Raw genomic sequence first — 72,089 nt, 5'->3', positions numbered from 1 at the left:
TCGGAGCACCCTGGTGATGACCTTACAAAGGTCAGACAACACCAAGGTGATAAAATGCAGCTCACCTGCCGCCGAGTCGGTTTCAAAAACATTAAATGTGACGTGTAAGTATTACTTATCTCGTTATTTTGGATATACAGTAACGTGCCAAAAGTTTTTCACGTTTCGTTTTTTTTCCCTTTTGATACTATGTCAATTAAGCTATTTCAAAAAAGAGTTTTCCTAACTTTGATTTTTAAAATCCTTTCTTTTTTGTGGATCGCATTGGAAATTGTTTTTGAGGCATAACTATAGCTTTGATAAATCATTTATGAAAAGGAAAACTTACCTTCCGGGACTTTGGTGAGAAATAAAACAAAATACATTCGAAACACCTCGCCCCGATTACAGTTCCTTTCATCGTTAGATGAACGAATCGGCCGAGGTGTTCCGAATGTGTAATCGGGGCGAGTGGTTCCGAATGGGTCAACGGAAGCGTTGTGGTCTAACTGTACTACGTTACACTTAAACGGAAGTTAAAGGGAGTTTACTGTATATAGGAAAAAAACCACAGTGAAGCGGAACAGAAATCCTTTAAAAATCATTTTCCTATACATAGGGACTCAGGAGTTGGGCTCTCCAGCCTACACTTGTATGAAACGTTGGTCAAGTCTACAATTTAGACTGCCTTACAGAAATTTCACAAACACAATATCAAAATAAGTGTCCAATTCATGGGCCACATAGTATATGAAGAACTTGGCAGGGGAAGTCACGTGCACTCTAAGTTAAAAAAAACCCACTCATTTTAATTTCGGTTGCATCAACTTCTATAAAGAAGGGAGAATACTCCAAATAAAAAAACCGGAGAATATAACTCTTCTTCGCGATCTCTACTTTAGTGATGTCCTTTACCTTAGCATAACAATGGGAAACTAACTTTACGTGAAAGACGTATATGGCGTGTTGCTGTATTATTCAGTAACTTTAGATTTGGATCTATCAAATGTCATTTGGACTAAGACAATCTTTTTTCTTTTATAAGTTTTTTTACGATTGCCGATATTAACAGGTGTCGGTGAAGTTAGGTTTAATTGCTAATTTGCAGATAAGCCTGTGGTCACAATAACACCAACACCGAACCCCTTACTTGTGACAGAGAATAAAAACGTGACGTTAACCTGTGGTATCGACAGTAACCCAACGCCGATGTCAACCCAGTGGAGATTTGGGACAGCTGTTATTTCAACCAAACCCATCTTGCAGCTTACAGCCAGCAGACTTGGTTCTGGTGTTTATCAGTGTAGCGTCGCAAACGCTGTTGGAACTGCACAGGCTGTAATCGAGCTCCAAGTGGAATGTAAGTGTCATCTTTTCTAAATGACGTCATGCATTCAGAAATTCTGTCCCCAGGATCATCAAACGATGATTGTTTCATGATCCCGGAGCCTTGACTGATCCACCAGAAAGCAAATCATCATCATCATCATCATCATCATCATCATCATCATCATCATCATCATCATCATCATCATCATCATCATCATCATCATCATCATCATCATCATCATTATCTTCATCATCATCATCTTCATCATCATCATCCTTGCATCAAAATGTATCTTCATCATTAACGTGTTTATGACAATCTACACGTTAAGGACAAAGTTATGGTTGAGGACAATGTGCGGGTTGAGGACAATGTGCGGGTTGAGGACAATGTACGTGTTTATGACAATGTACGTGTTTATGACAATGTACGTATTTATGACAATGTACGTGTTTATGCAAATGTATATGTTTATGACAATGTACGTGTTTACGGCAATGTACATGTTAGGACAATGTACAGGTTTACGAAAATGTTCGACTTTTGGACAATCTACGTGTTTAATGTACGTGTTTAGAACAATATCCCAGTTCAAGAAAATGCACGGGGTATAGGATAATGTACATTTTTAGGACAATGTTCTTGTTTAGGACAATATACGGATCAGGAACAATGTACGTGGTTAGGAAAATGTATGTGGTTAGGACAATGTACGTGTTCGTGTACGTGTTCTATTTAGGACAATGTACGGGTTTTGGACAATGGAAGGGTTTATTACAATGTAAAGGTTTAGGACAATGGACGGCTTCTACAGCAATGTACGTGTTGCAAAAAATGAACTTATTCAACTCAATATATCTTTTTATGATAAATGAGTTGAAGGATAAACTAATTTTTAATAAAGAACATTTTAGGACACTGCACAATTCTAGGAAGTGTACATTTGAGGAAATGTATGCTTTAGAAATTGTACGTTTGAAGAAGTTAACATTTTAGGTAGCTAGTACATGTAATTTTGGGAATGTACATTTTAGAATATGTTTGATTCAAGAATCGCGTAATTTCTTTAGGAAGTGAATGTTTTAGGAAGCGTATCATTTAGGAAGTGTACATTTTCCCAAGTGTATGCAAAAAGAAGTGTGCATTTGAGGAAGTTTATTCTTTAAGAAAGAAATTCCCATATACATTTTAGAACCTTGCCATTTTCGCAATAAGACACAATATTTAAACATTCTGTTTCTTTACACAGATGGACCGAGATCCGTGTCTTTGTCGCCCAGCACTTCCGTCTACGAGCGGACGGAGGGTATAGACGAGATGCCCGTGATCAGTTGTAGTGCCGACTGCAACCCTCCGTGTAAATATAAATGGGGGAGAACTACTTCCCCAGTTCTCGACTTGGGTATAACTGGACGCCAAGAGGCAGGCACACACACATGTCAAGCCTATAACAAGATAGGGACCGCTTCCGCGTCCATCAACGTCAAAGTCAGATGTAAGTACAGAACGGAATCACGTGATCAACACGTCTACAATAAACATGTATAATAACGTATATCATTGTGTTTGCAAAATACCTAAACGTCACCTTTGGCCCGTATCCATGAAACTGTTATCATGCTCAAACTCGAGTTCTGTGCTCAAGCCCAATATCTTGTTCCAGTGATTAATTATCTAAAAATTACATTTTGTCAATAGTTTTGAAAGAATTTGGGAGAAACTTTAAGCTACAGTATATGTTAAAGCTTCCCACTTGGATATCTGACTGTTTCACATGATTGTAGCAATTTAGAAGAAAGCTGGTTTGAGCACAAAATCCATTCTTGAGCATGAAAACTGCCCAAGGTTCGCATTTATGAGTTGATCCACTGCTCTTTTGGATTCTGTACTCGAACCCAATATCTTGTTCCAATAAAGAACAAAATTTGTTTTGTGAAGAATCTGGAAAAAATAGACTTTGAAATGGCTAAACTGGACTTATTGACAGGTTTACAAGATTTAAATGCATCGTAGTAAAGTTACCTTGAGCAAAGAATCACTGTCTGAGCGCGAGAACGCCTTCATGAATACGGGCGCGGGTTTCCGGGCACAGCGAACCAGAGCAGGTACAAATAACGCAGACTCAAATGATCAAGGGTGGAAAGGGGGAGTGGAATTTATTTTTTAATCTGATTTAGACAATTATCGCTGGGGGAGGGGTCTTTATTGTGGGAGGAAATCGGAGTACCCGGAGAAAACCCATGTGTCATTCACTATATGTCTATAGTTTCTAATTCTAACCGCAGGTAGATATGTTAAATGTTAAATTTTATTCAATGTATAATATTGTAGACAAGCTGTCCCAGTTTCGAAGATTTCCCACCCACTCAACGCAAAAAGAAATGAAATAAATTTTATATTAAACAAAAAATGCAACTTTGAAAATTGAGGTTAATCTGGCGCATGTACTGTTCTTATTCTAGTTCTTGAACGTTCAAACGAGCTAATCTCATGGTGTTCATCGTGTCCATCTTGTTCATCGTTCATCGTGTTCAAAATTGCTCTTCGGCAACAATTGTCGATTGTTGAAATTGCTACATGTACGCATCAGGCGAAGATGCTCTATATATGGTGATGGTGCTTTTAGCAATAATGCTATTGACACTTACAGCATCTATCGAGTTCTCTTTTGTTGCATTTTGTGTTAAATTTGTTATTTAGGTAAATTTTGTTGACACATGAAAATAAAAACAGCAGTTACCTATAAGTAAGGAAGTGTATACTGTCAAAATTGAAATTTTCGCGGCGTGACATTGTTAGCGTTTTTCGCGTTGATCAAATTGGCGCGAAAATATTCACTCGCGAATATTTATGTATGTATTATATAGCCTATATATGTATATAATATATAGACTTCAGAACCGTTGTCAACGTGAAAATTTTACATCGAGTTTCTGTTTAAAAAGCTACAAAGTGAACACTTCAACAGGCAAGGAATCCCAGTTTGACAGAACGGTACACCCGAAAGTTCATACAGTAAAACCCCGCTAACTCGAACTCGTTTGGACCAGATGAATAGTTCGAGGAATACATGGTATTCGACTAATCCGAGGTTCGTCCGACATGGTCATTTTTTTTTTTATCAGAGTAAACGACAGACTGTACGAGAAATGCAAATATCGTAAATAGTAGGTGGAAGAAGTAAAAACGAAGTGTGATATAGATGACAACATTTGATTCAAGTCATGATTCATTACATTTTGAAACGGGTTTAGAAGAACTATCAGAGTGGAGAAAAAGGCGAAAGTTCAATATTTTATATAAAATGAACAAAACATTTAACCCCCAGCAATTTATCGGCACTTTTGCCAAACGCATTTGGTAACAACAATCGGTAGAATATACGGAACCAATATGATTATAATATTCCTTCTTTCAGCCTCTCCTTAAGCTAGTCCTCTTTTCTGCCATCGAGTTTACGCCTTTTGAATTCGTTAGACAATACAATAAGAACAGTAGGTCGTCTTTAAATACTTTAAAATCTTCTATATCTAGTGGTGCAAATTCGTCTCAATTATATTATTATAATTTTAGCGAACGCAATTAATATATATATTACATACGAAACTCAGGCATCAGTGCAGCTCTTTGAAAAATGATTTGTTCCGTGTTAAGATTGTTGATAATCCATCATACGCTTGTGGACATTCCTATCAGGATGTTGGCCATTTTTACTTAGAATGTAAGCTTTTTGATACAGCACGAAATACGCTATTTCAAATCATAAGTTCGTTGAATATAATTATATACAGTTAATTTATTTATGTTTTTATTTGGGTATGAAAATCTGTCTGTAGATACCAATACAGAAGTATTCAGACACGTGCAATTTTTCATAGAACCAGCAACAGGTTTTAAGTAAAATATTATAATTGTAAAATATAGTATATTTGCCTTGTTAGAGGCTATTATGTAAATATCAATATGCACTGTATTAGAGGAAAAGGCGTTGGTAAGTTGATATAACTTGTGCCTAATCCTCTGCTCGAATTTGGGGCAATACATATGTTTAAATCAAATCAACATTTAATAAGATATGAAATAGCTTAACAATTAAAACATAAAGCCATCGGTCTTTAGAAAGGAAGTAAAGTAAAAAGCTGTATGTGTAATGTACTTGTCATTTTAACATAGACCGCCATATTGGTGTTTGATAACGAAGTTCACATAAGTTGGAATTTATTAAGACGGTTGGGATTTCGCGATGTGAAATAGGATTGTCGGGATTGAGAAGTTGTAATGTTGTATTGTCTTAAACATTTCTCCAAAAGACAATAATTTTCGGCAAAATACCGGAGCGCATTATTTCGAATAACGTCATTATTAGACCCATTTAAGGTAAGCATATGTAATCTAAATACTGATATATGATATCGCTGTATTCTTATAAGACAAAAATGCTATGATAATCATGCCGAACTCTCACGAATCTTGTGTGCATACAGATCCCCCTGACATAGTGGAGAACGGGGGAAAAGGGGCAGAGGAAGGGGAGGAATACTGGTCAAGATGCATTGCTAGAGGGATTCCGGCCAACTACACATATCATGAATGGTACCAAGTGTATGAAGATGGTGGACCGAGAGTCCAGACCGGAAACTTGACCAGTACAGGATGGATGCACGTGTCTGACCTTTCCTATATGCATAACGGAATGTATTACTGCTCCGTATCGAATGGCGTCGCGACCCCTGAAGGTCAGGCTATCACCACGGGGCCCATGGGGGCACTTAGGGTCAATGGTAGGTGTATTATAGAAAACTGTGGCTATAGCTTGGGCTGCGATATTCTTTGTTTTCCGATTTTTTTTCTCTGATTGAGAACATAACTTATGTTAAAACTTTAAGTTTTATATCAGTGTTGAAGAATTTACACATATGTTAGGGTTTTTGCCAGGTGCTTGTAGGGTCCGGTACAGGGACCCGTTCCCAATTGAAAAATGAACCTGTATTTTCCAAAATTCAGTCTTTTTTTTACCCAATTAGACTAATACGCATTTTTATACACAAGTTTCCAGTCATTATATGTGCAACATTCAAAGTATTAGAAATACTTACTATTGATGTGTTTATGTATTGCTATACATTTTACTGTAAGAAACAGCTAGAGGAAATCTATATGCAAATCACACTGAAGTTTTTTTGTTATGATGATATTTTCCCAATTCCTGCCCAGAGATTAGCTGGCAAAAACGCTGTATATACTGACCTTGTTGATAATTTACTGTAGTCTAAAAATAAAAGTTGTTCATACTATTTTACCATTATAGAGACTAAAAACGCATTCGAGCTGTGTGCGATCGGCGAAACAATTTCAAATTTGAAGCATAAACAGGTTGTAGAAACTATGTTTTCTACAGATAATTGAGATTAATAATTGACCATAATTATAATTTAGTATGTATTATGAATTATATCGTTACCATGGTTACAGGTCCCCCTCATGATCTCCAGTCTCTCTACACAAAGACGGGAATCTTAGGTTCAACTGTTATGTTCCTCGCAGACTTCTTCCAGTTTTCTCAAGGTCAGATCACAGTCATGTGGTACAACGTGACCTCAGGAGAGGTCGTAACCCCAAGGCGAGGCAACATCACGTTGGAAACCATCTCTTCTTACAAAACAAAGTTCTATTCAACTGACGTCACCACATCCGGTTATCGTATCGTGGCAACCATCAGTGAGATCACTGCCTGGGATTTCGGCTACTACGTTGTACATTTGGAGAGCGTGGGACAGAAAAGGGTGGTACACCTGCGAGTCGATAGAGGTAGGTCACCTGACTTAGTACTACTTCCGGTTTATAGATACAATGGTTTTTCATGTCTGACGTCATCAGAAGGTAATTTTCCGTCTGTAAAAAATAATTAAAATAATTTTAAGTTTAAAATAATCTTTTTTTGTATTTGTTTAGTGTTTTTATTGATTGTTTTCCTTTAAACATTTCATGGAGTTTGCGCAGTAGAATCTTCTTATCATTGATTCAAGATATTTTTTGTCTAATAGAGGGAGAAACGGCAAGTGTGACATTGAATGGATGGCTCGTTTCCACTATAATATTGCTGCTAGTGTTGGCGGGGTGTGTACTGATCGTTGTGTGGGTCTACAGGCGAGGTACGTCCATCTTTACACACATTAAATCTGTTAATTATTGAGCATTTTTATTTTAAATGTTTGATTATAATTATACATCGTTCTATTTTTTTTTTTTTTTTTTTTTTAATATATAGGTGTCTTGCCGAGATGTGGAAAGGAAAAAGAAAAAGATACATCAAGGTAACGTGTTTGAGATAAACGGTATCATTGCATCAGTTTTAATTGATTTTTTTTTTTTACTTGGGTTATCATCCCTTCTTTACAGAAGATGTAGCAACCAAATGAAATTTCTTTCTGTCTAAGAGTAACTTCCCTTGTCAAGTTTTGTCTTTTTTTTCAATGTTCATCATCTTCGCTAGCCAAGTGTTCGCTTCGTATACACTCCACTTACCCTTGGCGGATATAGCCGTGTTTTCATAATTCCCTCCACTGCCACCTAGCGGTTATATACTGAGTTATGGCTCTTCTCCCAAAAACATTTTAACCAATCAGAATAACCGTTACATACACAGCTCCCATCGGCGTGTTGACAAAAGCACGTGAATGTCGAGGCGGAGTATAAATGACAGAGCAATATGTAAACTATCCAAAGGCATCTTCGCTAGCCAAGTGTTCGCTTCGTATACACTCCAAGGGTAATTTATATAAGTGGAGTGTATACGAAGCGAACACTTGGCTAGCGAAGATGATGTTCATTGGCTTTTCATAAAGTTTGCGGCCAAATAATTGCATATTAATTTTGAAGCTGTTAATGTATTATTCCTGAATGACAACCTTAGTATATTATGCGTTCGACTGTTGAAGACTAACTGTTTGTTTTCTTTTCCTTTTTATTTTGAAACTTTCAAATTATTGAACAAGTATGGTTCTGAAACGAAATGCATTATGTAGATTTTATATACAAAAAAATGAAAGGAATTACACAAATATCTCACAAAAGTGACCATTGTGATAATATAGTTTAAATGGTTGGTACACTTATTAAATCTTACCATTATTAATAATAATAATAATTCGAGGTTCTTATACACCGCTATATCACAACCTAGTTCAAAGGTCGTCACAAAACGGTTATCAATTTTTTAATTGTAATTTTGTGTTCTTGCTCGTTTACGTGTCTGGGTAATTTGCATGTTGGTATTTTCGGGATTGTAAAAAAGGGCTGATAAGATAACTCAAATCAATGTCGATATCAAAACCGTACTTTGTTCTCCGATATATAAGTCTGTTATTTTAGATCTTTTGTCTCTGTTGCAGTGGAGTCGGGGATACCGATGTCCAAAATTACAGCGGTGAGTAGATGTATTCACATTCCTGTGACGTTTACACAAGTCTTCATGTTGTGACGTTAACACAAGTCTTCATGTTGTGACGTTTTACATAAGTAAATGTGGCCAATTTAAATATTATAGTTGCTTTCCAAAAATAACTGAACTATACGTTTGTATAGATGTCTCCTTATATATATATGTGTGTGTATTTTAATATTATTAAAACACTAATGTAATTCATTGACGCAATAAATCTAAACCAAGTTACGTGGCATTGTTCATTTCCAATTTCAACGTCATTCACTGATGTTGTCGTGAATTTTAGGAGAGTTAGCTTCCTTGGACCGCTGACCGACCCGATTGCTGTTACCTCTGCTTTCTTTCTAGTTTAGAAACTTGGAGCTGAGACCATGACCGGTTTTCATGAAACCGTTATCATACTCAAGCAAGGATTCTATGCTCAAACAAACTTTCTTGACAAAATAGGATTTTAAAATTAGTTTATAACGTGAACAAGAAATTCGGCTTCAGCCCAATATCTATGCTTGAGTATGATAACGGTTTAACGAATACGGGCCCTGGGCCTGCATTCATGAAATCGTTCTCGTGCTTTAGTATGGATTTCTTGCTCAAGCCTATTTTTTTGTTCCGGTTATAAATTACTAAACATGTTATTTTGACAATGATTTGGAAAAAAAATATTAGAAGAAAATAAAGCCAAATACTGATTCTTTGCCATGCGAGTTACAAGAAAGCTGATTTGAGCACAGAACCCATACTTGAGCATGATAATGGTTTCATGAATACGGGCCCTGGTCTCAAACTACACACCAATATTCCCTATGATATTATGGTGTGTGACTTAGTCCTGTTTTGTTTATATTGTAGATTCTCCAACGATCGATGCGGTGACGTATGATCCAAGGTAGGTAACTCTTCGTGTACGCCAACATCATTAGTGTAACAATGTCATATCACGTGATCACTGACATATGACCCAATATAGGAAAGTCTCTTCGTGCATTAGTCTCGTTCAACCAGACGCTTGATCACGTGTAATTCTCTGTTCGGCGTAGCTTGCGCGGACAACAAGAGTCTGGTTGAACGAGACTACAGTATCTTTGATACAATATGTCGACATATCACTTTATCCTTGATCTAAGATCAAGGGTAGGTATCTCTCCACGTATGCCAACAACATTTGTGAAACATGTTATTGTAGCACGTGCTCATTGACGTATGAGCAGGTTACGCTCCTCGTTCACTGACTGACCTTCAAGGTCACGAATGTCGAGTGCGTAAAACATAGGAACGACCATCTTTTAAGGACCCATGGTGTCTAGATAGTTGATCTTCGGTCAGTAGCTTTTTATAAGGAAGAGTTATGTCTTTTTTTCTAACGTTAGTATTAATGCCGGACACTTTGCCATAGTAAATAAGCAAGCAACTCCGATATCTGTCGAACAAATTGGAGCTCTCCTTCGTTGAAGATACAACAGAGAGCGCATGGGCTCTCAACCTTAAACAAACAATTTGGATCATGGAATAATTATCTTTGAATATTTTGTATGCGTAAAACAACGAATTTCGTGTTGCAGTTGTGGAAGTTCACAAATAAATTACATGCATGATGCAATAAGCTTGTTCAATATCGATATTTACATCCTTGGTTATTAACATCGATGTCAGTTTTGATGACGTCATTTATATAAATCTTCGTTAGATTTCGTGTTTAGACTCCACTCAGTGCAGCGATCATATGTTGTTTGAAATGCTGTGACATTTTTTGTAGTGTCTACACATCTCTCCAAATACGGCAAGGGGTGGTACCAGAAAATCCCTATGGTAACGTACAAAGCGAGCCCGAACATACCTACGAGTGTTTAAAAGCCAAAGGAAATATTGGTCACAGATCACCTGAAGCTGCACCCGCAGAAGAACAGGAATTACCTTCCGCCACAGACACTAGCCTATATCAGAATGTGAATGTTACAATGGAAAATCAAAAAAAAATACGTAAACCGCCCAAGCCCCATTCCAAACCGAAACTGCAGCTACCAAAGAAATCTAAGAACAAACAAAATACTGAAGGTGAGTGTACGTTATGTACATTTACTGCGAGACTGGCTCCGCTTCTACCTTTATTTCATATGGGTGGAACTATCTTTGTGTTTGATAACGTTTTATCATAATTTTGTTGTTAAGTTTTCGCATTGAACATGATTTCCGTATGGGATGACGTCGTGTTTGTCATGACACCACTACAAGAACATTTCTAGAGATCGTAAATGTATTCTCTCACACTGTTAAGAATCTTTTGTTTTGTCTAAGAAAACCTGTTTGATCTCAACTTTACGTGAAACTTGCCGCCTTAGCGAGAAAATGAGAGGAAGGTACGAAATAAAGGAAATCTAACCAACAAGAGGAGCGGTCGGAAAACTTGAAATACTGAAATAGCAGTATGAAAAAACACTGAAAAAAACACTGAACACTGAAAACACTGAAAAATTAACAAATTTTATAGAAATATAGGGTTTTCTACAGGAAATCGGCTTTCAAATGATTTTTGTCTTCCAAAGTCTCCTTTGGACTAAATTGACATATAACGATCTAAGGTCATTCTGATTATTGCCCTTTGCAGTTCAATCATGCAAAGACAGAATTTTCCTACAGTTCTCTTGATAGAAAACCAAACCTTAATGATAACATTAAATATCTGCGATTCATTTTACACTAGCCTGTTTTCACGGCTCTTCGGTAGCTCGGAATTTATTATCCTTGAACTCTCTCTTTCTCGATATTAACATCCCTACTTCCGGACTTACGGTGTTTAAATATCGCAGTTGATTCGGTATTTAAGTGCTTGTTCCGAATATAATGATTTTCGATGATATATATCGACTGCTGACGGTTCACCTGATCTGATTCCCTTGTACTTGTTCAAGGGTCTTTATGTTAATCTTTCATTTATTCATCATTGGTGCCGCTTGTTCTCGATTTTTAGTTCGAATTCAATTTTGTTGACAGTTACATTTTTTTTTCTATTTGCCTTTTTTCATAAAAAAACATTGATAACATTAGATATGTCAAATTCAAACATTCTACCATACTTCAGATATTAAGAATTTTGATGACATTAGAATAACATATAATAAATACCGAAGTGTCAGCATAACCAAAATTGATAAATCTAGGGCAAAATATGAAAAAAGAAAATATTTATACAGAAACCCTTGAGAACAAGAAGACCATGTTTTCCGGAAGGTCAATCGTCTTCTGCTTCTTCGATGACACCAGCAATGTAAATTTAAGTCGAATCCAAGTTATGCCAAGCCTTCACATCGAGAATGAGAGGTTTTTAGGAAGGGTCCATTTGTATAGATTATCACCCGCTTTCAATTTAAGGATAACATATGATGGATTCTGTGACAGACTTGGCTAGATTATGGGCAAAAGGAGGACACACGAAGCATGGAATAGTTACTTTAAGAGTGAGTGAAATCCATCATTCAAAACAATAATTAGTTAAACAATACAAATTTTCATACTGAAAGTGTCTTATCATAGCGTCGAGCAGCTATAAGTAGTAGACTATTAAAATTTACAGACGATAATTTAGCATTTTAGTACAAAATAAGAAAATATAATAATTACTGACCTATTTCATTTTATTTCCAGGTCATTCAAACGGAGCCTTTAAAGAAACTGAAAATATGTGACATATTCAGAAGAGATGGGACAGGAACAGTAAGGATTTTAGCTGAATTTCATCGAACCGACATGACTGCCATTCTTTCTTATACCCGAAGACATGTCACTTCATGCTTTCAGTTTTCTATATCGTCCAAGAAAAATAGCATCATACAATGCTGACAGCTAAACAAGTGACGCAACATGATCGGGTCATTATTGGCTAACCGTCATTATTTTCAACAATTATGCTTAAAACAATACGCGTTAAACTAAAACAGTTCATGTCATTATGGGCATATATTTTAAATGAATGTGAAGAAGTATCTCGCAGGTAGCAGACCACATAAGCCACAGTAGCAGACCAAAGAAACTAAATTGCAGGTAGGAGAAAAAACAGTAGCAGGCCAAAGAAACCACAGTAGCAGGCCAAAGAAAACCACAGTAGCAGACCAAAGAAACCATAGTAGCAGGCCAAAGAAACCATAGTAGCAGACCAAAGAAAACCACAGTAGCAGACCAAAGAAAACCACAGTAGCAGACCAAAGAAACCATAGTAGCAGGCCAAAGACAACACAGAAGCAGACCGGAGAAACCACAGTAGCAGGCCAAATAAAACCACAGTAGCAGGCCAAAGAAACCATAGTAGCAGACCAAAGAAACCACAGTAGCAGGCCAAAGAAACCACAGTAGTAGGCCAAAGAAACCACAGTAGCAGGCCAAAGAAACCATAGTAGTAGGCCAAAGAAACCAAAGTAGCAGGCCAAAGAAACCACAGTAGGAGGCCAAAGAAACCACAGTAGTAGGCCAAAGAAATCACAGTAGTAGGCCAAAGAACCCACAATAGCAGGCCAAAGAAACCACAGTAGCAGGCCAAAGAAACCACAATAGTAGGCCAAAGAAACCACAGTAGTAGGCCAGAGAAACCACAGTAGAAGGCCAAAGAAACCACAGTAGCAGGCCAAAGAAACAACAGTAGCAGGCCAAAGAAACCATAGTAGTAGGCCAAAGAAACCAAAGTAGCAGGCCAAAGAAACCACAGTAGTAGGCAAAAGAAACCACAGTAGCAGGCCAAAGACACCACTGTAGCAGGCAAAAGAAACTACAGTAGCAGGCCAAAGACACCACAGTAGCAGGCAAAAGAAACCACAGTAGCAGGCCAAAGACACCACAGTAGCAGGCAAAAGAAACCACAGTAGCAGGCCAAAGACAACACAGTAGCAGACAAAAGAAACTACAGTAGCAGGCCAAAGAAGCCACAGTAGTAGGTCAAAGAAACCACAGTAGCAGGCCAAAGAAAGCACAGTAGCAGGCCAAAGAAACCACAGTAGCAGGCCAAAGACAACACTGTAGCAGGCAAAAGAAACTACAGTAGCAGGCCAAAGAAACCACAGTAGCAGACCAAAGAAACCACAGTAGTAGGCCAAAGAAACCACAGTAGCAGGCCAAAGAAACCACAGTAGAAGGCCAAAGGAACCACAGTAGCAGGCCAAAGAACCCACAGTAGTAGGCCAAAGAAACCACAGTAGCAGACCAAAGAAACCACAGTAGCAGACCAAAGAAACCATAATAGCAGACCAAAGAAACCACAGTAGCAGACCAAAGAAACCACAGTAGCAGGCCAAAGAAACCACAGTAGCAGGCCAAAGAAACCATAGTAGCAGGCCAAAGAAACCACAGTAGAATTCCAAAGAAACCACAGTAGTAGGCCAAAGAAACCACAGTACCAGGCCAAAAAAAACACAGTAGCAGGCCAAAGAAACCACAGTAGCATTCCAAAGAAACAACAGTAGCAGACCAAAGAAACCACAGTAACAGGCCAAAGAAACCACAGTAACAGGCCAAAGAAACCACAGTAGCTTTCCAAAGAAACCATAGTAGCAGGCCAAAGAAACCACAGTAGAATGCCAAAGAAACCACAGTAACAGGCCAAAGAAACCACAGTAACAGATCAAAGAAACCACAGAAGCAGGCCAAAGAAACCACAGTAGCAGTCCAAAGAAACAACAGTAGCAGTCCAAAGAAACCACAGTAGCAGGTCAAAGAAACCACAGCAGCATTCCAAAGAAACCATAGTAGCAGGCCAAAGAAACCACAGTAACAGGTCAAAGAAACCACAGAAGCAGGCCAAAGAAACCACAGTAGCAGGCCAAAGAAACCACATTAGCATTCCAAAGAAACCATAGTAGCAGGCCAAAGAAACCACAGTAACAGGTCAAAGAAACCACAGAAGCAGGCCAAAGAAACCACAGTAGCAGGCCAAAGAAACAACAGTAACAGACCATAGAAACGAAATTGCTGACAGGAGAAACCACAGTAGCATACAAAAAAAAAACACCACAGTTTCAGGCCAAAGAAACCACAGTAACATGCTAGAGTACCGATGTTATATGATTGAGACACTTTTAAAGCCAACTTTTAGTTTATACCGTGAATTACTTGGTATTACTGTGCCCCAATGGTGACCGACTGGTATAATTGTAAAATGACGTATGTTTGACAATACGTCATACTGATTTTTTTTGTACCGTTTAACCAGGGTTTACACAATTGTTTACAGATGGGTTTCCGCTGAGGTTTATTGTTTTTGTAGCGGGTTTTTTCTTGCCATTCTGAAGGGTAATTTTAAGAATTATTTATATCATATGTTAAAAACTATTATCGTATAATTTTGAGCAGTACTTTCGTACACATTTTATGTCGTTTTAAGTATTGTTATTGTACATTTCTTTATGTATTTTTAGCATTGTTTGTCTGTCTTGAGGTACTTCAGCATTATTACCATATCATACTCGAAGTTTTTAACGCATCATTACTTAATTTTTCTCTAGATATTTAAGCATTGTTATCATATCTTTATGTTTTTGTATTTCAATCCTAAAAACCTTGCATTTCCTGTTTTCTGCATTAAATCGACTGAAAAACATTCCATATAACCATTTCCATTATCTACCCCGTATCAACCCCAACATTCCATATCATCCCGAGGGGCCAGAGGCCTGAGGGCTTATACGTGTCGAGGGTTAATACGCGGTATAATATGGAAAATCTTCATATCATTGATATGTGTTAAAATGGAAGTAAAACGGTACTGGCGTATGTTGAGCAGATACGGTCATTATGGAATAAGTATTTGCATAGCTAGCTGTAAAGCATATGTAAACTTACCCAAAGGACAAAAAATGATATGATACTTAATTAACATTATGAGAAATGAAGTAATCTATTTTAATTTTTAGACTCATTTTGGAATCCCATGTTGGCGGATGGATGCTGGCAGGTATCACATGGTTAATTGTAGCTAAGGACGGTTCTAATTTCAAATGAAGGAAAGGAAAATGTTTAAAAAACACTTTGTTTGTTTTCCGATCTCTTTGAAGTTGTATGTATGTTATACCTTTGTTGTACTGATTATCCGGATGGGACATTCGGTCTGGTATATCCTGCAATGAAGAGTAAGCAATTTAAAATCATCAAGCAAATCAATATATGTACATTTTGTTACATATGATACATGTAATACGATTTTTGTATTATTTGGTTATCACGTTAAAGAAATAATGGTTACCCGATCGAAAGTGTTTACGGGTGACCCTTTAATGGCCGGATTCCCCCTGTATACATTTATTTAATTAATGTAATTTAAGTAAATATTATGTATTATAATCATATACAAATGTATCAAATGTCGTCGTTTAACGTAATTTTTGGGCCAGTATTGGTTGGTCGCTGGTCGCTTTAGACAGATGGTCGCTTAATACAGTTAAATTACAGTAAAACGATCGGGAGGAATGAAAAATGGTGGCATAAAACAGATGGTTGTTTAATACAGATGGTCGCTTGAACAGATTCGACTGTGTAATAATCCAAGGAAGGAAATCCATATCGAAATTTGAATCCGTTTAGGTTTACATTTAAGATTCTGTGAACATGTCTTTTTCAAAGACATCATATGGTTATGACTCACCGAAGACATCATATGCAAACGACTCACCGAAGACATTATATGGTAACTACTCACCGAAGACATCATATGGTAACGACTCACCGAAGACATCATATGGAAACGACTCACCGATGACATCATATGGTAACGACTCACCAAAGACATCATATGGTAACGACTCACCGAAGACATCATATGGAAACGACTCACCGATGACATCATATGGTAACGACTCACCAAAGACATCATATGGTAACGACTCACCGAAGACATCAGATGGTAACAACTCACCGAAGACATCATATGGTAACGCCTCACCGAAGACATCACATGGTAACACCTCACCGAAGACATCATATGGTAACGACTCACCGAAGACATCATATAGTAACGACTCGTTTTTCTCATGATATCTATTGTAATATCGATCATGTCTGTCTTATAGACATCATATGCAAACGACTCACCGAAGACATTATATGGTAACTACTCACCGAAGACATCATATTGTAACGACTCACCGAAGACATCATATGGTAACACCTCACCGAAGACACCATATGGTAACGACTCACCGAAGACATCACATGGTAACAACTCACCGAAGACATCTTATGGTAACAACTCACCGAAGACATCATATGGTAACGACTCACCGAAGACATTATATTGTAACAACTCACCAAAGACATTATATAGTAACGACTCATCGAAGACATCATATGGTAACAACTCACCGAAGTCATCATATGTTAACGACTCATCGAAGTCATCATATGGTAACGTCTCACCGAAGACATCATATGGTAACGACTCACCGAAGACATCATATAGTAACGACTCATCGAAGACATCATATGGTAACGACTCACCGATGACATCATATGGTAACGACTCACCAAAGACATCATATGGTAACGACTCACCGAAGACATCATATGGTAACGACTCACCGAAGACATCATATAGTAACAACTCACCGAAGACATCATATTGTAACAACTCACCGAAGACATCATATGGTATCGACTCACCGAAGACATCATATTGTAACAACTCATCGAAGACATCATATTGTAACAACTCACCGAAGACATCATATGGTAACGACTCACCGAAGACATCATATAGTAGCGACTCACCGAAGACATCATATAGTAACAACTCACCGAAGACATAATATTGTAACAACTCATCGAAGACATCATATTGTAACAACTCATCGAAGACATCATATTGTAACAACTCACCGAAGACATCATATGGTATCGACTCACCGAAGACATCATATAGTAACAACTCACCGAAGACATAATATTGTAACAACTCATCGAAGACATCATATTGTAACAATTCATCGAAGACATCATATTGTAACAACTCACCGAAGACATCATATTGTAACGACTCACCGAAGACATCATATGGTAACGACTCACCAAAGACATCATATGGTAACGACTCACCGAAGACATCATATTGTAACGACTCACCGAAGACATCATATAGTAACGACCCACCGAAGGCATCATATACTAACGACTCATCGAAGACATCATATGGTAACGACTCACCGAAGACATCATATAGTAACGACCCACCGAAGACATCATATACTAACGACTCATCGAAGACATCATATGGTAACGACTCACCGAAGACATCATATAGTAACGACTCACCGAAGACATCATATAGTAACGACTCATCGAAGACATCATATAGTAACGACTCACCGAAGACATCATATAGTAACGACTCATCGAAGACATCATATAGTAACGACTCACTGAAGACATCATATAGTTACAACTCATCGAAGACATCATATGGTAACGACTCATCGAAGACATCATATGGTAACGACTCACCGAAGACATCATATAGTAACGACTCGTTTTTCTCATGATATCTATTGTAATATCGATCATGTCTGTCTTATGTGTACTCTATCCGTGCCTGTCCGGTGTTTTTGTGTGTGTTACTCGTTTTTCCGATTTTCGTTTTCTGTTGCACTTATCCCCTTCTTACAAACAATGCAATGTGCCAATGATGGATGTCCTATTATGAAAATATTTGAACGAATGCGTGTGTGAATTTAGAACATGTAAATACTAAGAACATAAGTATAAAATATTTCTACAGTGTACAATGTCTTTTGTTTAGTAGAAATATATTTTACAAACATGTAATGGTCTTAAAAAAATGTGCATGATGCTGAAGAATGAATATAATTTTGCATTTGTAGCGAGCTATAATTAAGTTCGCATAATAAATGCTCTGTCTATTATAAATTGTTGTTTCCCTTATTTTTAGTTAATATGCTTACACACAAAAGTCAGCTATTCCGTCTTTGCGTATTGCAGAGTTATCTTCTCTTGGGAGCAGGTATTGATTGTTACGTCACTTGTTTGTGAGAGTAACGTCATCAATTTTTGAGAAAACGACGCAATTTTCTCACACAAACCAATGACGTAACAATCAATACCTGCTCCCAAGAGAAGATAACTCTGCAATACGCAAAGACGGAATTACACACTCTAGTGATTAAAGCTTTCGCTCGTGACGTGAAGTTAATTAAGAACGAATAGACTTTAAGCTAACAGTTATAAACTGGCAAATGGAATGAATTACTTCACTCTTTCGGGCAAATGGATTTTAAAATCTGGAATTAAACAGAAGTATATGATGTCAGCAATTATTGAGTGATAGCATTTAATGCTACTTTTACAAACGTGCATTATTTTGGTGAAATAAATCCTATTAACATCACACCTGAAAGTGCGGCGATCAGAATGAAATTCAGAGAGAACTCAATATCTTAAATACTTATTAAATATTAATAACTTAACAATTGAAACAACAAGAGAAAAACAAACATTCAGAAACGTCTTAATTTGAACCAGGACATAATATAAACAATGGAAATATGTATATGGACACTCTTGAACAGTAGGAGGAAATTAAGGCCAGGTGTTTCGGAAGGGTAAGCATCTACTGTTTCTGTGACGAAAGCGCCATGTAAATCTACGTCAAATCCCCGTAATGGCACGTTCTCAACTGCAACTAATGAACTTGATCTAACGTTGGTGACCATAATGCTTGCACATCGTTTAGTTCAGGTACATTTGTATATTGTATCATTCTAGCTCAAAAGTGATTCGAAGGCAAACGGACAAAACGTTACGAACGTTCTTGCTACAAATCGCACCTCTGATTAAGCGATTGAGTATATTTTGAAGTGATTTCAACTTATTTGTATGAAACTCGATATATTCCTCGTCTCATTAACAAGTTTTTTCTTGGCGTCAACATTTCATTCATGGTCGCCGCCATATTTTCTTTCGAAACTCTCCTGTTCGATACCTCTCAAGGTTTATCTATCTATTCATATGCGCTCGTAAAGATTAACGATGGCTTGCCACCAGCATACATACACACATGCACGCATACCCCACGTACATGGAGGCACGTCCCTAAATTATCTTGGCTGTTAATATGACGTTAAACAATATAAAACTTAACCAAACCACAAGATTACAAAGGTTATTGGTGAAGTCGGAGTTAATCAAACCAGGGTACAAAGGTTTTAGATGTGGTCCGTCTATGTTCTCGTCCAGAAACGCTCTGAGATTCTCTCCGCTTTGAGAAAGCTGTTTTCAGTTTATTTCAACTTTTTGTGTGGTCAAATGTAAATCGTAATAGAAAATATATACTCTAACTATTCTGTAGCCCTCAGATAACCTGTGTAATACACGTACCTAGCCTGAACAACCTGTAGTAGGTTTTCACTTTTACATTCTGTCGTAACTTCCTATCTGTTGGTCATTTCGTTATGTCTTCCATTCCTGGAATCGTGTGCTGGTAATGATCTCGTGACAGCTGATCCCGCTTTACCGATAATTAACTTTCCATTGCTCTCCATTTGCCCGGTAAAGCCGATTTGTTTACCCGGATCACGGTACTTTCAGATGATCAGGTATACTACTTGGTAAACGAAACCATGCAACAGATGATTATTCAACTATGGGGTATGCTTAACCTTCTCATTGGCAGATTCGTTTTCGTCAAAACATTATCAGGGGGAAAATTGATATTTTCAAAATGGTAGCCAGTCCAAACAAATTGTCGTGGTTTCTGAGCTTGTTCTGGTTGTTGGAATGAGAGAAAAATACTCCTTCATGCTCATGGGTGAAGGATAGGGAAATTCCACCCTCGGGTTTTACCAAATTTGAAAAACCCTCGGGAGGAATTTCCCTATCCACGCCTTGACATGAAGGAGTCCTATGATGGTGGTTTTTTTTTGTAAATGCGAGAAGCTGGTTAAAGTGGTGATGTTTTAGTGGAAAATGAACAAATATGTAGATTAGATATTAGACAGTAGACTTAAGAGGAACATTGATCCATCAAGAAACACACGGGGAAGGAGTTTGGTTGCATGCGTATTTTAAATGACCATTGTTGTAACTGTATTACTTCGACAGAGAAACACAATCGTAATACGTTATAAAACAATCTTTATGAAATTTGATGAGTGGGGAGTAAATGTTTTGTCTTATACAGTCCCATGTGTGAGCTAGGGACGTTACCAAATCATTAAATCAACTTCTCAAATAAGAAACGGTTAGGAAGCAATAGTATTAACTAACTGAGTAAAGATTCCATTTTCTCATTCGTATACAGGCAACAAAAGTAGAATAACGCAACACTACAGAAAATACCTTTTATTTAATATAAAAAGGAGACAAAAATAAACGTTTATTGAAACGTGAAAAAATAGTTGGATATGTAAATATATTTGTAAACAAATGATTTCTCTGTAAACTACTTTACAATACACATTGGGAATGTTTTATGTTTCTAAACGAGCCTCACTTTGACATGTCAAAGTCACACTCCCTACTCTCAGTTCTCTTTCCCACTCGGTCTCCCCTTCCTCTCCCCTCCTCCTCCAGCTCTAAGATCACTTAAATGAAATTGACAAATTGTACATATTATGCAATATTATGAAGTATGAAGTAAAAACACTACTTTTATATTTTATATTTTATATTATTATATTTAAAAAAATATATACTTGAAGGATCCCTTTCCCGCTGCAGGCAAAACACGAGATAATGTTCATACGTATAGTAACCTCCCTTGAATTTCGTTTTACATTTAGTTATAGCTTGACGGGTTCAGGATGATATCGGTAGGTTTAAGTGACAGTATAATATAATAAACGGAGGTCCAGTGTTCCGACTCCCTTTCATTTTCGCACTCAGAATACATGGACTACCGGCAGTAATATCTATTGAGTGTTGTATTTTCTTCACAAATGCCCTAATCATTAACTCCAATGTAATCTTTTAATCATCAGCAATAAGTATTTATCAAACGGTTGATTAATATCTTCCGTCAGTTTGATTGGTTAAAATTTTGAACTTTGACCTTAAATCCTCAATATGAGGACGTGCATCCGCCATTTTGTAGTATAAAGAATGTCAAAACGTATAACCTTTCAGATTTACATCATAACTGATAAAAGAAGACCAATGGCACAAAAAGAATTACAGGATAAACTATGACTTTTGCATACTAGTATCGCTTAGCGTAATGTAATAGTTTTATAAGTAACTCTGCTTTTTTGCCATCATAAATATATATTTTGCATAGATAAGTAATATCAAGATCGTTCCGTTTCTATTTGAAGTTTAGAAAACTACCTAAATCCCTTTTCAGGAGAAAAAAACATAAGTATAAAGCAAATAGTATATTAGTAGTGGAACTTCATTTATACTGTAATTAAGGAAGACGTCTTCTGTTAAACAGCATATGAAGTCATTGTCATTCGTTACCTCTTTATGTATTCTATAATGCCATTTGGAACCTCTTTGAAGTTAACGTTTCACAATTTTACCAGTGGTATCTTTTTATTGACGTTTACTGTAACACACTTTATTGCTTCCTTTTGATATTTTCCATTTCACAGTATTGCCATTCGTAAACTCTTGGACGTTGTCCCTTACACAATCACTCAATATTGCTATTCGTAACCTCCTTCTGATGTTTTCCTTTACACAGTGTTGTTAATCGTAATCATTTTTTCGTGTCACACAGTTTGTGTTATTCGTAACCTACGTTTCATGTTTTCCGTTTCCCACATTTTCATTTTTCGAAGCCTCTCTTTGTTTTTTTCCCGTTTTGAAATATTGCCAATAGTTATCTCCCTTTGATGTTTTCCGTTTAATCTAGTATTTGCCATTTGCTACTTCCTTTTGTTGCTTTTCGTTTCACCCAGAATTGCCATTCATAAAATCTCTATGATGTTTTCCTTTACAGTTTTCCTTTACACAGCGATGTCAAAAGTATTTTGATGTTATCCGTTTCATAGTGTTTACTATTTGTAACCTCTCTTTTATGTTTCCCAATACACACAGTACTGCCAATCGTAACCCCTTTTTTGACGTTTTTTCTTTTACACAGTGTTGTCATTCGTAGCCTCTTTCTGAACTTATGTATTTCAAAGTATTGTCATTCGTAATCTCCTTTTGGTGTTTTCCGTTTCACAGTGTTGTCCTTCCGTCTTCATTATCACTGTAAGACAGTCACCATTTATCTTCCGACTTGAATGATTAAAACAAGTCCTATTTGTGAAACACAAATAATGTTCAATTCAAAAGGAAACATATATAAATGCTCAATATATTATGTTATTAACGGTTAAGTATAATTGTCATCGGACAATTTTTGTAACATGTTAGGTTTACAATTGTATTAATATAACACAGTTTTGTTAAAAAAAACCTCACTAATACACCACCGGATATTGGGGTTGCTGAACATTTTAAGACCCAGTGATGGTAACGAAATCAATGGATAATGTTGTTGGCCAGTAACCAATATGTCACTGTCTATTTCATGAGTAGGATTTTTAATGTTTATACAATAAGTGCACATTTGCTTCATATCACATTTGATTAGATCCAAAGCGGAATATGTATCTGATGAACTTCAATCCTCAACTATTCTTGGTCCAGATCAAGGCGCGTTTATCTGATTAATATAGTTATTTATACACTTTAGGTATGAACGCTGTTGTGAACGCCAAATAATTCCATCTCCATGGTAACCACTTGTTTTCTTCCAATGAAAACGCTCTATTTGAGTTATTGTTATTTAAAACCTTTTCAGTAACGTCACGTGTCCGATATTGCACGATGTTGTGATCTGTATTGACCATTGCTGTAATTGGTTAACTTATGTTCCCATGGTGACCATGTAACCGTTCCGCGAAGTTCCCCTACTGTCGTTACATTTTCTCCCCTCGGTAAGCCATGTTGTCTGCGCCGAGCTTGAGGTTGCCCTTGCCGTTATCATAGGCGACTGTAGGAAAGTCTCCATTGATTGACGAGAAATTTCCACTGAGAGGAGAATACGCCCCAGTGCGGTCCTCGTCTAAAGCAGGGCCCCATTGGGGCTCGATCTTCAGTGCATTACGGATCTGAAACAACAAAACAATACATATTTGACATTCTTTGGAAAACTGAATTTAACTCTTAAAGATCTGCCACAGTACATTTAAATATCAAAGCTACTGATTCAAATATCAAATACTTATCATTATAAAAATATCATTATTTAAATTTTCAATCTTTTTTTTCTCCCTATAATCACCCCGTATTAATACTTTCATACACATTAAAGATGCATTTTCATCGTTATCTTTATATTAAAAATTAAAAGCAGTAACTTTTATTCCATCTTCCTCGACGCATGTCGGAACATATTTACTTCAACCAGATCCACTGGGTTACATTCCATTCCTTTCCTGGTGGGGTTGACCGGTGTTTTACAAGAACTTTGCTATCCCTTTTTAAAGGGATCAACCGATGCTTCAAGAAAATATACCCTGCCTTCCTAATAAGCTAAGGTTCAACCGACCTTATTGGTATGTTTCTCTTTCTTTCCTAGCTGACTGACTTTCCAGAATTTTGATTGACGGGTGTCACTGGAAACTAACCCTCCCCTACGGATCAACTTGATTGGCAGGTGTTACTGGAAACGTACCCCTCCCTTATAGATAAACTTGATTGACCAGTGTTACAGGAAACGTACCCCTCCCTTACTGATAAACTTGATTGACGAGTGTTTCTGGAAACGTATCCGTCCCTTACTGATAAACGTGATTGACGAGTGATACTGAAAAATTACCCGCCCCCTCCTGATAAACTTGATTGACCAGTAACTGAAAACTGAGCCCTCTTTTCCTATTAAACTTCATTGACCGGTGCCACTGAAAACTACCCCTCCTTTCCTGATAAACGTGATTGACCGGTGTTAATGGAAACTTACCCCTCCTTTCCTTATAGACTGTACAACAAAACCTATGAGGATAAGCAGCACAGGAGACAGCGCCATGAGCCAGCCAAGCGCCTCGGCGAATGTTGGGAATGTGTAATCACCCATGTAAGCGGGAGAATAGTTAATGGCCATCATGAGAACGATAAACTGAAACAAACAATTGTATAAAATATTGAATACCTACTTAATTTTTACTTTAAAATATATGTTGCGACGATCTTATTTTCGCGATTTTCACAGAATAAGTCGTTTTCGTGATATATTGTGTGATGGCCACTAAACATGGAATCTGCGAAAAACACATCATGCGAAATCGACCATTTTAGCAAACCCGCAAAAATTACGGACCGCGAACAAAATTATTTTACCATAAACTAGTATTCCACTTATTCATTAATACAAGTTACGCATATAGGAGGCTAGTACCCTAATAGCAATAGGCGTTATACAACACCACGCGATATATATAAGTGATCGCGATGGGCATGAATTCAACACCAGGTGACAAACATGTATACGTATAGGAGTAAGCGATGGTTGTGGCACATAATCACGTGATATGCGTTAGAGGTACTTACACCAATAGCGAGTGGCGTTATAAAACACCACGTTGCATAGAAATATGCCCAAAGGATAGGACTTGTCTTCCCGAGCATCATCTCCATGTCTCTGCGGAATCGGTTGACACCTGGAAAGAAACTGTCGGTAATAAGTTCACGTGTTGCTGAACTGGACGCGTAATTCAAAAATGTTTGGGTCGTTACAATTAACAGATTTACATAAATGCGGAACTGACTGCAAAAAAACATTATGGAATTATACCTTATCATCACCTCCTATTGTTGGTTATTTACACGATTTAAATTCAAGCATAAAGAAAACAATACAATATATAGCTGTCTAGAGCCAGTATACTTAGCTTACTATAAATTCTTGAACTGTTAAAACAAATCTAATGATCGTATTTATGATCTAAAACTTCGATATCGGGATTTTCTGCATATTTTTGTTTTTGTTTTTATAATTTTTTGTTGATTTATTGGCATTTCTTACGTAAAATTTAACCATTAAATGAAGTTTGTGTTAGTGGCAACACTACAGCAGATACGAAATTTGTATTTCTTTTCCGTAACACAATTTGACGTGACAAATCAATTTAAGGTTACTGTATCAAGTACTTGAGAACGCTATTTTTGCAATGTAAACTGTTTTAATTTAACTGTAAATACTGTTAGTAAACATAAAACTGAAAACATTGAATGAAGAACTATATAATTCGAAACAGTAGTTAGTGATATAATTAATAATTTGATATAGAAAATATTACCGTAAACATAGCATATGCATATAACTTCACATAAACTGACGATCATGAGGTTGTAACTTCCGGAGTACCAGTCGACCAGGGTGAGTAAGTATATACCGCCCTGAAAATATACAAAAATATCTCTAAACATTTTCTTCAGGTTGGTAAGTATTGTGAAAAGATTCATGTAGCACAGTCAATAAGTGTTTGTATGTGACGTTTCGATGACTAGTAAGGTATGTACTCTGTCACTTTTTTCAGACAAATGACCAGTGAAGCGTACGAAGTTGTTATAGATGTACCGAAATGACTCGATTCAGCAACGCTTTGTTTTATTATAATGTTTTATAATTGTTGTAAAATAAATAAACTTTATATTTATACTTAATAAGTCGAATCAGATTTACAGTACATAAAGTGGAGCAGAGAATACAAGGAACTTAATGCCGTCCGTTTGCTGATGCTATGGCTATATGTACCTTGGTCGTCTGTGGAATTCCCAGTAAAAACCCAATCATACATCCGACAAACGTGAAGAGCACCTTCCTGGAACGGAGTTGTTTGGGGAAGACGTCAGATATACCGCTGAGTACGGTCTCCATCATTACAAACTGTCAACATAGGTCAAACACCGTATCAATCAGCAGCGGAAAAGACCAGATAACGGGCATACTTAGCAATCAAAGGGTATAAACGTGTTCTCATTCCTCTTACACAGGAATCACAACACACTAAAGAGCCACATACTATCATATCTTAGGGTTTTTTTCGTTCGTGTTTATTTCATCTCGATTAATCCGGAACAGTTCAAAAAGTTTTCAATATCTACAATAATCTACAACAAATGTTTTCCATTATTGCAATGGCAGTTCATGTCTTATATAACTAAATCAAAAGTCATCAGTCATCTTTTTTCTTTAAAAAATGAGGAAATGCTTTTGAGTTGTCAACATAAACCCCCATATTTCTTTCTCTCTTTGTTTTACATTCCATAATATCATTTGATTTGGGGAAATTATATCATCAACGATTTTGTTAAAACTTATATTTTCTAAGTAACCGATGATTAAAAGGCATACAGGTACATGTCTTGTAATAAAATCCTGATTGTCAAACGGTTGATACCTGACAATCACGTGGTACTTGTCTGACTCTCACCTGCTACATACATGAATGTCATGTGATACATACCTGTGAGTCACATCCGAGGGTGAACAACATGAAGAAGAAGAGGAACGCCCATATCGGAGGGCTTGGTAGCTTGGCAATCCCCTCAGGGTACGCTACGAACGCCAACCCGGGACCTGTAAAGGTTAAACAACATCCTTCAACAACAATGTAAGGTAGAAGAGACCGTACACAGGTATAAACAAAACTGTAACTCGGAGTTGGTCTATCTGAAATCAAAATCAACTTATTGTGTGCAACAATATCGACAGTCTCTTCGTCCTTTTCCATGGATTACTGACCCTAAACTGAAACACAGAATGCATTTGATGTTGAAACAGAAGGGGAAGTGCAGGAGCCCGGTAAATTATATAAATAAAACCAAATGTTAAATGTACTTTAAAGCTGATCAACGTTGGTATACAAACACAATATTACCGGCGGGTTGATTTGGTTTGGGTTGTTTGTGTGTTACGTCATATTAATAACTATGGTCATTTAAGGACGTGCCAGGTTTTGGTGGTGGAAGAAAGCCGGAGTTCCCGGGGAAAAAAACACTGACCAACGGCAAGTACCTGGCGACTGCCCCACGTAGGCCTCGAATCCCGACCCAGTGCTGGAAGGCTAGTGGTAACAGAATTTCAGACGCCTAAACCACTTGGCCACCGTGCCGGGTTGAGAACGTCCCTTAGAGAGTGCATTGCCTTGCGATTATTTTCGATTTTCCTTTTGATTTTTGTCGAAGAGTTGTCTTTCGTTTCCCCATCTTTCAAATCATTCGATAACCTGATGGTCTAATATTACTTCGTTTGAATCTAGACGAGATTCTGTGTTGAATAGGCGGGTTTTTGTTTCAAGGTTTTGGAGTGGGGCGAAAAGCAGTTTCCTGAAGTTTGGATTTCTTTGTTTATTAAAAAAAATATACAAATTATTATCCGTGGTTATAGGGCCTGTGCAACAAGCCAATACCTTTCCCAACTCCCTGGGGAGCATACAGCCGGAGCTGTCATTTCTGCGCTAACAGCTAGCATTCAACAATTCTAGCACTGCCCAACCACGTACTCATTTACAGCTGAGTATACTGGCACAAGCTGAGTAAAGAATTTTGCTCAAAGATACAACACATTGCCGTGTCGTGGCGCGATCCCGCAACCCTTCGGTCACAAGCCCGGTGTCCTACCACTGGACTACCGTGCCTCAGTAACTGTGTATTGATATACTCACCGCTATCAGCCACCTGGTCTACGGGAACGTTGGTCACATGGGACATATATCCCAACAAGGAGAAAATGGCGAACCCGGCAAACACGCTGGTCCCACAGTTGATGAAAGCCACGATGAAGGCGTCCCTGTTAACACGTGTAAAACATGTGAGTGACCATCAAGATCGAACCTTGACCAATATCCTGTCAATCACTAAATTATCGTGAATACTTGCCAAAAATTTCGCGGTTTTGCTCCAAAAAGGTAAAATAAGCTTGTAAAGTTATTGATAGTTCTTGCATTTTCGCTGAATTTATTATCATGAAGTTTTTGAGTTAACGATAAACCCTTGTCGAAACTTAACTTCAAAACATTATATCTCGCACAATACAAATAATATTGATTTGAAAGACTATAGAATGTTGCCGATTTAGGAGAGGCTCAATAATATGTTGACATAGGAATTGAATCAAATACGACCAGACAAATATTTCCAATGAACAACACTTAACTTGCTTAGGAAATACTATTTGCGAAACAGGTTCGTGTATAAAGCATTCTTATTGTTGTTGTAGAAAATGTTGATATTTTGAGACAACTAATCCAACTTTAATGTTACCTCATACAATTGTTGTTAAATTTGTTGTAGCTGGCCATGGTGAGAAGACCACCCCAGGCTGGACCTAGCGAATAGAAAATCTGTGTTGCAGCGTCTCCCCAAACCTGAAAAAACAGCATAGTCATGTAGAGTCGTTTAAGTAAATTCAAGATATTTAATTGTTGCAAAACAAAGGAAATCTGACAAAAGCTATATAAGGCTCTTTAAAGTCAGATTCTTCTTAGAAATTGTTAATTAGTAGCCACCCTTTTCCCCAACTATAGTCAGAGATGCAATAGTCTTTTCAGAAGCTGACGCCACTCTATAACAGTAGTCAAACCTATTGATCTGCCTATCACTGCAGTTAACCGAATGACAGGTTCCATCTGTCAATAATTAACACCTGTCTATTTAACCTGCTATATAAATACCACCTTTCTACAACTAGCACCAAACGCCGACGGAACACCGACCTCCGTCAGTGAGACGAAACTCACATGGGTGGAGTCATGTAGGCGATAAACCCATCAACCAACCAACTAGCACCTTTCTATAACTGCAGCTAACCAGTTTTATAGCTACCATTAGTCTACAACTAAAAACTAACGATCACAAACATATTTCTATAACTGCAGCAACTTGCTTTAGAGCTACCATTAGTCTACAATTGACACCTGTCTTTAACTGCGGTTAACCTGCTATAAAGCTAGCATTTGTCAACAACTAACACCTGTCTATAACCAAAGTTGATCTGCTTTTTAACTAGAATGTGTCTACAACTAAAACGGTGCCTTTGGCATGGTATGTCAGTGAGATAGCACTATAAAGTTGGCATCAGATCCGCGCTATCACAAGGAGGCAACTACACCAACATATCCTGTCTCCGGCACACATACACACATCGAGGTACGTCCTTAAATTACCTAAGCTGTTTATAGAACGTTAAACAAAATAAATCTAAACCAAAAGTAACGAGTGTTGCTGTATCCGCTTGTGTAGCTTTTAGTGATACGATACACTTCCGGTTGAACATGTCGATATTTTGATCACAGTGTTGATCCGAACATTTTTGTTGTTGTCTAAAATTAAAATGACGCTTTCTGGGAGGTGCTGTCTACTGTACCTTTGGGTTCTTTAGAAGCTCCCATTTCGGAATGATGTAGAACTCAATCCCCTTTTCGTATCCGGGCAGCGTTACACCTCGGATCAGCAGGATGACGAGGATGACGTAGGGGAATGTAGCCGTGAAGTACACAACCTACAGAAAAGGAAATGGCGCTCAGCTTTATCACGTGATACACACAATACGTTCACACGTGGAACATTTACTCATCTCATTTTTACCGCATTCACTTTTGACACGGGGACAAACATTATTGGACGTGACACGTAATATACAGAGACAATACATTTGCATCATTCGCACGAGTTATACACTTTTAACTAATACAGATGTACTTCATTTACTTTTGATACGTACTTCACATATTTTTCATTTGTACATTTTGTACTCTCACACAATTGTGACGTTATACACACACTTTTAAGACCCAATACACGAACTACTTCACACAATGACAATTATAACAGACACTTAATAACTACACTACTGACATGGGACAACTATTATTTCAATTTTTGACCAGTGTAAAATAAGGTTTTCTAGTGTTTCAGTTCAGAAAAAAGAGTTACTGTTATTGCACATCCATCCGACCAATAGGAGAACAGGAAGAGCTCGTTCTGCGCATTCGTGAAAAATCATTCAAGTATTCTTAATTTGGAAAGGGCTACAACAAGTTGTGACCATTTACAGTAAACATAATACCGAACTTAAACAAAAGGTATTTCTATTAAGAACTGGAGACAACAGTAGCTTGACATATTATTTCTTCTGCTTGATAAACTATGTATTTGGCATTTATGTCTCGAAACATACCTTGCCCGAAGACTTGACTCCGCCCATGAGACAGAAGAAGATGAAGACCCAACAGATGAGGAGACAGAGGACGTTCTTCAGGCTAACTCCACCAATCATCTCCAGACCGTCGGCCTCCTGTGTCCTCAACACGTACCGGCTGTAATATAAAATACCATTTTATATTATCAATCAAAAGAAACCTTTTTTCTTCGATTTCGTAGCGCAATTAGAATCCATTACAAAATATCGTTGAAATATATCAAACTTAAAAAAAAATGAAAAAAATGAAAAAAAATAAAAAACATATGATAACATAAATGAAAGGTATAGTTATAAAAGTAAATTTACGTGAATTTCTTGCGTCTTGTAATAGTGTGTATGAAGGCCCGTGATAAGACGATGCATAACCATACATATGACTTGTAACCCTTTAAAATATTTCAAACGGAAATAAAATATTTAATTTGGTGAACATGATGGCAAAAAATACCAGAAAAACGAAATTCAAACATTGAAAGTATTGTGCAAATTTAGCTGACAAGAACGACGAAGCCAGCTGTTTACTTTTTAAAACCTTTAAGAGTAAAAATCTTTATCAAAAGCAGAGAATAAATTGAAAGTGACAGTCAATATTGACACTGGAACCACAGGAAAAGCAGCATTTACCTTCAGATCCCACGGCCCCCACCCAAAACAAAAACCAGTTATCAATCCTATGTCGTTACTTTTACCCATGAGTTCGACCATATAGCTAGATTAATATGACGGGTGACGTCAATGAAGCAGGCGACGCTTATCTTTCCGGAACAGCTTCTTCTTGTAATATGTCAAGGGTCTGTGTGTATTGTTTTCTTTTGTACCAATAGCGGTAGTTATCTTGTAAAACCCCATGTCTTCTATTTTTGTTGTTTCCTCAAAGATTAAGTATGTCAAGCAGCACATGCGCACACCGTCATATGTACTGTTACAATTGTATCGAAATACCACCGATATTTGAATACATATATCACTTACTTCCAGAACTCGGCGCTTGGCGTCGTGAATTTGATATCACAACTGTCGGTATGATCAGTCAGGAGTGTAGAATTCAGGTCTCCGATGGCATTGTAGGTCTGGTTGACGATGGCGCTGATGTTTGCAAGCAAACCCGACAGACATGTCTGGTCCTTGAGTCCTATGTAGAAACACGTGGCATGACATTAACATGAAGTAAGTAATGAAATGGGGCGTACATTTCGATGAATGATTTTCAATGTGCAGAATACCTAATATATGCTATCAGGTGAATAAATGCAAAGCTTATACGTGTAAAATTACTGTCGAATGTTACGTAAAATGCATCTAGAAAGGTTATATCTTGAACGGGAATTAATTAAAGATGGGGTTTCATATAATATTTAATTATGTCTATTGATATGTTAATTATATACTCTGGATGTTAAATTGTACACATAATACGTTGGTATAGTGTTATAAACAGAATGTAGCGGAACTGGACGGGGCCAATTGCCGGCAACCAGGTAGCTCAATAGAAGAGCTTGGAGGGTATTCGAGTCCCAGTATTTCTTTTTCTCCTATTACAATAGTAAGCGTGCACAAGGGAGTATTAGATCAGCCTTCGCACATTGGTTTGTATAATAATATTGAAATTCACAGAAAGTCACGTGGCACATATAATACATAAGTATTATGTAATGCAGAGTTCACGTGAAGCTACTGGATGTACAAAATACAATACCACGTTTGTTGTATGGGTTTTACGACATATAGCCTTATGACGGCAATGTTCACCGATAACAGCGCCACGTAATGGGGAATTCTTTCGATTTCTACTTAAAATGGCAAATAAGAATATCCCCGATGTGAAGGGGTACTTCATTCAACGGGTATTATCCTGAAAGCGAGGCTGTGTGCACTAATACACGAGTTCATGAGATTTGTCAAACGGGGACTGCATTGACTCAAATTACATTTGCAATTAGATAGCGCATACATACATAGACATATTATAAAACCGATACTACACTGATACACGAGTAATGTGTTGCAAAACTAACCAAGCATGGCGGTCATCTTGCTAGTTTCGTTCATGTTGTCCATCATTGGGAAGGGCTCGTCACGGCATTTCTCGGTGTTCCACGATTTTCCACATCGTTGCCATGGTAACTCGTCGTCAAGGTTCACGAAGGAGACGAACATGTAGTAGACGGAGTACATGATGATGACGTTGTAGTACGTACACACCATAGCACTAATCATGATCATGGCCCACCCGATACCTGTAAACAAAGACCACAGACTGTAACATACCCCTTGCAAGTAAACAAATTGCACGGATTGTATTTAACGCTATGGTAGTAATAGCGGTTACTAGACCTACCCATGGCATATAAAGAACGAGTTTTCAATTTTTATTTTATTTCAGTTAGGAAATCTTTTAAAGGAAATATAGCAAATATAGCAATTTAGTCATGTTTTGTTTTTATCTAATGTGACGTCAAAATTTAAGTCTGATGTCATTTTGTTACGTGCTGGCGGTCACCCGTCCAACTACTGACCACGCTCGACGTTGCTAAAGTAGTGAGCAGGTCCCCGGGTTATACCGCATCGCTGGAAAAGCTAACTTGCCAGCAAGGCAGTATTTCAACCTAAAATTCCTAAGCTGTCACACTTTTGTTGAAATCTATGTTCACTGAATAACTTTCATATGATAAAATATCCAAAATGATACATTAAGAACATATGAAACTGATGTCAATGACACCTACCCATAAAGAAGGGGCTCATAGCCCAGGCGGTGACGGGTCCTTGGGAGCAGAATTGACCCAAACCCAGCTCCATGAAAAACAGAGGCAAGCCAGCCACGAACAACATAATGGCGTACGGCACCAAGAACGCTCCTGTGGACAGAAAATCAGTCAGTGAAGAATATGATATGTTTACAAATTCAATCCTACGGTCTCAAAATAACAATGAAATAGATAAATAGTTTCAAGCTTAGTGTTTGTAAATAATGGTATTATATTTCAGTACAATGAATACTATCACGGCACTCACCTACTTTCGTTCAGAACCCACTTCCTGTTTAGAAAACGGCGAATAACCATCGTGACGTTTGTGATGTTTATTTACTTAATTTATAAAGAAATAAACTTAAATGCTTTTATAAATTGATTCAAAAATTAAAACAACTTTTTAAATGATAATGATAAAATAATGTCTGCATCAAAATGCGTTATTCGTGTATCAAACTGATGAGAATTGAAAAAGATTCTGAATTAAAAATGATACTTTTCGAGACTGTATATATAAACGCACTGTTTCCTAATTACTCACTCAGAAAAAGATAATGGCAACTTTTGATAAGTTTTGAATGGGATTTTGCATATTTGTACGTACGCTAATGTTAACTCTGAAGCTCATACAATGGTGATCGCTTTTAGATAGATTTCTTTGGCTTTGACGTAATACTGTAAATATTCATTGCATGTTCCTCACCCAAGAGTATTTGTTATTCCCACTTAGCGGAGGAAAACATTTAAGCACTAAAATGCTATAATTCCGAACACATATTTACTTTTTTTTTATTAATATTGATAATTTATGTTTTATTCCGGAGTTTACAAATGTTTAGTCACGATGATAGTGATAACGTTATGTGAGCTAACCCCCTCCATTAAGTTTTGAGCGTGATTACATTTTGTGTTATCACCCCCTCCATTGAGTTTTGAGTGTGATTACATTTTGTGTTATCACCCCCTCCATTAAGTTTTGAGTGTGATTACATTTTGTGTTATCACCCCCTCCATTAAGTTTTGAGCGTGATTACATTTTGTATTATCACCCCCTCCATTAAGTTTTGAGCGTGCTTACATTTTGTGTTATCACCCCCTCCATTGAGTTTTGAGTGCAACCATGTGTATTTATCCTCGTCGTGCAGTGGAGGGTGTTATTACGTTAAATGAATATACCCCTCCATTAAGTTTAGAGTGTGATTACATTTTGTGTAACCACTCCCTCCGCGTGCACTTGAGATGAATGCAAGCATATGTATTCAATCTTTCTGTGCAGTGGTGGATGTGATTACGTTATATCAGTCGCGAATCCTGAGGTAATTTTTGGGGCTTCAGGAAACCACCTACCCTGAGAATTGTTCTTCACATGGGACACCCCCCCCCCCCCCCCCCAGATAGGTCTCTCGATCCGCCACTGTATATGAAGCCATCTCCTCCTATCACAGGTGGGTGTTCCTATACATTCCAACCCCTTTAGTGGTGTGTGATATTACGATTTATGAGCTAACTCCCTCTGTTTGCTGGTAAGTGCGATTAATTTAGGTGTACCCACTCCTCCGTCCAAAGGTGGATGGGATAACATTCCACGTTCCGGTCCTCTGTTCAGTTCTGCTTGTCAATATATGTACTCGGTGTACTCACCCCCTCCATTCCTGTAGCAGAGATAAGGAAACCTCCACACGTTTCCTAGTCCCACGGCGTATCCGATACACGACAGTAAAAAGTCCAGCTTTCCTGTCCAGTTCCCTCGTTCCGGAGTTTCTTCCTTATCCTGTAAAAAATAAATACAAAGTAAAGACATACCTGTCGTCGGTTGTGTCACGGAGGAGATATACGATTTTCTCTCTGTCTCTCTCTCTATCTCCAAACTTATTGCGAGCAACAGCAATACAATATGTTTAAACTTAACACAGTGTACCTTTTTACTGTTAGAAATAAATGAAAGTGTGTATTTACTATCTCACTTTTGAAATTAGCGATAAAGTGGGAATTTAAAAAAAATCCTTGTAAACCTTTTTAGAGAGACAGATCAAAGATGGCTAAAGTGATCAGAATTGCTTATTTGGAGCATATCATAATGATTTTGAACTGGTTTATAATTTTTAATTGATAATATTTTTGTCGTTTGTATTAAATTTTAATAAGCAGTAAAGTTGGGGACATGCTTTTTTAAACAAAAATTCGTTACACATCATAAAGTTTTGTGTCGAAATGAAACATTCTGAGCATTTCATATTTTCATAAAAAAATGTGTTGCATTTTCTTATCAAGTTTCTGGACCATAGATGAAATTCTTTAAACATGTTTGTGTTCCCATCCAGAACTAGTACCCAGGTTACCTGTTTTCTTTTATAAGCATCTGTGACTTTTACATAAATGTCGATTTTTACTTTCCAGTGGTGATCAGATAAACAGGAAAATATGAGATTTTAAAAACATTGAATTTAGATTTTTATTTGATATATTAACGGTCTTAAAATAAATGTACCACAACATTTTAAAAGTGTGAAATTAGAAAATCGAGGCACACATTCTACACTAACCATTTCCATTAGGACTTATTATGATATCACCTTTTTTATCGGTACATAAATAATGACTCACTCCTTTTTACACGGGACGCAAAAACGCGCTATCGACAAATATTGGCAGTATAACAAGATTTTACTGTAATCTTTATCTAAGAATTGCTTGATATGTTTTCCTCAATTTATCACCAAACCCCATTATAACGTCATAATTTCTCTGGACAAAAATTGGCAGTATAACAAGGTTTTACTGTATATGATTTTATGAACTGAAACAAGATTAGGTTTACATTCACATTCAGTACATGATATAAAAATCCTATTTAACTAAACAGAACGATATATCATTATTATAAGTTCGGATAATGCTAACAATCAATGACACAAGTCAGTAGAGAATGATTACGTCGACAACTTTCCATCAGTTGTTACGGATAAAATGTTCATCTAAATATCAAAGTGACGGATCAGTAATTTCGAAAAAAGAAACATACGTTAATTTGATAAAAGAGACATATTTTGGCTGTTACTGTTGTTCCGTACTTAAGTCCATGGAAAGCTAAATTGTAAATAAACAACAGAATACCAACGTGTCAACAAAAGCATAATGCGATCTCAAAATATATTCATAAGAACAAAGGTCACTTTAAGTCCCAATATTTCCGCCTCCTGGCCTTCTTATAACATATATTAAAATATATTAAAGTAGGGCAAAGTATAAACAAAGAAAATGTTTGCATGGATGTAAAAAGTGTTACTTTCTCATTGCAGGAATATATTGTTTTATAAGACGAACTTAAATCATTCTGAGGTGTCGTTCCTTAATAGTGTAAGGAAATTATATATGAAGAAATATTATTGTGGAAAACCAAGAGTATATATTCATATTTATTAAAGAATGATAAGTCCTATTTTGCCAGAATTACAGGTACAAGGCGTTCTACGTGTTTACTGTTTTAATTAATGAGTCACTATTTACATCATACGAGATGTAGACGACACACACCTTCGTGCTGATTCATTCGTCACACATCCTGTTTCTGTTCATAATGCACTGTCACTTTATTTTGTATATGTCAGACGTAGGAAACGAAGTAATAAAGTCACAAAATCGAATTGAACTAAACTGGTGATGCTCTAAAGACCACAGAATTTCAGTTTAATAAGATATCAACAGTAAGCCTTAAAGGAATTCGATGGCATGAGTACAGTTATTTATAGTCAGTTTCATATAACTCCCATTTTTTATTTACCTGAGATGATTTATCTGATATTTCACTTGTATGACTTATGGTACTTTTCCCTGTTACCTGGTTTCTTAGCCTTAAAAGATATGCGATACATAGAAATGTTGTTTTAAGCATTGTTAAGATGAGGTATATATATATATGTTACTATATTGAGTTATCCTGTTCTTTCAAAGGATGTAAGAATGCATGTGTGTGTTTTGTTTGATTGATTGTCAAATAACAGTGTCTGTTGTAAGCTATTTCATTTATGAAAAGTTAGAAATTATAATTATCATAAATCGAAATATTAAATACACTTAGCAAGATATAACAAAAGCTAAAATGTTTTATATTAACAATACCATCATATACAGTGAAGATTGTAAAAGAAAGCCGTCAAAATCAACACTTCCAATTGAGATTATAGTCACAATTAATAATAATATCTACGTTATATTTATAAACCAAACAATACAAATGCAAAAATCGGTCAAAATCGCAATTAATGTATTTACTGATACAATTGACAGACAAATTACACTCTTAAAGGGGGGGGGGGGGGGGGGGGGGGGGGTGTGTCACTATTAGACATTAGATGGCACAGGTAAGGCAAACGGTAAACCTACGACGAATCGTTTTAACATTGCCTCCCCATGTTTATAGATCTACTACTGTTATAGAAAGTGGGGTTATAGACGTGAGGTCGTGTCACAGTGATTCCCCAGTGTCTATGTACAGTACAAAATGACAAGGTGTCACAGTGATTCCCCAGTGTCTTTGTACAGTACAAAATGACAAGGTGAGTTTTTTCGGCAATGTTACTTTATCATAGCTATGACTGTAATATAGTTATCCCTTTTTCACAGTGCAGCATCTTTTTCTTAGTTCCCCAAATTTACATTTAATATTTATGCTTACTTAAATCTGCTCAATAACATCAATATGCATGTCATAATGGTAAATTTCTCAGCATAAACATTGTTTTATTTTTTAATGAGGAAAAAATTATTTAAATGATTAACTTTTCATTTTAACCAGGGAAAAGGAAAGAAAATCATCACCGACATGTTTGAAGAATATTTCACTGTTGAACTTAAGGAATGTCTATTTCAAGTTACAGAGTTTGAAATAGTTTCCAATCCATATAATATTTTCTCTTTAAGCTAACGAATCAATTTAAAACAATTGTATCTGTTTATAATGTATTCATTTGTATTCAAGTTAGAAATATGTGGTAATAAAATACTCTCTATCTGTTCTACACTATTCAAAATGTCCTCTAATTATTGGAAAATATCAACTTAATGTGTAAATATGAATGAAATTTCACCTTCTCATATAATATTCAAACCTTACAAACTGTTTCAGGGAAATGGCAGAACACAATTGAAAACATTGTTTATTTCACGGTATCTTTATATTCTTTCAATACATCGACAAACAACTAAAATGTCTTAATATACCGCATGCGTAGTCATTAAAAACAACATCACAAAGTTTATTCCCTGAGTGACTGATCGATTTTTATGTTTAGATTTATCAAATGTACTATTGATCAAAATGTGACAATATCTTACATTGTTTTGAAATCACATGCTTACTTTTATAGTAAGGGTATTCAACATTCCCACCTACTGCGACTAGGCCATGCACAAGCGTATTTGAAAAACAAAATATTTCATATCGGGACACAGGTAAAAGGAAGGAAAAAAAGTTTTAAATTGATTCTTTTCACAACTGGTTTGTGTGTGGAATTTCAAGCGGGCCTGTAGGCTTTGCAAAGAAAATTTTAAATGCGTTTAAGATTACATGATCTGGTTATTCAGAACTGGTTTGACAGACATAGATATTCATCTAGATAACTTGTGTGTTCTATTTCAGGACAAACATGAAGTCATTGCTCTATATCATTAAGGAGCCCTGGTGTGAGTATGGGTGGTTGTGAGTAAGGGCGATTGTGTATGGATGGCGAATGTAGAGTAGAAAGATGATGTGTTGATGTAATAATACACAAGTGTTAATGTTGTGATGCAACTGAAAAGATACATGTACTTATAATATATGAAATCAATTCACCATACATGAATGAATGGATGATGATGATGATGTTGATGATGTTGATGATAATGATGATTATAATGATGATGATGATGATGATGATGATGATGATGCTGATGATGATGATGATGATGATGAAGATGATGATGATGATGATGATGGTGGTAATAACATCACAATGCATGTGAGATGATGATGATGATGATGATAAGGATGATGGAGGTAATGACATCACCATGCATGTGAGATGATGATGATGATGAGGAGGAGGAGGAGGATGATGGAGGTAATGACATCACAATGTATGTGAGATGTGGACGTTTTTGTTGTTGTTGTTTTATGTATAAATAAAACTTGTGGGGAAAAAAATAAAAAAAATACCATGTTTCCAATGCGGAGTCACAGTTTTTGTCAGTGGTACTTGGATCCTTAAATCAAAAGTGAAAACATCAAGTACATGTTGATACGTAGTGTTTTCAACTTTATAATTCCATCAGTAGTCAGTTATTGAATTCCCTATACAGCTTAATTGATCTTAAAACAATCTTGTTTTACAATAAAACTGATGTACGAACAAAGAGAAACAATTCTGTGTATTCTGACTATGCATACAGTGGTGACCGGACGTGGTGCCTACGTGGTATATTTTGGTGTTCTGTGGTGGACTGGGATTATTGGGCTGAGGGGCAGCCTATTGCTTGGACACACTCTAAGGTGGATATCTGCCCACCTGTGTAGAATAAGATGGATAGCTGCCCTTTGATATGATGTTCTCTGTATAAATACATGTAATTAACTGTGTGAATGTTAGAGTGGATGTAATATACTTCTGTTCTTAATATATGTTGTAATAAAATATTGTAAATAATGTAAATACAGTGTGTTGTGTTTCTGTTCTTTCATAAGAGTTTACAATATGCTCATCCCGTTACAATTTATTTGAAAACTTTTCAAAATTGTATAGCATTCCTTCCCGTAAGTTTGGCTAAGCTTCTCTGTGGCAGCGAACACTTAAACGAACAGGGGAATGTGGAAATACTCTGAACAAGAGGATCTAATTTAAACTTATAATTACTATTATATATAGCTTAGTTTTACTTTAATCAGTATCATACACTCCCCCTCTCCACCCCGCTCTTTTTTCAATTGAATACAATTCTATTTCATTTGTGAATCTGTCTGGTTGGTTGTCTGCCCATGTCTGTCTATCTGAGAAATTAAGGGAAGGTTGCTGTATATACGAAAACCCACAGTGCACTGGGACAGTGTTTCTTGAAAACCCTACTTGATATGTATCATGAAACATAAAATAAACACATAAAACTGTAAGAAGAGAGATAAAGAATTGTTTCCTAAAGTGAAAATAAACTTTAAATAAGTCTCATGGGAGCGGCATAAGTTTTTTTAACAGCTTGGCAAATATAAAACATGCTTCGAATGAAAAGCACCCAGGCGTAAATAATTGATGGGTTATCGGGCTATACTGTACCAATGGACCCAAATATATGACGCCATACGCAAAATATATTAGATTTACGCATGAACGGCTTCCTATAAAATCTCTCTTACCTGTATTGACGTCTAACACAAGTTGTACCCTGATATTTAGGTCACTGTCCTGGTTTTAAGGGACAGGCACTTAACCACCACCCCCTAGCCTGGGTAAGGGAAACTGATACTTTGATAACTAATACTTCTATTAACAAAGATCGGTTGCTAGGTCACGCAAACAAAACCTTTAACAATTGGATTTATTTAACTCGGTTCAGACAAAATTGACAATAATAGGCATTCGGCAATCGGTTTTTCTCTCTCACTATTTGTATGCAAAAAGTAAGGTGGACCATAAGAGCCAGGTAGATACATAAAGATATTATCGTTTTGTTCTTCGTGGTATTATTTGAGTGCATTTGACCTTCAGGGATACTTCAGATTTTTGTTTAACAAGTGAAAACTTAAAATAAATTACAAGTATAAGCTAATTCGCTCATAATTGAAAGTAAAACATGAAAACATACTGCAAAGAAATAACGTACTATATGTCATAAAAATGATGTGGAAGGCAAATTACATTTGATCCCATTATATCTTTGCGATTGTGATATTCATGTTAATTAATAAAATAATATCTTTATTTCAGCCAAGTATGTTTAAAGCAGCAGAACTGTGACAAAAAATGAAACAAAAAACAACTTAAAACAAATGACAAATTATGTATCAAAACAACTTTAGTAAGGTGACCAAAATAAACTTATTGAGTTACACTGTTTGAATTACTTATTGATATTGAGCTCTATTTTATTGATATATGGTATTGTTTTCATTGTAATATATATATTGTATTATTTGTATCGTATAGTGTGAGTTGTATTGTCTCTATAGTTTTGTCTGTTTGATATGTCCTTATTATAATTTCAAAGTTTCTATTATATTGATTGTATTATGTTATATCACATGTATCATATCATAATTATTATATTGATGATATTGTCCTTTGCTTAAATGAAATCGATTGTTCCGTATCGTGTTAACTGTATTGTTAGTACTTTCCTATTATTACGTTTTATTGCATATCTTTCACCATAATTATTACACTTTTTAAAACATTGAATTAAGGTTAATAAGAACATTTCCTTAAAGGTATCATTTACAAATCATAAATCATTTTATGTATTTTTAAAATCCATCATATCCTGTAAGCAAAAATATATACACAAACACAGAAGACGGTGTCGTATGTCTGGAAATGCGTCATATCCGGTCTGTAAAGGGTCAATTACCGAACCGGCTACTGCACTTAAATGCAGTAGATTTAAAGAACGAAAGCTAGTTCAATGATGGTATAGAGCTCCCTGTTGTTAATCCTCTGGGGAGGGGGACGTAAGGGGAGGGAGTATGAGAGGGGGGGGGGGGCTTTTTAGCTATAACTTCTAAATGGTACTGGCCAACTTCAACAATTTGAAGATAAACGACAACAACGTTACATAAAAACATCACACGGCACAGAGTTGTAAATAAAATCACTAGCAGCGCGAAGAAAACATTAATCTAGGTTAAATAAACTAAAACCAGGGTTTTTAATATTGAAACACCATGATTTGTATACATAAACACATTGGTGTCCATAGAAATGTTATTCTGAATTGCAATGTAGAGGTATTGCTTTGGAAATCCAGAAAAACACACACATTATATTTTGAAAGATAACGCCAAATTAAGAAGAGTGCGTGTGGTAGTTTAGTTTATTATGAGTTAGGAAGAAAAACTTTTATCAACACGAATTAAAAATGAAATAGATGTTTGTTTGTTTGTTTGTTTACATGTTACCATTAAATAAAAGTCAGAAGATGATTGAGCAGCTACATGACTACATGTGTATTTCATGACCTGTCTGTGTTTTATGTTGTGGTTGTACTGCTAACAATTGATAAGAAACAACTACAGGCAAAACCTTAACGTTTGGAGATGCCGCTTACGACGACGAAATACTGCCGACAGAAAGAAGATTCGTTTGTCTCGCATTCAACGGCAAACACGTTCACTTCAGGTATTAATATGAAGTTTATAATTAAAAATGACATCTTGTTTCAGTTGTTGAATACCCCAAACGTTTTAGAGGTTAATGGTTGAATTAGAAGAAGAAAATCAGTTCAAAGAAAGAATCATCACTGTGAAATTCCTTAGATAATACTTATTAATTATAAGAAATGTATGATAAACGAATACTGGTGTCAAATGAATTTAAGTGCCTTTTTAAGTTGTAAATCATCAACACTATACCAGTCTATTGTATAGAATTGACTTTTATGTATGGTACAATAGTGAATTGAAGTATAGTGTGTATCTGTATGTCTACCTTTCGATGTAAAGAAATACAAAATTTGAAATCTGAACCCATGCAGCCAGGTAAAAAAACCCCATCACAGATCGTACTACCTACACATACAGAATGTATCTAGTTACTGTTTCTATACAGGTAAGGTCACCTATGGGCGACTTTTATGTTGGTGTTTACTAGTTGCTAGACCGCGTGATGTGCTTGGTATTTGTTTACGTAAACATTTCTGTTTTCATGACTTCCTTTGTCAACACTACTACCACTAAATGGAAGGAGATTCCTATGTCATGAACTGTCTTATATTTACTGTGCTGTAAAGTGTGAAACTATAAACGGATTTAGACCATAACTTTAGTTACACCGCACACCGTTCTGTTCAACACAACTGGTCTCTGTAAAACACACTCCCTTCATTTTCTTCTCCGTGCTGATATTGTTGTTCCTCGTTCCCCTCGTCCCCTCCTTCCTCCTCCTCGTCATCCTCGTCCTTCCTTCCTCCTCCCTCCCTCCTCCTCCTCCTCCTATTGATACTTTTCTTTTTCGCACATGCTATTTCGCATGTCATTTCACCATGCCCTTTCTTCACTTGCTCATTTCTTTCCCTTTCTGATCTTTCTCCTTCTCCTTCCTTCCTTCCTCTGCCCTTGTGCCCCTCCCTTGCTCTATCTGATTTTGCTCTTTCTCCTTCCGGTCTCCATCGCTTGCTCATGCCTTGCTTCTTTATCTTGATCCTTTCATTCATCACTCCCTCCTCACTTGCTTATGCATTGCTCTTTCTGATTCTTCTCCTTTCCCTGTTTTTTCTGTTCTTGCTTGTCCCTTGCATATTTTAATATTGATCCTTCTCTTGTCTTTTTTCTTCCTCAGTTGCTTATTCCTTGCGCCTCCAAACTCGCTCCTTCACCTTTCTCTGTTCTTTCTTTTCTTGCTCATTTCCAGCTCTTTTTTATCTTTATATTCTTTAAACTCTTTTCTCCTTCCCATGTTGTTTCTTCATATGCTCCTCTTCGCCTCTTATGTTCTAGTTTCTTGTTTGAATATCGATTTTGTAGTATGTAATAATAACAATTTATTTAGTCTAAAATGCTGAGTCGTGCTTGGATTTTACGACATCATTTCTAAATATTATTAAATATCAACAACGTATAGAATTCATTGAAATGTGAGACGACATGCCGTCAGCGTCGATTAAATCAACATTCATTCGTTATTTCAGGAGTTACACCCACTATAACCGGCTTTCAATAAAGTGAAAAGAGAGGCACACAATGATTTCTGTGGATAAGATCTTTGTATTTTATCTCAATTGGAATCACAAGTTTGTAGGCCGACTATCGTGCTTACAAGAGGTGTATTCCGTGTTTCCCTGTCGGGGGGGGGGGGGGGGGGGGGGGGGGGCATTATTACATGCTTTTGTAATTTAAATATTGTGGTCTATGGTCTATATATCAGACTGTGAGAGGCATTACCTCATAGCATACCAATCTCATAGAGATGAGATATGTTCAAAACAGGAAAACGACACCCCATAATGTAATGTGATCATGACTAAGGGTTTTGTTGACCCCCTACCCTGGGAAGGGGCTGCGTCAATTCATAGCACATCGTCGATTCACAGGGTAGAGTATACCACAGTGTCAATAAACAATTAACATTGGTAAACTACCACAGCGTCAATGCACACGGGTAAAGTAAAGCACAGCGTCAATTCACATGGAAAAAAGGTCAATTCACATTAGATAAATTGTCAATTCACATAGATAATGTGTCAATTCACATAGATAAAGTGTCAATTCACATAGAAAATGTGTCAATTCACATAGATAAAGTGTCAATTCACAGAGATAGTGTCGATTCACATAGATAAAGAGTCAATTTATATATATAAAGTGTCAATTCATATAGATACATGTCAATTCACATAGATAAAGTGTCAATTCACAGAGATAGTGTCGATTCTCATAGATAAAGTGTCAATTCACATAGAAAATGTGTCAATTCACATAGATAAAGTGTCAATTCACAGAGATAATGTGTCAATTCACATAGATTAAGTGTCAATTCACATAGAAAATGTGTCAATTCACATAGATAATGTGTCAATTCACATAGATAAAGTGTCAATTCACATAGAAAATGTGTCAATTCACATAGATAAAGTGTCAATTCACAGAGATAGTGTCGATTCACATAGATAAAGAGTCAATTTACATATATAAAGTGTCAATTCATATATATACATGTCAATTCACATAGATAAAGTGTCAATTCACAGAGATAGTGTCGATTCTCATAGACAAAGAGTCAATTTATATATATAAAGTGTCAATTCATATAGATACATGTCAATTCACATAGATAAAGTGTCAATTTACAGATATAAAGAATACCACAGCGACAATTTACAAGGGCAGAATTAGAACTTATACTCATGACAGGAACGGAGAAAGACACGGTTGCGGAGACATTCGTTACAAACATGCTGGGATTGTCCATAAACTTGTGGAACGTCACCTTCCTTTGTCTGGGTGTATATTAGGTTCTCCCTACCCTTTGAGCACAAGTGGTTCTTTTCTTCCTGGTTTTCGATTGTATTCATACGTAGCTGCCTTCCGTGACGTGCTGTTTTCATTCCAGACGGACACCGGAACCTAATAGTCTATAACGGGATGAGTGACCCTACGAACATTATGACCGCTACACACACCCGTACCTGTGTACGCATTCAGGACGCCGGATGGTTGACCTCCTGTATTAACCTTATGATACATGTAAAACATCGGTCAGCCATTCTGAACGACTGTACGACACACAGCAGTGTACATGCTATGGAGAAATCGAAATCAACAAAAACGAATTTCATTTAAGTCAAAATCGATAAAGCTAAGACGGAAGCAAATGGGGGAATAACTTCTAGGAGACCCTAGAAAAAAGTACATGGAGAATAAGTCTCACGCTCAAACACTGTCATATGATGTGTGTTAAGCTCAATATCTCGTTCCTATGATATATATCTGATTGTGGAAATTCTTTTGAGAGCCTTTAATTCGAATACAGTTTTTCAATGTCCAAACTTTTTGACCGTGTAACATGGTTAAAATGAGTTGCGAGAGAGTTCGCTTGAGCACAGATTCGATGCCATTGCCAAGTGACAGCGGATCAACTTTCTTCAATACCCTTTAAGCAGAAGATACTTTAAAACAACCTATTACGTAGGGGCCCCTAATTAGTCGCCTCTCATAACAGGTAGTGGAATACATCAGGCATATTCTTTCCCTAAAACTGCAGGGGATGATATACGTATAGCAACAGAGCAGAAACACAACACGTAGGACCAATGGCGGGGATTGACAAGTAGGAAACCGTGAGAAAGGATATCGTTAGAAGGGAGAAACAAGACATTGATTACATGACAACGGGCGACATGAAAGACAGAAAGTAAAGGATACAATTAGCATTAAGAAAAAAACACAATCGTGTACTTTTTATGGAGAAGATATCTTTATCATGGTTAGCAACAATTCAAGATTATTTGACGAGCAAAATGTTTTCCTATCTGTTAACACTGATACGTATGGGTTCAAAGAGTCACCAAGCCAGAACGAGTTGCGCGTTAATCATGCATAACACCTCCTAGCGCAATAACACTCCGCCTACCCTTCGTAACATCATGAGCCGTACAACCAGTACCCGGCCAATCCCCAATGGTCAATCATGCGGTGTGACCTAGTAGCGAAAACAATGAGTTGATGACACGAGGCATTTCATACCTGCAATTTGTTTTACCAGAATAACAGAGCGACACTGTTACAAAAACCACATCAGACCGTTCAACTATTCACTCTCTGTCTAAATGCTTAATATGTTATGCCAAAAAAGAAAACATATTTCTTCTCTTTATACTTTCAATGAAAGACATTTTAGAACCGAACTCAATCTTATTTTTAACAAAGATAAATCTATATTCAAAGCGTTTAACTTGATTTTCTTTTATCCTGAAATCATACCAGAACCCTAAACTACACCAGATGTGTTCCTACTAAAGTTACCTAGAGTTGTGAGTTTATATTCCTCTGCAGGTAACTTATCCGTTTTGATATAGCTTCATCATACAAGTAATGCTAAATTTGATATCTTTATTCTACTATAAAGTGTGACCCCTCCGTTTGATATATCATTAGCAAATGTTTATGTCGCCGTAAATGCGTTTGAATTATTGTTTTCATGATACATTAACACAATTTTAAACATTCCATTCGTTTTAGCATATAACATATCATCGTAGACAGTTATATCAATCATTCTTTCTAGTATAAAATCTGTGTTGTCGACCTAACAAACGTATGTAGTAAATTGCTTAGGGCTGAATATAATTCAGTAAAACTCCCATTATTTGTAATAAAATAAAATTTGAATATCTGACTGTCTATCCAGTACTTCACATGTGTTCTACACAAAGAAACAACATGATGTACGTCTGTACGTCCATGTTGTGTTATGACCAAGACTAGCCGTTAAAAGGTCTGTGACCAGCATATTGATCTTGTCTTGACTATAGACATCTATAGCGCAATGCTAAACGTAATTGTCTTATTTGTTTTAAAATTGTTTGCTTAATTAAATGTCCTAGTATAATGAATAACACAAATAAAACATAAAAAAATGTACAAAGCAATTTTTTGAACCTACCGTTTGGTTAGATTTAAATAAAAATTTCTCTTACCTCTTTGGACGCCATGTTTGTAGTCCTGTATTGAGTATCAGTCCCTGTCGGCAGTACTTCAGCGGTGTCACTGGGCGGTACAGCTATGTTTAGTTTCTCGCGAGAACATTCAGGGTATATACACCTACTGTAAATGCATGAAGTCACAAACAAAGTATGTTTTTAAATTCTCTCACATGGAAATGATTACACTATATATCTGATGTAGGATTATTTTCCCTCATTTTAACATTATTCAGGTCATATTCAGAGTTTGATACAAGTACATAAATGACATGTTCCTCATGGGCGAAATTTACCTGGGGACGTGACGTACTTTTAGTTAAATCTTGAGAAAATAATCAGGTATTGTGAATACGTTAGTTAGATAATACCGCACAATGGGATAATTATTAGGGCTTAAATGTTCATGATTTTGAAATAAAAATAGACAATTAAATTGACAAGGATTATAATTTCGCAGTCTAGACATTTGAAGGAACTAAATTTTCGCGGTGTTTTAGCACAGAGACGGGACACTTGGCATATAAAGTGTCAAGCAGGCAAATGAATACGCTTTATTATAATAAAATCATCAACAAAACTATTACATGTGTGATATAAACTATTTTTAACCATCTTGTATCATTCTTGATGGAAATGAATCGTTACAACCACGTGATCATGAGACGTTACATACGGCTATGAAGTTTATTATCCTGGATCTTTTTTTACTCTTGTCATCTTATTATGCGGATTTAAGTTTCGAGATCACGTTATTGACCCGCGAAATCGCGAAAATATCATCCCCGTGGAAATATCTTGCTATAACAGGATACATCATTGTTTCGTACAAAATGAATATTTACATTATTTTATTCATTAAATGCATTTTGTTTTAAAATCAACTTTATTATTGACACCTTGTACATACATTTATATACTGTGTTTCGATCAGCAACTTCAAAATAATATTACATATTACATATTTTACTTACCTTTTAAGGTTAACATTAGTTCCCTCGTTTAACACTGTATCGGACTTGCTTTTCTATTGTTTCATTATTTAAATTTAATTTCCTTTTAATTTAGTAAATTCGGGAAAACGCAACATATGAAAATAATAATTTTAACTGTTGAACCTATAATTCACCTCAGTAAAGAATCATGTCTCCCTATGAGAAATAAAGTTTTCAGGAATTACGTGAACTACAGATCATAACAACATGTAGTATTTAGAATTTAATTTATCTAAGATGACATTTATATTTTCAGTTTTAATTTAACGTATTATGTTAGGTCGTATGACAAAGGGATAGGGCACAGTTTACATGGGCAGTATAGACGTAGTTTCCCTGAAAACGGATGTGTTATTATTGCCAACGTGACGTACTGGGGTTATGTGGTTAATATAAGGTGGGGATATTGACCGACCAAAAACAACGTTACAGCTACCTTAACAGACATTCATTGTTATTCATGATGTTTTCCAACGGTAATATGGTAAAACAATCAAAAGATATGTAAATACAAATACTTCAAAAAGTAGATAACCTTTAATAATATCTTTCTTTATTAGTGTTAACAAATCCGTACCAGTCTTACTCGTCCCACATTTCAGTGAAAACGTGATCTGACTAAGTCGTTTGAACACGTTCTCATACAATGACAACTTCACAGAATGCTTCTGATACAGGTACAGTAGAGTTGAATCGCTGACCTTGACGTGTGGTAGATATATCATTGGTCACCTCAGTAACACCAGTATAAAATGGCGTGGAGTGTCACACTGTAACACTTACCTATTGTGTGTGTGTGTGTGTGTGTGAAAGGTATTGAGTGTATTTACTGTGAAGTGAAAAGTGGGTCATACATTGTACTGACGTATTGGTCTAGGACCCTGTAATAAGATTCTGAGGGGAACACTAAAAGGTATGACCCTGGGAACGTTTATACCTGTCGACTGTTGTTAACAAAATCAAGTACGGTATCACGCTTAAATCTCGTGGGGGAAACTTTTCGCGGAGTTGTTGAATGAGCGTTGCTATTATTCATAATATTATTATTTTGTCAGTGGGGACAGCACTCAGGAGAGGATGTTAATTTTGTTGTTTATTACTTTTGTTTTCAAGCCGCTTATCATAGAATCAAGGCTGTACTCCATTGTAATAATGTCCAAAACATAAACGCTATATAGTAACATTTTACGTACATCATGTACTTTATATAGAACTGAACTCCATATGGCTGACATCAAAACGCCATAAAGTGACCTTATTGTCTTTGTTGTGTACTTAAAAGGAATAAAATGTATTAAAGAAATAAAATCGGTGATAAGAGTTAATATAGTTGTTCTCAAAATTGTTTGTGTGGCCATTCCGTCTTTGCGTATTGCAGAGTTATCTTCTCTTGAGAGCAGGTATTGATTGTTACGTCATTGGTTCGTGTGTGAAAATTACGTCGTTTTCTCAAAAATTGATGACGTTACTCTCACAAACAAGTGACGTAACAATCAATACCAGCTCCCAAGAGAAGATAACTCTGCAATACGCAAAGACGGAATATATTTACATGTATCACATGAATATCGTATTATTTCCACTAATGTCCTTTATTGTTTGCATTTTATTTCATGTAATAAGAATCTTCCATTTCATGTGTATTGTCCAAAAGCAAACTCACTTCGTTTCCAATCATCTTTTTTTTTATATTCCTTGTACAGATGATGTTATTATAGAATACGCGGTGGTTTACACATCAGTGAAGGTGTAGTGTTGCTTTAAAATCTATATAAAACGTTCACTGTTGGTGTAGTGAGGTGTCGCATATCTCGGGTCATCAAAAGTAGTTCTCGTTCTTGATAAATTTAATTATTTTTTTACCTTTTGCAAAAGAAACACGATAAGGGGAAAAGTCATTTACATCTATATATATAGCTCCGACCTGATTTATTTTTATAAAAGGATCTGTCATTTAAATTGTTAAGTAACAGTGTATTTTTTTAGAACCACTATAGAACAAGTATAACTGTTGTTTTTTGCATGTTACATATCTGATTTCACATTGTTTGAGCGACATCGACCATGGTTTGTGGCTGTATGGGTGGGCTCTCACCTGTTACAGCGAATAACATACTTGAAAATTAGAATGTTAAGGTCAATCCTTGACTCGTTAATCAAAGGCCTTGGTATTGTATTAAATACATATAATTCATTTCAATGGTTTATAAAAAATTTTTAGGTGTTAATGTGTATGTTCATGGACGTTCTTTAATATGCATCTTTAAATGAAGGGAACGTTCTCTTACGATTCATTGTATACGAATGTCATCGGGAAAAGTAGCATATTTCTTAGAATTGTGCATTAGTACACTATAGCATTTCAGTTTTATGAAGTCATTTATTTTGTTATGGATTTGTATTCGATGATTTCATGGATACTCTCAATACGTCAATTTTACATACAATTGTTTGCTTTGGTTAAATAGGGGATGAATTCATATCAACAGCAAATGTAATTTAAAAACGTGCCTCAAGGTGTATTGTGTATGCGTGCATGTGTTTGGAACTTCATGGTAATGTCCGGACTCCGGGAGCTAGGCTTGGATAACTATAGCACAGGTATAGGAATAGTTAAATTTTACTTAAGGACGCTAAGGTCCGTGGCTTGGATTTTTTTATTGAAAATTGGAAAAGGGCACCTAATCGTCCCGGAGACAAAAATTGTATTTCTGGAGGTAACAAACTACGTACGTACAGATTATTTAAGCTTAATTATGAGGTAGAAAATTATAATCTGTTAGTAATGCCTAAATCACATCGTAGTGCGCTAGTTAAGTTTAGGTGTGGGGTAGCATCGATACGCATCGAACAGGCCGGTATGAGAGAATACCTTTGAGTGAAAGAAAGTGTTTCGCGTGTAAAAGCGTGGTAGAAACAGAGAGTCTTGATTTAATGTAACTTTAATAATGATCACCGATCGGGTCTATTGCAGGAGGCCAGTAATATCACAAGGGATTTTTACGATATGAGTAAAGATGAAAAGTTAGTTGTAATTCTAAGCAACCCTTAAATGACGAGGTCCTGTGCCAAAACACGTGTTAATATTCTTAATCGACGTCGCATCTTGCTCTATAATTAAGCAGTAATGTGTCTTTTAATGTCAATTATTTTTATATTTTTATATTGGCAAAACTTTTAATTCATTATTATGTACATTTATGTAATGCTTTAACAGTCTAGTATGATAGGGGAGATTGAGTGTCTCGTAAGTCTAATATATATTTAACAGATCAATGTGAATGTTTCATATATAATTATATTCAAAATGGACAATCAAAAGGTGATTGTTATGCGAACAGTTAATGAATATTCGAATTAGCCAAATAGTAAACAGAATATGTTTATTTAATCTACCGTGAATATATAAGGTTATTGCTCATTAAAATACTTATAAAACTGGATAAGTCTAAGAAGGCTACCACGAGTTTTTGTTTACAAAAATGCTTACTTCCGGTTAATGACTTGGAGGGTTGCGTTGGTATACTCTACTTCCGCCCGAAGGGATTAGCATACCTGACCCATACTACTTACCCTGACTATCATATCATAAAAATGTATGTCTTGACCTTGTTTGTGCTTGGAAACACTTTCCCATATTGATTTGTAGATTATTTCGACAGAATAAGTTGACTGTGTTAATCTTCAGTTTTTCCCGGATACACAAGGGCGATAACTCTTATTGTACCTTATCAGCTATTTCACTGAATATATTATTTAGTCAAAAGTAATTTAAAAGATGGATAATAACTGTGATGTCTGGTTTTTTCAAAGACATAGAGAAAATGAAACAATTATGACAAAACTTTGATCAAATACAAAAATATAGTAATACGATTTAAGAACAAATGTTAAATTCTTGTAACATAGTAAATCTACCATATAGAATGTGTATATACAAAAATAGCAATTTCTAATAAAAGCAATTCTAAGTGTAATCCTCAGAATATAAACTTTTTCATATTTTTTTAATAATAAAAAATAATACAAAACTTAGAAAAAAATATATTAAACATTCTTACCTGAATTTGAAGATCAAACAGCAAAAGTTGACGTTGCTAAATTATTGATGCCAAGGCATAGACTGAATCCAAGCCCGTGACACCCGTACTTATAAATGATCTCTATGTCCGCTCGTCCAATCAGATACCCCAATTAGGGATTAGTGCACACAACTCAGAAAACGCATGAGCGTTTGTTGGCGTGCCTAACACCTGATCAGCGTGTCATGTTGGTAAACAACGCGACTTGAATAACTCGTTTCTTTGTGTGGTCAAGCCGACTAATTGCCCGCATTATTATATAATTAGCGTATGTCACTTGCATGTTCGGGGACTTAAAATAATTGTCTGTAATTCAATAGTGATTTGTCAAGATTTCCAAAATCAGCTACACATGTTTAATTTTCTTTTCATGTGAAGTTTTACGAAAAACTATTTAGTTAATGATTTCTCTGATAGGCTTCAGGCTCCGGTCTTAACACATGTTTGTTTTACACAGGTATTTATATGCATATCTAATTCTTCTGACTAAATTTCTCAGTTTCAAAAAACACTTATTATAAAAGTTCAATTTATAATAAAAACAAGAACATATTTGTCACTATCTTTCAAATATATCAAATCTGACTATTTCTATTGATAGTGAAACATACCCTCAGACATGTGTTTTGTTTCAAAAATACATAGTTATATATTCTAATATTTAAGGCCTTTTTCTAGAATAATAATATTTTCTTAAGAGACGTATATACTACAGATATTCATTGGAAACTGCCTCTTTCACATACCGAAGCGCACCCGTGCCGGGTAGTCTATTTGGATGACATCAATTTTATTGCAACGGCCTACGATATCGTTAGAGGATTTCCGAAACGCAAATTATCGCCACCATTACTCGTCATCGAATATTAGTATGTTAAATTTAGATCTTTCTTAGAAGGCCTTCGACATAATTAAATAATCAATATTTTATACTGTTGTCCTTAATCTAGAAGTACATCCTAACACTGAAATAGATGTTTATAAATTTAAGAAGGCCATGGGTAAAGACACACATCGTGATACGAGGGTAACTAATTAGTGAGTGTACGTACAAATTATAATAATTACCCTGCGACGAGTTCAGGTATGAATTTGGCAGGGTATGTCGGTGGTTGAAGGTGTTGATATTTGCGTTTTGGGCGTAGCCCATTTACACCAGTCGCTGCATCTGTGTCTAGTGTTCCTAATTAATGATTTTGGGGCGATCGAAAGGGGCCAAGAAGGCTTATAATAATAATAAGGTATAAAAATGATCCAATAGTATTGTACGAGGTTTTTTAACCGAAAAATAAAATAAATAATTTAAAGTTTTTTGTATTATTTGAAAGTGCAATTATTGTGTATATTAATGGTCTAATAGGCATTTATATGTTGTGTTTGTTATGTACCCCGAGTCTCAGACAACCAGTTACACCCGGCAATAGAGAAACGTCTCTGCTTCCGAGAGGTACAGTGCATTGATTCTTTTTCCGGGCTTTGCCGGAGGATGAGATTATCCGCAGGGTATGTCAATATGTCGTGAACTTTTATCTATAAATTTAATTAGCCAGAGGGGTAAGATTACAATTACTAGTACCGATCCCCTAAGGCTTTTACCCCTACCAACACCTGCCTCAATTAGTTCGGCTCCCGTAAGATCTCCTCACTGGTAAGTCTCCTTCACACCTGTGATGACCTCCCCCCAGGGGTTAATTGGGTTAGGTACGGGTGTCTAATTATAAGCCTTAAATTACACAACTAACAAATAGGTGTAAAGTGAATAAAATGATCATTTCGATGCTCCTATAATAAGGCTTAATCGTGAAAACGTAATTTTCTCTTAAAACTTTATTATGGTATGTCAATCAATATTCAAAATATAATATGAAGTCGATATATCAGAAGGAAAATAATAAAATATTGTAGAATTTTAATCACTGAACCGATTTAAAATTTCCCATCGAAAAAACGGATTTTAACGAAAACCTTGCCTTTATAATGTCATGGCCGCCAGTGATGACTTCTAATTCTGAAATCACGGTATATTCTCAGATTAATTTAGCAATGTTGTAGTTATTTTACGAAGTTGAATCCAAAGAAACGCAACACAAAAAATATTGTAGAATATAAATCACCGAACAGATTTAAAATTGAGCGTCTAAAAAAAAAAACGGTGTTTAAACGAAAACCTTGCCTATTTTTTCTCTGTACTATAATGTTATGGCTGCCAGTGTTGACTTCTCATAATTCTGAAATTACGGTATATTTCATATCAATTATCAGGATTTTTAAACATTTAATGACGCTAAAAATGATCATGTTATTAACCGTTGCGTTCCGTAAATAAGAATTGTCTACGATACAAAACTTGTATTTATTCAACAAATTCATAACGAAAGCTGATACCGGGCGACTACAGCCCAAGTCTCGCGACGGATCTCCGAGAACAAGAGGCTCAAGCGTGAGTTAGCGAGATCTGCGCGAGCTATCAATCTACAACCATACTGGTATACCTACCAAAAAATAACCCACGCTCATGTGATTGCAGCTTTAAAATTTAGATATATATATATGTATAATAAAAAGTGATTAAATGTCCATGTGAAGGAAGTAAATATAGAAAAAATAAAATTAACGACCGACTAAAAACCTAGCTGCTTTCACCCTTCACAGGGCTCTTCAAACCTGAAGAGCCCTGTGAAGGGTGAAAGCAGCTAGGTTTTTAGTCGGTCGTTAATTTTATTTTTTCTATATATATATATATATATATATGGTATGTCGAACGTGAATTACACTGCATCCTAAACATTTCGTTATTGTTTGGTGTCTTTTGCATTCTTGCATAATTTCTCTTTCACTTTTTATTTTTAATTTCAATGACTATAAAATAGATAAATTTAGGTATCATTGTTTGTATCAATACGTCGTTAAAAAGGCTTTTGGTTCAAGGTCGTGCCAGGTTTTGATGGTGGAGAAAAGCCGAAGAAAAACCACCGAGCGGCGGCCTTTACCTGGCGAATGCCCCACGCAGGCCTCAAACTCGCGACCCAGTGGTGGATGGATAGTGGTAGCAGAATGTCAGACGCCTTAACCACCTGACCACCACGACCCCTCGTTAAAAAGGTTAGAATGAGAATAGTAGCATAATTTAACGTTAATACACAGATAGCCGTTGGGAAAATCTCAACAAATTGGTGTATGTTTTACGTCCTATTAACCGCTAAGGTAAGATAGGGATATGGACGTGTCAGGATTTGGTGGTGGAGTAAAGCCGGAGTACCTAAAGAAATACCATCGACCAGCGGAGGAAACCTGGCGACTGCCCCACCTAGGTCTCGAACCCGCGACCCAGTGGTGGAGGGCTAGTGATAGCAAAATGCCATACCCCTCACCATTCGGCCACCACCGCCTCTCTTATGTAAGTAAAAGATTCAATTCATGAAGAGTAAAGACTGATTTTTAAAAATGTTGTTTATTTTAAAAGTTGCGTGTCGGTAATATGTCCTTGAAGTTATGTCATATGTGTATTTTCAGTACTCAACGCATTTTTGAAGGTCGCTGAAAGACACGGGACTATTGTGTGATAGTCTGGTTCGCTTGAAGATAGACATCCGTTATAGGTGACTTATTCTCCTCGAAGGACAAAAAAACATGTAATAGAAACCTGAAAAAGATTGTAAACTTGGACGTCTTTACACAGGTTCAGTTACACAGTTTTAAACTGACTCGTTTTACAGACAGCATTTTTTCTAGATATAATATGAGTTTTGCGTAAGGAAACGGTCTCCAAACCCATTATGAATGATTAATATGTAATACAAATTTTATTTAGGTATTTGTTCAATTGTAAAAGGAACTTTGTGAGACACGTGTCTTCAATAGAGTACCGTAAACATGATAACCAATCATCACTGGAACATCTATACACACAAAGCATTAGTTCAGTATTTTCTGATGAAAATATTCACCATTCTAATGTTTGAAATTATAATGCGTGAATAAATATAAATTTGCTTTGGATTTCCACATTTTAAACAAACCAAGTCCAGATGTGAGTTATTTATGTAGCGGAACCGGACTGGATCCATCGTCGGCGACAAGGTAGCTCAAACGGTATAGCGTCCGTCTAGAGTTCGGAGGGTCCCGGGTTCGGACCCCCGCACTTTCCGTGCACCTTTCTCACCTGTTACAGTGGTGCCTGAGACCAACTGTTATTTAAAGCATTTGGTGTATGCTTGGAAAGGGAATACCCGAACCTGTGTCGTAAATAGTTGTGTCCTCGGGTGCGAAGACTTAGAAAAAGGAGAGAGGAATGTAGCGGAACTGTACTGGGTCGATCGTCGGCGACAAGGTAGCTCAATTGGTAGAGCGTTCGTCTATAGAGTTTGGAGGGTCCCGGGTTTGAACCCCGGTCTGGCCGTGCATTTTTCCATTTCTGTTACATTAATTGTAATTGTGGATCCACCCATACAAGGTCGCTCTCCTGTCCATTTAACTAACGTCCCGGGATCCGTCATTTTCAAATCATAATGCTTAAATAGATCTATATTTGCTTTTTGTCAAGAGTTTGGTCCTTTAACTGAAACCATTACAGTTATATCCTTGTATTGATGTTCGTCATTCACTGTCGAGACTAGAATGCTGTTCTTTGATAGCAACCGTGCAGACACATTAAATGTCAAATGGCTATGAACGCTCCGGTGGGAAATCCCTCTAATGGTTACCCGTTACAGGTGATCTTACAGGTAAGTTACTACATTGTAAATATAGGTGGATGACATGCGATCTTTCGTGTATTGTTGTATAGCAGGGAAATTAATATTTACCCGGTAAACCGAATTCTTAGTGAAGTCGTATTGCACTCTATAGTGAAATATCGCCGGCGATCGGGTAATATCATGATGTCTTCTATATTTTTTTAAACGGAGTGGCTATTGACACTCGGGCTAGATAAGCAAAAAACGGTATGCCGAGTGGCGGATTCCGGAAAGTTTTCATGTGGCGATAGTAATTGTGCGTGGACGGTTGTGCATATCCGGATAGGACTAAGAACGATAAATGTAAGCTTTGGTCAACAATAAAACTAAGTGAATGGATTATAGACTTAATTTAACAATGTGTATCAGTATGTACACTTAAGAAAACGTGTTTAGTTGCTTATTATTACAATTTATGATTCGTTGTTGCTAGGTGTTCCGAATGGCCGAGTAAGGGGATGCATGGTTGTCAGGATACCGGAAAAAGTTTATTCAAAATTTGGTCCTCCAATGGGAAAGTGTTGAAAGGTTTTTTTTTAAGTCTATAGTGAATATGGCTATATGTGCAGCATCATATTAACAATACCTAATATCTCAGGAGTTCAAGAATTCATATTCAATTAGTTTTGTATATATTCTATGCCTTTTCGCTACTAGAAATTAGATTTCCACCATAGATCTTTATGAAAGTAAAAAAAATGTATTATTTCATTTAGCGAGCGAGTTTCTGTCAAAGTGAACATTTGAATACTATTATGAAGGTTGCGGTTTTAATGGATGCATGAAACCAATACATCAAAAAGGTTAAAAGCTTTTAAGGGTGTGTCAGTTATGAAATTATTTAGATTCGCTCAAGACATTAATAATGATTTCAGTTTCTGATAACAAATCTGACGTGTTCACAGATGCATGGTTTTAAATTACCTCCAATACAGTACAGTCAAAACCTGCCATACGTTTTAAATAGTTTTGTTAATTGTACATTTAACTTTCACACCTGTATACATTGCATATCTCTATGCGTAAGGCTATGTATGCAAATAACACATTGAAACAGTGCTCGTCATGAAGTTGTTTACAAAGCAACAACTCAATTATGTAAACACCTCACAAATGTGATATTTAATATATATATTTTTTTATCTTGACTGGCCTTGATCTCTGAGGAAGTGTTACGTCAATAGTCTAATGTAGGTGTTTGTGACCAGGTATCTCAATGGTCTATGATATGTATTTGTAAACAGGTATCTTAGTGGTCTATAGTGAGAGTTTGTAAGCAGGTATCTCAGTGGTCTATAGTGAGAGTTTGTAAACAGGGATCTCAGTGGTTTATAGTGAGTGTTTGTAAACAGGTATCTCAGTGGTCTATAGTGAGAGTTTGTAACCAGGTATATCAGTGGTCTATAGTGAGAGTTTGTAACCTGGGATCTAGGTGGTCTATAGTTAGTTTTTGTGTCAAGGTATCTCAGTGAACTATATTTTTTTGTGATCAGGTATTTCAGTTATCCACAGGTAGTGCATCTGTTTCTGTTCGTGACCATGTACATGTAACTCGGTGACCAGGTATCTCTGTTTTATAGTATAATTAGAGTTTGTGACCAGATATATCAATGGTCTACAGCTAGTGTATACACGTGGTTGAAAATTGACTAAAATGTTACATGTAATCAGTTAATCAATTTTTCATTTTCATATTTAAGAACTGATTATTTCACACGTTTCGAGAAGTGAAACATATACAAATTAGTTAAAGTCATGGACTTAGGTCTAGTTTAATTCCTTGGTAAAATGACTAATCATATCTACATGTAGCATTTTTTTTTCCAGATATCGTGAGTTACGTCCCCTTAATTAACACCTTTCGACCCATAGGTCAGACCACAGAATTAGATTGCTCTCTATTCTAAGTCCGTGCTAGAACTGACCATTTTCAGCTAGTAAACTTGCTTAAATATTCTGATACCTAATGATGTCATCAGAAAGAACAACTCAAAAGACGATTTACACTCTTAAGTGTTGGTTTTTGTTTTTTTTTACCTAGGGGGCATGTTTTGTTATATTCTATTTTGAGCACACGGCTTCTCCCCCGTTAAAAAAGGGGAAGTATGCATTTATCATTTATTACCATATATCATTTGTTTACAAAAAATGAGTGCAATTACTGCATTCATTAAATACAGATAAATTAAAGGGTAGAACAAATATTAGAAATAATACTGTTAATGGAAAAAGGCATTGTACAGGTAAAGGAAACTTAATGGAATGCTTGATGTTTGTCATCTTTTGTAAGTTTCGTTGCTTTTAATTAAATAGAAGAGACAAAACTGATTAAATAACGTGTAAAACGAAACTTTTTTGATCATGTCTACCTTAACACATTACAAACTACCAGCAATTCGCCTGCCGCCTTATTATATCAATGGATCTCGATTCCCCCTCCCCCACCTTGAACCTCTGAAATACACCATATGCTATGCTGATATGGGTCAAAGCCTTATGTGTTCTGTGACCCATATCAGTATAACATATATGTGTATTTCAGACACTTGTAACGAACCCCTGTGGTTGAACCGACTTGAAGCAAATTGGACCAGGGTGGGGAGTGGGGCGGGGGAGTCATGTTGTGACACAGACACGAACTGACAAAGTAAGGTACGCATACCTATTTTTCACCCACACATGCGCGTACTGATGATACATGTATCTCAAGAGGCTCATCAGCATTGTCGTTGGTAAACAAAGAAACTCTTCGTCTGACCGGTTCTTGCACAGGCCTAGCTTTCGTGAAGCCGACGGTTGTTTTCTTGTTGAAAGAGTGACAAACACATATTAAAATTGGTAGACCTTTGAGTCAAACATGAAACTTGTCTGTGATGAGGTAAAAACTGGTAGTGAAGTTTTCTGTTCCGGTCTTTTTCAACCAATCAAAATGTGGCAAATTTTGAAGCCCGCGATTTTAAAACCACAAATATTTTTATTGCGAAACCTGTTTCGTCAAAAACGTCGATAAACCTTATTTTTACCCTTACTATCACCCTTACTGCCATCCTTACTGTCAACCTGTCACATTTACTGTCATCCTTACTGTAAACCTGTCACATTTACTGTCATCCTTACCATCACTCTTATAATATCACCCTTATTTTTACCCTTACCATCACCCTTACTGTCGTCCTAACTGTCAACTTAACTTTCACTATAACTGTCACTCTTGCTATCATCCTTTACCTTCACCCTTACTGCCATTCTCAATGCCGAAGGTAGACAACACAACCAATTATTCTGCCGTCACTTCCTCTAAACTTGAAACTGAAAATCTACGCAGAGAATATAATGTACCGTTCAGATTGGACAATACTTATAGAGTGAAGTTTTTACTTGTGAAGACATAATGTTTCGTTTATCTTCACTGCATTGAAGATACGTTTTTATTAAATAGAGAATTCATGATATTTCACAAGTAAACTGCAATAAATACCAATACCGTAGGGTTTACCATCATATTTTTGTAGACGGCATGCGGCCCCAATATCCCAGAAGGCTTTCACGCATGGGGAAGCACCGGAAGTGGACAAAGTGTTTACAGATCAAACCCCGGCAGCGCTTCGCGCCGCTTGGAAGTTTGAAAAACTTTCCATGTATATTTTCTGTAAACAGAATCATTTTCATGTAATATCTAAACCGGTAGAGTACTTTTAGCATGACAAACATGATCAATACCCGATTTCACATAAACATTGAGATTTGATTATCATTTTTTTATGGTAAATACTGATACTTTTTCTGTTTTTTGTATCATACCAAAACATTTTATTATAATACGCAAGTTTTAAAGTTATGTGCAGCAGTAATAACTCATGAATATGTATTCTGCCGAAGTAATCTTTCTGCTGGAGAACTACTTAAGGTTGAGATTGTGTTATAGACAAAGATATGCAATTATATAAAAACAATAAAATAATCTTAATAATAAAACTATTATACACTTTATTATATTTTAGAAATCAGATAAATACCACCCTTTCTAAGCAATTGTATGTTAATGTATGTCTATTTTGTACGAAAGAGCACTAGGGTCATGTAGAAGAAAAACAAATTCATTTTTTTCGTGTAAATAACTCGAAATTTCGACAGTTAGTTTTGCTATTGTTTGGCTTCCGTAATTTTGGCATGGTAAGGAAATATTTTTTTTGTAATAAAACAAACAAATGACAAGTGGAGCGTGTGTACACAAAGGTGTAAACTGTGTACAAGTTGTCCACAACTAGATGTGGATTCGGCTACGCTGTAAGTGTATATTTAATAGCAGGTGGTAAACTCTCAGATGACATCCACACTTTCCCCGGTGTGCGGATACCGCCCCCCCCCCCTCTTTAGACACAGATATCCACACTTCCGGTCATGAAATGCTACCTTTTTCTACCCTATTGGATGGTGATATCCACACCCGGTCAGGGAAGATATTTTTTCTCTCATTTCCCTGTGTGTGAGATAGAGCTATCCAGGGTAGGAAAAGGGTGTACAATTTTTCTTTCTTGCATACTAGGCCGAGATATCCGCATTTCCGACGGCGCTAGAAAATTCTATCCTACCCACGGGTCTGGATCGCTTACACGCTGGCGGGGAATTGTAGTGACCATTCGGGGTCACACTATTGTTCGTGACGTCATTTTATGACGTTTTGGGGTTAGTAAGGGTCATTGACGTCATTAACAATTACCATCCGGGCTTCATATGCAAATGAGAAATGCGCGGACAGTTTACAACTTTAATAGAAGAGCAAAACCTCGGGACTTAAGCTCAATATTTTATCCCTTGGGTTTAAATTACCTTTTTTTTGCATACTAGACAGAGCTATCCGCATTGCCGGCGTTACTGGAAAATAATATCCGGCCCACGGGTCTAGATCGCTTACACGCGGAGGCATGCGGGGGAATTATAGTGACCTTTAGGGGTCACGCTATTATTCGTGACGTCATTTTATGATGTTTTGGGGTCAGTCAGGGACATTAACGTCACTAACAATTGCCGTTCGGGCTTCATATGCAAATGAGAAATGTGCGGACAGTTTACAACTTTACTAGAAGAGCAGCCGTTTTTACGGGTTTTACGTAATAAGCAAGAAATATAATCTATCCTTGATGTAAGGTAAGGATAAGGTTATTCAAACCCTCGGGATAAAATATTGAGCAAAAGACCCTCGACAAAGCCTCGAGTCTCCTGCTCAAAATCTTATCCCGAGGGTTTGAATAAACTTTTCCATACCTCACATCAGGGATGGATTCTATTAATCTTACACCCCATTTCACGTGACGTGACGTCACAAAGGCTCAACGATGACGAATTCGGAAATATCCGATGCCGCAACGCGGAAGTTAAAACCTTTGAAGATATATTCACTGCATACGTTAGACGGATGTGATTAATTTTTCTAAGCAAACTTCGTTTGCAAATATGCGGTTATGCTGAATCTGGCTGACAGATTCGTTTTCGTCTACAAAGTTCACAGGAAAAATTGATATTTTCAAAATGATAGCCAGTCAAAATGCATTTTCATGGTTTCCGAGCTTATTCTGGTAGTTGGACTGAGAGAATAATACTCTTTTTTGCCCAAGGGAGAAGGACAAAAGCCTCGGGTTTTACCAAATTTGAAACCCCCTCGGGTGGAACCCTATCCTTAACCCCTGGCCATGAANGGGGGTCCTTGCCATAACAAGTGCATGACGGTCACGTCAACAATACAAAGACGTCATGTCAACACTAGCTGATCACAAGAGAAAACTACGATTTGCTAGAAAATTATGAAATCGACATTTGCTTTTCATGAAATTACCACTTGTGTTTGATGTGGAAGAAAAGTAATCATTCCCCACTTTACGAGTAAGACAGTAACTCTCAACCCTCGGGGTTAGATTATTAGATTCTGGCCCTCATTTAAGACATTTAGACAATTAAAAATCTTACGTCTAATGTAGATATTTTTCTGTCTTACCTCCAAGGTTGGGGATGCTTATATTAGTCTCACCCTAACGTTGATATAGTGGGATTCCCCAAATCATAGCGATTGTATGACGTCACGTCAACAATGCATTGAACATGTAACGTTAACATAGCATCATGTTAATGAAAGGGTCAACAGGATAAGTCAAGAAAGAATCATTCACCACCTCGGTGTGAAATGTGAAATCACAACTTTTGGAAAAGATTCTAAAGGTGCCAAACACGAGGCTTGCAACTCTAAAATTTTCTTCTTTGGATTGAGATCCACCATCCCATACCTTGGGGGTGAGGGATTCTTTTAGACTCGTGTCGGGCAGAACTGTCCAGGTAAGTATATCAAGCGAGTGTCTCCGTCGGTGTCCTATGAATGTTCTCCCGTGATACCATAAATATCCACTGAAATGTACTACATAACTGTCATCTGTACTGTCAACCTTACTGTTAACCTTACTGTAAACCTTACTGTAAACCTTACTGTAAACCTTACTATCAACCTTACTGTCAACCTTACTGTAAACCTTACTGTAAACCTTACTGTCAACCTTACTGTAAACCTTACTGTTTACCTTACCGTAAACCTTACCGTCAACCTTACTGTAAACCTTACTGTCAACCTTACTGTTAACCTTACTGTCAACCTTACTGCCAACCTTACTGTTAACCTTACTGTAAACCTTACTGTCAACCTTACTGTAAACCTTACTGTAAACCTTACTGTCAACCTTACTGTAAACCTTACTGTAAACCTTACTGTCAACCTTAATGTCAACCTTACTGTAAACCTAACTGTAAACCTTACTGTCAACCATACTGTCAAGCTTACGGTAAACCTTACTGTCAACTTTACTGTCAACTTTACTGTAAACCTTACTGTAAACCTTACTGTCAACCTTACTGTAAACCTAACTGTCAACCTTGCTGTAAACCTTACTATAAACCTTACTATAAACCTTACTGTCAACCTTACTGTAAATCTTACTGTAAACCATACTGTCAACCTTACTGTCAACCTTACTGTTAACCTTACTGTAAACCTAACTGTAAACCTTACTGTTAACCTTACTAGCACCATTACTGTCACCCTTATTATCACCCTTTTTTTACCCTAACTATCATCCTCACTGCCATCCTAAATGTCACATTTATTTTCATCTTCACTGTCATTCTTACTGTCATCCCTGCTGTCAGCCTTACTGTCACCCTATCAACCTTACTGTCACCCTGTCATCCTTACCGTCATCCCTACTGTCAGCCTTACTGTCACCCTGTCAACCTTACTGTCACCCTGTCATCCTTACTGTCATCCCTACTGTCAGCCTTACTGTCACCCTGTCAACCTTACTGTCACCCTGTCATCCTTACTGTCATCCCTACTGTCAGCCTTAATGTAACCCTGTCATCCTTACTGTCATTCCTACTGTCAGCCTTACTGTCACCCTGTCAACCTTACTGTCACCATGTCATCCTTACTATCATCCATACTGTCAGCCTTACTGTCACCATGTCAACCTTACTGTCACCCTGTCATCCTTACTGTCATCCCTACTGTCAACCTTACTGTCACCCTGTCATCCTTACTGTCATCCTTACTGTCACCCTGTCAGCCTTACTGTCACCCTGTCAACCTTACTGTCACCCTGTCAACCTTACTGTCACCCTGTCATCCTTACTGTCATCCCTACTGTCAGCCTTACTGTCACCCTGTCAACCTTACTGTCACGCTAACTATCACCCTTACAGTCACCCTTAATATCAACTTACTTTCACCTCACTATCATCCGTAATATTACCCTTACTATCAGCCTTACTGTTTCACTAACTGTCATTATAGCCTTACCTGTATAACTTTCTAGTAAAAGTGCATATCCTGGGCATTAACTGGGCAGATTGGCATACATTACCTGAGATCTGTGTTTGAACGATGAATCACACTTCAGGCATGAGTAATGTTACACTACTTTCCTGAGTGTCGTTAATACCTCTGCATTCAAATTTTACAATCAATACATCAGTTTTCGAAACGAAATTTAAAATCGTTCCGTATATAAATGTAGTATACATATTCATTTCAACATTTCGATGTGGAAGTTTTAAAATGTTACTTTGATTTGGTTTTATTTTGTTTAACGTCCTATTAACAGCTCAGGTCATTTAAGGACGTGTCTCCGTGTATGTTGTGGATGCGTGCATGCATGTGTGTATGTATGCTGGAGACAGGGTATGTTTTACATCTAACCAGAAAAGGATGTTGTTCATAGGGCTATGAACTCAATTTGATCAGCGTCATATTGAAGCATCCTACCGCATCGAGGAACATAAAATAACAGTTTGAACACTTAGAAGTAAACAATTTTATGACGTTAAAATATAAACTTTATTTATTTAACAACAATTATGAAACAAGTTATTTCAACTTATATTAATCACTCTTGTTGGCCTGGATGTTAGCGCGTGGGGGTCTTAGTGTGGGAGGAAACCGGAGTACCCGGAGAAAACCCACGTGGTCGGGCAGGTGACCCCAACCTTTTCACGTCCGATCGGGGAATCGAACCCCGGCCGCCTTGGTGAAAGGCAAGTGCGCTATCCACTGCACCACCCGACCACCCGACGTTAGGATGTTCCATGAGTCTCGTTTTCACTGACGACACATAACTTCAATATCGAATATATAAGTAATACTTTTATTTAGATAAATCAAAAGTTTAGAATGTAAACATATGCATTGAACAGCATTTTTCAATGTTCATGCCGATATAAACATTGGAAAAAACGCCGTTCAATACTTATAAATCACAGTACTTCCGAAATTCGAGAGTGACTGACCATCACTTTTTTTATGTTTCTTGGGCTCGAGGGCTAGTCAAAATTTAATTTCTATCGCCGTCCAAAGCAAGACAGACAAACAATGCGGGGAAACACTGATATTCACGTGATATTCGTGCAAAAATCAATTACAGAACTTTAGCATGGGGTAAAATTATCATTGAATAAATAAATTCAAACTATTTCTTAAACATGCGGGCGTAAGCAGTGCATCACTTCCACTTATAAATGTCACAATACATATTTGCGATTCGGAACGTTCCTGATCACATGCTAAAGATATGAACATCATATTCGTTTTGAAAAGAGAGAAAACACAATTATTACACAATGACATATATATCGCGTTTTGGTGAATACAATATTGAAAAGAGCTTCGACCCAAAATTTAAGCGTAATAAACTGCAAATCATGTACAGTATCTGGCATTCATCCAACACTCATGCATCTGCAATATATTTAAAAAAGAAAAAAGAAAAGAACATGCTTAGTCTTACAATATCTAGGATATTAAATGAACTATTCATGAAACGAAAACGAACGTTGTTAGTTCAACCTAAAATGTAGCTGAAGTATGATGTTATACGTTTTTAATGACATGAAAAACTATTCAAAGCCGGGAATACATGCTAAGATACACCGTAGTGATATACAAATGAATCTTAACATCCTTGTACAGACTACAGATGAGACACCGCCTGACATGTGCATTCGAACGTTACCTGGTAATACAGTACAGACCCGCTGAGTGCCACTACACACTAAGACCTATATCAGCACACATAAATAGCATGTTATGATGACTCCCTCAAACTCTGTTATGTAACGCTTTTCTGTTTCCCTGTGTAAATTGAAAGCCAGTGTTCGCGATTGTAATACTTAGTGCGTGTTATTATTTTGTTGTCTTGTCACTACCCCAGTTTTCACTATGAGGACGTGACATTAGATGAAGTTGTCCTAGATTTACAGGGCGGATGTCCCGCTTACCCTTCCTGTTCACCTGGTTTTATTCTTGTGGTTACTTTTTCAAAGGTGTCCATATTCGGTCTTGTCGTATTGCAGAGTTATCTGCTCATGTGAGCACGTATTGATTGTTACGTCATTAGTTTGTGTGAGAAAATTACGTCGTTTTCACAAAAAAATTATGACGTTTCTCTCACAAACAAATGACGTAACAATCAATCCCTGCCCACAAGAGCAGATAACTCTGCAATACGAAAAGACGGAAAAGTTCATATTTTACCCTAGTTTCGTTGATTTTGAGTTTGATACTTAGCTATTCTCTTGAGTTTCTTTGTTGTACATTGAACATGACGATCAAAGACATTTCTCATTTATTAGGTACACATACTACTGGATGGCAGCAGCATTGTGTTACATTTATATAAAAAAAAGACCATGCTATTATAACACCTCCAAGTCTGCTCTATCAGCTTTTCTTTAAATCATGAATTCATGTTTCCTTGTATAATATGACTATCGCTTTGTTGTTTCGTTCTCACTACCCCGGTTCGTTCTCACTACCGTTCTCACTACCCCGGTTCGTTCTCACTACCCCGGTTCGTTTTCACTACCTCGGTTTCCACTTAGAAAACGTGACATTACATGGACGTGACCCTGGATTGACATTGCTTTTGTAACTAACAAAGACGGTTTCTGCTCCGAAACACATTGTATTATTATCTTTTTACTTGTTAAGGGTCCCTATGTCAATATTTTATTTGTTCATTTTTAAAAAAAAAAAATATATATACATGTATATACATTTAATAACCCAGGCATGCATACATCATTCGTGGGTTGTCTGGGGATGGGCTGCCCCCAGCTACAACCCACGATACATGAAACACTCTCTATTTTCTTTCTTCACAAATCAACACTTGTTCATTTTTTTCTCTCTCACTTTTTCACACTCTCATACTGTAATTTCTTCTTTTTTACCTCACTTTTTTTACACTGTCGTACAAACCTTCCTCAAGCGGAGGTAACAAAACAAAAATTAACACGGACATTTTGTCCGGTTTCCGGTTTTGTTCATATTTTGTTCTGGTTTCATTGATTTTAATAGGCTTTATGGAATTGCTAAAGCTACTATATTCTTTTTTTAGTTCGTTTCTTTGTTTTTAACCACTGATATAATTGCATTGAGAATAAAACAAGAGTGGATATAGTAAATTTCTGGTTCAACGAGACAGGTATATTTTTTTCTGAAATCCCAGAATGTGTCGACACACAACACTTGGACACTTAAATTAAAATGAAGAATGCAGAGGTATATTTAATTCTTGAAATGATTATCGTAGTTGTGCAGTTTGTTTTGCTTAATCAAAATCTAAGGCCGTGTATGGCCTCGGTTCTGCGTGGACCCACACATTGATCGCCTGATGATAAGATGCTGTTGGGTACTGCAGGTGGCCATTCACTTTGTATGCATTGAATAGCGTGCTCGACCATTTGATTATGTGCAGACATATCAAGTAGGTACATTTACTCGCCATTGTTCCACTCTATATTCATCCTTCTTGCCACTCTTTTTAACAGTTGTATATAAACTGTGTTATTTACATATCCAGGTATGTATATATAACACTGAAGCATGCCTTCGGGTCGATTTCATTCCTTTGATGAAACATATTTCAGGGTTTTACGCTCGTTAAAACGCTCGTTGCGTGAACAGTTTCTCAGATTATGTCACACACGTCTTAACTAGAAAGCGTATTATAATATGTAAATGTTTCTGTGTAAATATTTGTTGTTACGAGACACAATCTTTAAATCTTTTTTTGTGATTTGTGTTGTGTGTATATATATGTCGATACAGGAGCGTGTATTGTTATGTGTGGTAGTGATTTGTATAGTTATCAGTTTTCACAAATATGTGTTTTTGAATATTATTTTGGAAATGCGACCAAAAAGAACCGCTATAGTAATTGCATTATTTGGGATCTTTATATATTTCTCTCTGCTTCTACCTACCTGTTTCCCATCCTCGATATCCAGGGGTTTCGCTCATTTTCGCTCTCTGCACCCCTGGAATATGTCATAACAAAATTAAGGCTCAGTGTGAACCACCTTGTTGATGAGACAATTCCGTCTTTGCGTATTGCAGAGTTATCCTCTCTTGTGAGCAGATATTGATTGTTACGTCATTGGTTTGTGTGAGAAAATTACGTCGTTTTCTCAAAAATTGATGACGTTACTCTCAAAAACAAATGACGTAATAATCAATACCTGCTCACAAGAGAGGATAACTCTGTAATACGCAAAGACGGACTACGACTAGTTCAATCCTTTGATGTACATCAAAAGAATTTCGCGGTCACGGAACGGTAAAACTGGCTTTGAAGTCGAGTGTTGCTCCTTTGTAATCTTCAAAGGACAGGTATCAGCCTAGCGATTGGTCGTGTGTTTTTTTTTACCTGAGACCTTACCCCTGGATATCCAGGATATCTATATCCTAGCGCCTTGCTTGGCATCACCTCACTTTTTACTTGAATGTTGAGCGTTCGCCCAGGTGAGGAAGGCAATGTGTTCTGTCCCCAGGCTGGGACATACCAAAGTCCTTAATAATGGTAGCTGTTATTCCCTGCTTAACGATTAGCAAATATGATTGTTTTATTTGCTATCGCCCTGCTTGGTGATACCTCGTTAAACTTCGCTCAGGTGAGGATGGCAATATGTTTTGTCCCAAGGCCGGGAAATACAAAAGTCCTTAAAATGGTAGTTGTTATTCCCTGCTTATCGTTTAATAATTAGGAAAATGGCAATAACTGACTCAACCGTTGTCAGTATAATGGGACCGGGCGGAATGCTGTGGTGGGTGCCTTGGATATGGTATTTCATTGAGGTAGCACTATAAAGTCGGAATCAGATCCGCGCTATCACAAGAAGGTGAATTCCACGGGAATCTCATTTCACATGAAACTCAGGTGAAATTCACGTGAAATTTGATTCACGAGAATTTCACATGAATTTTTCACATGAATTTCACATGAATTTCACATCAAAATTTTCACGTGAATTTCACTCAAACCAATGTTGCCTGTGTATACACACAGTACATTACACAACAACGACTTTAGCTGTTAGTAGGATGTTAAACCCTATCAAACCAAATCTTACCAAACTGAAACTGTGCAATAGTATTTTGTTAGAAGGTCGTACTGAAATGTGTGTTAATTTTGAAAAAACTTTGTTGTTGATATGCTGTACCAAGGTCGTGTATTTCAATGTATTGATGCGTATTTGGTTTTTTTAATTTGTGTAATATCACAACGTCTTGTATTTCAACCTCAAGTCAGGGTTTGTAGTTTGTACGGTGTTACACGATTCTCTATTTTAATATATATCTGTGTTTTGTCGTCGTTTTGGTGTCAAAAGTTTATTTTTAATGTGTTTTGTGTTTTTATGGTGTTATAAGTTTCATGTTGTGACAGCAGATATGATGATGTAGGGCAGCTGTGTGACGCTCCGATGACTTCTCTCATACGTACTGTCACCTTCATCAGACAAATGACCAGTGAAGCGTATGTACACAAAGGTGTAAGACGTCTACGAGTGTACTGTCATCCTCAAAAACTCAAGGAGTTACGTATACGCTTATGTCATAGCAAAATGGAAGGCACGCAGCTAGCTATTTGATTGGTCTCATGTAAAAGAACATGACCAATCGTAAAGCCGATACCTGTCCTTTCAAGATTACAGATAAACGACACCCGACTTCAATTTCAAAGTTACGCTCTCAGGGGTTACGCTCACTTGTGCTCTCTACACCCCTGGAATAGGTCATAGCAAAACTGAAGGCTCAGTGTGAACACCGGCCTTCCTCCGCCACCAAAACCGGACGCGTCCTTAAATGACTAAAGCTGTTAATAGGACGTAAAACACAAACAACCCAAACCGAGTACGTGTAGCCGAATAGACTCGACGGGTTGGTTCGTCATTTCGTACAAGTATAACAACTAAGGGTTTCGACATCGATAATTCCAACTGATTCGCTTCGCTGGTCACTCAATTGTCCGATGAAAGTCATAGGGACATGGACATTTGTAACATCTATATTTGGACCTAAACTAAGGTGTTCGGAGTAATTTTACATGTTTTAGAAGTTTAGGTCATTTTTCGGTAAATCCTTGGTGGTGTCGACATTTTTATCAAAAGTTGATCTCAACTCCTACAACGTGTCATGTTAGAATCGGTCAGAACGACAGTGTAACAACTTGAAGTCTATGGGTTCGAATCCCTGTCTAGTCATGCTGGTTTTTTACACTCAGAGCACTTTTGTTGATTATTTCTTGTTTATTTCATCTGTTTTATTATTACATAAAAGTCCTAAAAGTTCTACTTTTCCTTTCACAACTCGTTTATCAAAGCTATAGGCATACCGGACAC

General features: G+C 36.7%; 3 protein-coding genes across 7 annotated transcripts in view; 2 read left to right on the top strand and 1 right to left on the bottom strand.

Moving 5' to 3' along the window:
• The window catches only part of LOC110465656 (Down syndrome cell adhesion molecule-like protein 1), a 30,027-nt gene extending 17,543 nt beyond the window's left edge, over positions 1–12,484 (top strand). Inside the window, exons 2-12 of one of the 4 annotated variants that reach the window (XR_002464635.1) lie at positions 1–104; positions 1,088–1,339; positions 2,559–2,804; positions 5,794–6,090; positions 6,782–7,117; positions 7,354–7,461; positions 7,578–7,623; positions 8,701–8,735; positions 9,603–9,639; positions 10,507–12,205; positions 12,393–12,484. The exon at positions 1–104 is cut by the window's left edge and continues 199 nt beyond it. Coding sequence is in view for 1 of the 4 variants with exons in the window: in XM_021521610.1 (XP_021377285.1) it covers positions 1–104; positions 1,088–1,339; positions 2,559–2,804; positions 5,794–6,090; positions 6,782–7,117; positions 7,354–7,461; positions 7,578–7,623; positions 8,701–8,735; positions 9,603–9,639; positions 10,507–10,805; positions 12,393–12,433 (1,801 nt within the window). In the remaining 3 variants the exon portion in view is untranslated. The remainder of the gene's footprint in view (positions 105–1,087; positions 1,340–2,558; positions 2,805–5,793; positions 6,091–6,781; positions 7,118–7,353; positions 7,462–7,577; positions 7,624–8,700; positions 8,736–9,602; positions 9,640–10,506; positions 12,206–12,392) is intronic. The other 3 variants (XM_021521610.1, XR_002464637.1, XR_002464636.1) reach the window with 3 other exon arrangements.
• Positions 12,485–16,322: 3,838 nt separating this feature from the next.
• On the top strand, positions 16,323–18,058 carry LOC110465657 (stress protein DDR48-like). 2 transcript variants are annotated; one of them, XM_021521612.1, is made up of 2 exons: positions 16,323–16,734; positions 16,911–18,058. In XM_021521612.1, exons 1-2 carry the CDS (start codon positions 16,335–16,337, stop codon positions 17,528–17,530), a joined length of 1,020 nt encoding a protein of 339 aa, XP_021377287.1. In that variant the 5' UTR covers positions 16,323–16,334; the 3' UTR covers positions 17,531–18,058. The 2 variants fall into 2 exon arrangements, with proteins under 2 accessions (XP_021377287.1, XP_021377286.1); XM_021521611.1 differs by having other exon boundaries at positions 16,830–18,058.
• A 3,001-nt stretch (positions 18,059–21,059) lies between these two features.
• LOC110465659 (sodium-dependent proline transporter-like) lies at positions 21,060–49,142 on the bottom strand. The gene is made up of 16 exons (XM_021521613.1): positions 49,037–49,142; positions 48,060–48,186; positions 35,325–35,454; positions 33,657–33,788; positions 32,946–33,167; positions 31,903–32,062; positions 30,907–31,045; positions 30,094–30,228; positions 28,992–29,095; positions 28,394–28,518; positions 27,194–27,306; positions 26,482–26,613; positions 26,024–26,123; positions 25,275–25,384; positions 24,688–24,843; positions 21,060–23,836 (listed from the first exon to the last, which is right to left on the bottom strand). The coding sequence occupies exons 2-16, from the start codon at positions 48,072–48,074 to the stop codon at positions 23,645–23,647; spliced, it is 1,965 nt and encodes a 654-aa protein (XP_021377288.1). The 5' UTR covers positions 48,075–48,186; positions 49,037–49,142; the 3' UTR covers positions 21,060–23,644.
• Positions 49,143–72,089: the final 22,947 nt, after the last annotated feature.

The sequence above is a fragment of the Mizuhopecten yessoensis genome, unplaced genomic scaffold (genome assembly GCF_002113885.1).
Source record: "Mizuhopecten yessoensis strain PY_sf001 unplaced genomic scaffold, ASM211388v2 scaffold11097, whole genome shotgun sequence".
NCBI classification, from domain to species: Eukaryota; Metazoa; Mollusca; class Bivalvia; order Pectinida; family Pectinidae; genus Mizuhopecten; species Mizuhopecten yessoensis.
This window is presented reverse-complemented; position numbering and strand designations above follow the sequence as displayed.

Bases quoted from the DNA above. Each gene is read 5' to 3' on its own strand.
- LOC110465657 (XM_021521611.1), top strand. From the start codon at position 16,335: ATGTCTTTTTCAAAGACATCATATGGTTATGACTCACCGAAGACATCA. The intron at 16,735-16,829 runs ATAGTAACGACT...CGAAGACATTAT, and splicing joins CGACTCACCGAAGACATCAT to ATGGTAACTACTCACCGAAG.
- LOC110465659 (XM_021521613.1), bottom strand. The intron at 26,124-26,481 runs GTACATATAGCC...GTATATTTTCAG, and splicing joins GAATTCCACAGACGACCAAG to GGCGGTATATACTTACTCAC. The intron at 23,837-24,687 runs GTAAGTTTCCAT...TTGTTGTTTCAG, and splicing joins AGTCTATAAGGAAAGGAGGG to ATCCGTAATGCACTGAAGAT.